This window comes from Cyrtonyx montezumae, unplaced genomic scaffold (assembly GCF_038088225.1).
Source record: "Cyrtonyx montezumae isolate F1298 unplaced genomic scaffold, pur_monq_1.0 scaffold_2, whole genome shotgun sequence".
Classification (NCBI taxonomy): Eukaryota; Metazoa; Chordata; class Aves; order Galliformes; family Odontophoridae; genus Cyrtonyx; species Cyrtonyx montezumae.
In genome coordinates this window covers 58,890,174-58,962,262 of record NW_027071936.1, presented here as the reverse complement: position 1 = coordinate 58,962,262, position 72,089 = coordinate 58,890,174, and the positions used below count along the sequence as shown (strand labels likewise).

The 72,089-nt window shown below is 38.5% G+C and overlaps 1 protein-coding gene across 1 annotated transcript; it reads right to left on the bottom strand.

The window, feature by feature from the left end:
* Positions 1-25,563: 25,563 nt before the first annotated feature.
* On the bottom strand, positions 25,564-60,346 carry CPZ (carboxypeptidase Z). The gene is made up of 11 exons (XM_065736147.1): positions 60,167-60,346; positions 48,118-48,141; positions 46,480-46,854; positions 45,456-45,668; positions 43,813-44,009; positions 42,667-42,828; positions 36,566-36,724; positions 32,720-32,855; positions 31,600-31,739; positions 28,379-28,478; positions 25,564-26,577 (listed from the first exon to the last, which is right to left on the bottom strand). Exons 1-11 carry the CDS (start codon positions 60,252-60,254, stop codon positions 26,228-26,230), a joined length of 1,944 nt encoding a protein of 647 aa, XP_065592219.1. The 5' UTR covers positions 60,255-60,346; the 3' UTR covers positions 25,564-26,227.
* Between the last annotated feature and the right edge of the window lie 11,743 nt (positions 60,347-72,089).

Here is a 72,089-nt window from a genome sequence, read left to right as displayed (position 1 = left end):
AATGGTAACAGGGTAGAAAAAAATGCTAAGAACACACAAGGAGAGAACAGTTTCATTTTCAAGATAGTACAATGTTCAATTATACACAACAGCAAAACTGTGCTTTGAATACCTCAGATGGAAGAAAACTTCACAACTTACCAGATCCCAGTGAGTGTATGATAGTGTATTCAAACCACATGAAATGTCCCAGGCACAACAACCCAGTCATAGCTATGTCAGAGCATCTCACTGTGTTCAAAAGGTACACACCTGTATGAAGATACACTTAGATGTATTTTTAAAGGATTAATCTCCAAAACTACAGTAAATTGCAGTATTAATATAATCAAGCCCTTTTTCATTTATTGTCTAACAAACCACATAATCACTCATGCAAAATTGACCTGACATGATTCTGTATAGTTTATTTATCATTGTTCTTTTAATATCACTTTGGTTTTTTTTCCACAAACATTCAAAAGACACTTCTACTAGGATTTGCTATATCTAGAAATGTTTGGAAACGGATTATTTAAATTCTTTTTATTTTTTTTTTTTTTTATTAGAGACCCTTTTAATACCAAAATACTGATACGAGACTGAATAGGTAAAACTCAAAGCAAAATCCTCCATATCAGCTTTGGTGTAGACAAATTAGAGGTGGGCTTGAGCCTGCAGGTGCTCAAGGAAGTCCTTGCTATGTTCACAGATAGGGAGATATAAAGCCATACTTTCCTAACCCACATCTTTCTCAGAAGAAGAAAACAGATTTTAATGTGAAGGAATGTCATCATCTTTAGAACTGCTTAGTAAGTTCCATTCACTAACAACTGTGATAGCCATTCCATTTGATAGGACATGTGCCACAGACAATATTACCAGATATCATACTAATTTTAATTTGTCCTGTAGAGCTCTTATCTTGTTAATACTGGGGAAAAAAGTGCATCTGAACATTCAGAGTCACCTTTGTTTGCAAGATGAACGTTATATTTTACTTGAAAACCAAGCAACTCTTATATGAATTAATTTAAACCAGAACAAATTTTTTTTCAAATCATAATAACATTGGCAAGAAAACTGATGATATTTCTACAAAAGGCATTAACTAGCTTAACAGATCTGCCCTTTCAGTGCATTTGGAATCATATTCGCTAACACACAGCAAAAGCTTTTCTTGAGTACTTTTTGTTCTTTGTTGCATTGCATGATCAGCACAACTGTGAACTCAGAGTTCATTTGTCTTTCATAGTATGAGTCAGCACTGAGGAAAAAGGGCAGTCAGATGACAAATGGAGATTAGAACCCTGCGAATGACAGGTGCTGCTGGTTCAAGAAAGCAGTACAGGTCACTAGGGAAAAAGGCAATTTTGGTGGCTGTGGTTGGAGTCCAAGGATACAGAACACAGTTAACATCCCATCCACTGAATACTTGTGACACCAATGCCATATGCTTGGCTGTATTTTACTGTATTTTGCTACTGGTCACCCTAACATGATTGGGATGCTTACTGTCTAGATGTAATGTCTCCAAGTAGAAGAGATTGCAATTGCTCACAAAAACTTTGAATAGGACAACGACCAAACAAACCAGTAGACCTCATGCTAAAACAATAGTCTCAACAGTAAAAGATATACATATTTATAAGCAAATGTATGCATTTAAATGCATAAGTAGGCAACCCATTGAGCTGCTTTACTGCCACACTGAAAAATAGACTTTTTGGCTCTAAGATAAAAAATAAAAACAATTACAAGTATTAAACATTAAGGTTAAATGAGTTATATGGGAACATTGACCAAATGTCCTTAAGAACTGATGTAGACTACTACTGTGCTTTGTTAACCTTCATGTGTAAAAACATCCCCAAACAGCCTAAGGAAAAAAAACAAACAAACCTGGAGTTGTTGTTTACACTTCATTTCTGTCTATCCACCCCATTTTGATGTCGGATTGACAAGCACAGCCCCCACTCCTCAAAATAAAAATCCATATAGTCAAAAGAAAAATCCCTGATTCCATGAAGTATTAAATTGACAAAGATTATCAAAACAATATCCTAAAGGAGAGAAATTTTCATGGGCATTCTGTCAGCTGTCAGTCATGTATTTTTATTATTCTTGTCTGGCTTCTATGATTTGCCCTTTGTGTGGTTTAGGAGAGGAATTTTACTTTAGCTTCCATTTTTGGTTTGTTTATGAAAGAAAAATTTTGCTGTCAGCATCTATACAATGATCCCTATGCACATGAAATGTGAGACAGCACACAATACACTACAACGGAAGAGCAAGCAAACCATTCAAATAACTAATATGATTCTGAAATGCAAGTACATTCTAAAGATTCACACGTCCCATCACTGGGTGATTACTTAATACTTACTGAATATTCCTTTCTCCTTGGGTACTCAGCTTGCTGGCATTACCTTCTGGTTAGTTCTTCTTTCTTCAGACTTGTCTACCAACTGAACTCTAAAATCACATTAAAAAATTCTGCACATCCCACCCTTCACATCAAGCACTTAGCAGTAAAGAGTCCGTCTTATCTTACAATTTGATTTCGCAGTGGGAAAAAAAGTGAACCTTAAGAAGTACCCACATTCATGTGAAGAGATTTACTTTAGAGACATTCAGATGGTCACTAGAAAAGAAGTAACTTCAAAAAATTTTAGAATTATGGAGAAATGTGACTGAATTTGTTATGTTTTTGTGCGTGCATGAATGGCAGTCTTGGGCAATAACAGCTTCACATAATCAAGACAAAGATTTTGCAATTTGAACTACTCTCATGAACTACATAAAAATATTTCTTCTGAATTTAACGAAATGTTGACATTACTGATTATTTTCCCACTCACAAAGGAGAAACATACAGTAGATCTTTTGCTTAAGTGTGGACAATACAGTAAATACATGAAAATACACTGAAAAAATCTGTTCATAATATATTTGCTGCATTTTATCCAAAAGCCTCTGCCAAAATTTAATACTTAAAAATAACAACAACAAACCAGCCACTTATGAGTGTTTTAAAAAGAAAATAGATACATAAAATGTAGATTGCTTCTTGGCAAATTGTGATTGTAAAAGTGGAGCTGGAAAGCTAGGTTGCCTCTAGAGACTTTGCATCCTATTTGATAGTTATTAAAACAACCTTATCAGTTTAATTCCACTCTCCTGTTGTCAGCATTGCAAAGTCATTACAAAGTTCCAAACTACTACAACTTGTGGCGATGGAGCACACAAGTGAAAGTTCACAGGTGTTATTATAGGTCACAACTGACATGTCAGGTATCTGGGTAGATTTACACACAAGAGATTCCATAACGTCTGCTCATGCTTTGTGTTACTCAAGTCAGCATTCCTAGGTTTGTTCTTTAATGATTCCTGAAGCTGTTAAAAGGGCAAAAAAAATTGCTTAGAAAAAACTAAAAAGCAAGAACAGTTTGTATTATTTCACAATGAATGGAAGTACCCTTATTTCCTACTTTATGATGACTCACCATAAGTTCTTCAGATGACCATCATCATCTTTCTGAATTCTCCAGTCCATCAGTGTCTATAGATTTTCTGCTGTTCTTAGGCCTCCCCATCCTCTTTGTGTCTGCTAGGCTGGCTTTGGAAAGAGCTCTTACTTACTGGTTCCCTTCATTCTTTTTCCCATCTGCCCTCAAATCTCCCTCTGCATACACCACCATATTAGCACATTTCTCCTAGCAATTTCAGTCTTACTTCCTGTAATGCTAAATAGCAACGAAAAGCACAGCAGTAGTAGCGGGGTGGCAAAGTCCCAGGTTGCAACAAGAGAGGATAAGTCTAAGTGCAGCAGCCATAGCTGCAAAAATCAAAGGAAATTAGCTGCTTACCTTAGCAAGGCTCACATAGGCAGGGATCTCCATCAAGAAACCCCTGTGTTCACTGCCAACCCTTAAATGGGGTCTGGGAAGGGGTGGATCCTGGCTCCAACTCTTCCATTTACTCAGGTACATTGCAGCAGGCTTCATTACATACACCTGAGCTCCTCCGGGTTGGCCCTGCCTTCCTACCAGGTGCTCAATCATTGTTTCAAGTAGTGACTTAACATTTCCAATACACATCCCTAATTCTTAATACCTCTGGACAGGTGTTCATTTTATGTGCACATTTACCTAATCGTGTATTTCCATATTGCCTAGAAATGCAGTCACATCCATGGAGTATTAATTACACCTTTTCATTTTCTGTGCATGTCTGTTCAGCAGTCCTGCTTGACCAATATGCTTCGAAACACTCAAAACTGACAATAGAAATTATTAATAAGTCAGATAACAAACTTCATTGGACAATCATAAAATAAGTCTTTGGAACAACATTTAAAAGCCTTTATTATGTTATATCTGAAAAATCAATAGCAGTCACGTCTCTGGTGATTAACGCCTTATAGCGGCTACTTACCATTATATGTAATTCTAATCAATAGCAAAGTCAATAACAAGCTGCTTTCTTCAAAGTATAGTTATCAACTACATGTCAATATGAACTATATGATCTGAAAAACAGAGAGTTAACTATGATATTTTCAAAATACTTCTCAGGTACAAAGAAATACAATGCTATTCAAGAGGTGAAGATCCATTGGAATTATTTTCATCTATGATTTAACAAATACGTTGTAATTATTTCCAAAACAGTGAGTAAAGTTAGTAGTCTAGAGGTTCATAACATCTTCAAAAACAGGGTACAATAATCTGATGAAGAACTGAGAGGAGAGGAAATACTGTCATTTACAATCCACCAAATGAACCACAGGCTAAGAGAAATGGTTAAAATCTTGTACACATACAAAATGAAGAGAGTCTTCTGTAAATGTGCTCTGAAGTGCGTATGACCAAGGCTTTGGTGCTATGGGTTACAAGAACACCTACATCTATACTGCTAGATACTGAGGATTTGATCTTGGTTGTGAATAAACATGATTTTATTTTCTGTTTTCTGTATCCATGTAAGTTTTTTCATGCAATAAATAAATAAAGTAGATTAACTTTGGGGTATTCCACTAATAACATGTTGTCCTTTAAAGCAGTAATCCAAAATATTTTTTCCAAGGTATGCTAAGCTGACCTCTGTGAAAATGCAGAGATAACTTAGAAGTTGGTAGCACTGAATTGAGTATGGAATAAATGTCTTCAAGTCACTAAAACCATTGAGAAAGCCCCATGGCATACATCCCAAAAGCCTGAAAGGAATATATGACAGCCTCATACATCTTTTTAACTAAAAGGCAGTCCTGGAGGTGAGAAATAGGTTAAAATAAACAGTCTCGCTGTATCTTCTCATAAGACAATGTGCTGAGAAACATGAAAGTTGCAAGAGCTTGAAGCATATTGGGATGTCCTCTGCCAGATGTATGTGTCTCTTACCTCATCTAGCCTTCCTTTTTTTGTTTGTTTGTTTACAAGCTATCCATATGGCAGCACCATTAAACATGTCATAAAAAGACTACTCAAGTGGTTGTCTTGTTACGCTAATGAAATTACATGTTTTCAAAACCTTGCCATTCCAACTGCCATCTGTTATGAGAACCAAGCCTATCAGGATGCCATTTCATGTAAAGTTTAAGTGCCTCACCAGTGAACATAATTAACCATAATAGCATTTTATTAGCTTTAGTTACGACTGCAACTAAAATAACACTTCGCAAGTCATGCCAGCACACATAAAAGAGAAAGCAAGTACAATGCATCAGCTAGGAAGGAGACAGCTATTCCCAGCAATTGCCCTTTTGTCTGGCCTAGCCAGCAGGAGTAGGGGATAATCCTTAAAAATCACTGCTACAGGGCATAAGCATTGCCATCGGGAGGAGACCGAGGCAGGGGGTGACTGCTGAAGAGTACTGAGGGAAGCCAAAAGTCAGACTGAGCTGCAGGAGAAACGTGCTGGAGAACCACACAGGACAGAGAAAGTTATGGCTGCTCTATATTAAAGCGAAAAAGTATCTCTTGGCCAGATTTGTGGATTTGACTTCTTTTCACTGGAAGTTGTGCTGACACAGGGATCTCAGCTGGGATTAGGTGTATGGTGATATCTAGGAGGATGGCCACAACATGTAGCTGCAAATGGTATCCCCTCCAAATAATAGAGTTTTAGTGACCACTGCTGTTAAAACTTCACAAGGTTAGATAGTCTTACGTGACTTTATCTTTCCCTCCACAAAGTAATCTTAGGATCCTGACTCATCTGTTCCTTTACATCCAACACAGTTCACAGTTGGAGGAAGATAAACAGAAAAGAAAGAAAAAGTATAATACTTAATGAAATGAAAAGTCAGGGAAAATGTGCACAGCATAACAAATGGAGGGAAAGAGGAATACCTGTACAGTAAATGTAAAGAGATACACTGGAATCATAGAATGGCCTAGGTTGAAAAGGACCTCAAAGATCATCTAGTTTCAACCCTTGTGTCGTGGACAGGGTCACTAGCCACTGTACCAAGCTGTCCAGAGCCACATCCAGTCTTGGCTTGAATGCCTCCAGGGTTGGGGCATCCACAACCTCTCTGGGCAACCTGTTCCAGTGTGTCACCACCCTCTGAGTGAAAGGAGAGAAGCATTCAGTAAGAGAAAATCTTTTAAATTGTTTGTGCTATTGCTGGCATTCACAGGTCATTACTGAAGTACCTGAAGATAGTTATGTGTTTTGTGTATGTAGGAGACATAAGATGATATGTGACTGGTTTCTTCTTGCCTAGGAAGAAACTAAAATATCATTGATTGGATCTTATTATGTTGTTCTGAATCTAGAAATAGTCCAGAAATGAGTGGTTTGGCTCTATCAGCCCACTTTCCCCTCTCTTGCAACCATTTCCTACCTTCTGTAGTGCCTGCTGTAACATATTACTGCTAAGACAGGTCTGTTTCTGCTTATATGGTTACAACTATTGAAAAACAACAAAACTGACAATAAAAAACACTTGAAACACTGGAAGTAGAAATAGATTTCATAAGATAGAAGGAAGCTAGAGTTGGCTGAAAACAACTCCTATCTCTTTCAAAACGCACTTCAAACAAAATAAATTTGGTAGTGAATGATACAAAGAAACATAGACCTTGTCAAAGGATAAGTACTTCTATAACTGTTTTAAATAGGCAAGTTTATAATTTACATTGTGAGCAGAGATGCTATGCTATTGAGTAATCTAGAAAGTTTATTTAGGGTGGTGAAACTTGTAATGGAAGAACTTAGTGTTACCTTCTATCACATTAATTGTCAGGGTAGATTTTAAAATGTGTATATGTTCAAAACACACACACACACACACACACACGAGAAAATAAAGGTATTTAACTTTTCACACTCTGTTTATATAGCATTTCAATTATAAAAAAACCTGCCATGTGCTCCTTAAAGATCTGAAAGTTGACAAAAACATCTTAGTTAAACAGCAACTGAGAAACCAAATGGCACAGGTGTGGTACCAGAAGTCACTTGAGTGATGAGTATCTGAGGGATTTACTTTGTTGTAATTCATTTGATAATGCAATAGAACTGAGAACTGAAGCCAGCTGACTTGATTTCCAATTACATAGCTTTTTCTCTTCCTGTGGAGGAGTGTGGTATTTTAAAATAAGTCACTTCATACTGAAATGCAACACTTTGTCTCTTGACTGATATCATTACTTCTCAGTGCTGAGCAACAAAGTTTTTAGAACTATTATTTCAAAGACTTTCCATAGTCTGAAGTTCAGTACCATCCAACTTCCTCACTCTGATAAATAAAACAACATCTTCCCTCGCTCTCCTGACATCATGTAGAGTTACATCTGGAAGTACATTTACAAATTCTTTCTGGCTTTATGCATTTTTTCTTTTCATAAGTAGCTAAATCACTGAAGTCCATGTCTACCATAACACATTAAATTTCCAAATTGTCCTTTGACTGCTAGTCCTGAGACTTCCAGAAACCTTTCTGTCTGTAAAACATGCTTTTGTTTCTGTATTGCAATGGGATTCTGTTAACGTATATTCTTACACTGACTTTCACACTGAGCATAAAGGAATCTTATCATTAAGTCAATGGTATCAACATTGCACACCATTATTTAATGATGTATTTGAAACTCCACACTGTTGTTGTTTTGTAAATATTACTCACAATGAAGTCTGGATCACGTTTTGTCTTTAATATAGAATAAATCCAAATAACAAAAAATAAAGGAGAAATAGAATGTTTTTACATTATCTGCAGAGGAATATTTTACAGTAATATTACTTTCAATATTGAGTTTATGCATAATATGGTATGTAATCTAATAAATGTTTTGTTTAGCAGAGGATAATATGAAACAGATAGATATAATGTCTCCTGTCTATTGTCAAGTGTCTAAATTGGATTTCTTCTCCTTATACCTTGGGGCTAATGCTTCTAAAACTCATCGAAAACACATCTTAAGTTTTATGTACTTTATATTTTCTTTCAATAACCTTCCTCTTTTTTTTTCCCTCCATTCAATCCTTCAGTCTTTCTCATCAGCTTCAGCTGATTCTCACCCATTCTCCTTCCCAGCAGCATTCTGCCTTGCCTGGACTCAACCCAAGTGAATAATGAACTGAAAAATCTCTTCTGCAGTCCCTGCTTTTCCAGGAATCTTTTCCTGGTTATTATTCACCCCAGCATTCACCATCTTCCTGTAGTCTGTGCAATGACTTTAACTGCTTTTGATAATGAAGACTGAAATCAGAAAAAGTTTCTACAGAGCGACGAATACATTTCCTTAATAGGTTCTCTTGAACTTCATGGGAAGTTTTCATAAGAAATGTTATTCATATAGGTATTTTGGCAGAATCGTGTCAAGTCTACAAAAGAAGACATTGAAGTGTTGGTCAAGGCTGTTGTGGGGATGAATGGCATTGAGGGTCTGCATGAATAAGTTAGGAATTGGATTTCATTGCCTCTACCCTCCTCTCTGTGTTAGGTTCTTGGTGTGGCTGTTTGCTGAAATGGCGCCCAACTGGCTACTGGGAGCAGGGACTGGAGAGCTTCCCATTGACCTGAGGCCACTGAATTGGTGCCTAGTTTAAATACATAAACCAAACCTTCCTTTCATTTGTAAACGGTATTGAAGACATCTGTTACCTTACACTATTTAATGATTATACACATTACAGTTTAGATAATTATAAACCTACAAGTCCTATACACTCCACTGAAAATCATATCCAGAGCTGTGTATTTTTCATGCTTGCTACCTTTTTTTTGTTTGTTTGTTTTTGTTTTTCCTATTAAACTGACTGAATTATCCTAGCTACAGACAAGTTAAGTGGCTATAATTCCATTTATACCTAGGTATAAACTCAGTTCTCTTAGATCCTAAGTGACAAGACTAAATGCTCAAAATAATTCTCCAGTTAAAGTTTTCTTAAAAGTGAAAATACCACTGGAATTTTGGTTGGAGAAAAATTGTGTTTATTTAAAGGTTAAACTGAAATTAATTGACATCCCTTTAAAATTCCCTTAGCACTTTGGAACAAAAAAGTCCAAACCAGGACATTTCCAATGCCTGATACAAGTCAACATAGGGGTTTAAATTCAAATCTATTGTTTTTAAGGAAAACAAATGCCCATTACTATGTTCATGGCTAAAGACTTCTTTGCAAGTTTCACAGTTGCTTTTTGCATAGCAGTACCACTGCAAATTGGTTACCTGTTCTGATATAATTAATGCCAGTGGGAAAGCTACTACCACATTTAGAGGCAACAGGTTCAAAACTGCAATTCTCTTTATACTTATCTACGTGCATCAGGGAAAATGACATTGTATGAATCTCAGCTGCCAGTAGCACGTTTGCTATTTTTCACATAAGTCTTAGTACTGCTCCTGTAGTTCTTAAGCTATACAGATGAGATTATGCTGTTAAAAGTAGCTCTCTTATACCACATATTAAATTGTTCACGTGTAATTTTGCAGCCAGGAAAATAACATGTGATGGCATATCAGGAATAACTGTGATATTCCACACATGGTGGTTGAAAAAACATCAATGTGAAAGGATGATAAAATACAAATTCTGGGAAGACATAGCTTAAAAAGAAGGAAAGATTTTTTTCTATGGAAAATATATCCATCTTAAAGAAATATAAGAGCCCAGCCTTTATCAAAAAAGAAATAATAAAAACTTTTCCCCAGTTATGTCAAAATCTGTGTGATGTAGCATGACACGCTTTGTGACCAAGATTTTCCAGCTCTATCATCCATATATTTAGAGCTCTACTGCTTATACTTGTTTGCTTGCTGTGCGGAAAATATGACTTCCAGCAAGCTTGTAGCACTAAGTGACACTGTAAAAGTTGTGGGAATCATATATTTATTTTGTGGAAAACTGTTTAACAGGTACCACCTTTTTTCCTAGAGGTAAGATGAAGAGAAGAATAAAAAGAGGTGTAAGTCAAGGATAAAATAATCCCAGTTGTACTTTGCCTTCATCTGTAGAAGACTTGGGGAGCTTTCTGAATTAAAACAAAATCGAAAATAAATGACTAAAAATGTACGGGGAAGCAGAATATGTGAAAAAGTATGTATAGATCTAAGACTGGTCTCCTTCTGTAAGCTCAGATTGATTCATTTAGTTTCCTAGAAAATTTCATCAGTTATGAGGATATATCCAAACAGAAACACACTCATTTTCCAAGGAAAATAAAGGGTTGTATAATCAGTACAAGGCTTATTTCTGAGAGAAAGCCAGCTCATTTTTAGAATGCTAATATATCTTATGTTATGAAAGTGTGATTGTTCAAGATTTTTGACTTTCACAAAGCAAAAACTCCAAACCCCCAAATCCTCTTTGTGAAAAAGAAGGAATAGGAATTTCCATGCTGGAGGAAAGCAAAGGACTGGTTATCTTAGAGTCCTGTTTGTCACCACCAGGGAGAGCAACTTCAGAGCAAAGCACAAGAGCTCCCTCAGGGAGATTATTTGACACAGTCTATTCCACCTAGGTAATTTCTAAGTGTAATCACAACTTCAAAAGCTGAATAAATGAAATAAGCACTTAAAATACTTAGTATGACTCTTAAATATCTAATGCTTCTTCCAAAACACTTAATGCAAAATAATGAATTCATTTTTGTATACTTCTGATCATAAAGTTATCAGTTACCTTTGCTTTATTTGTTAGCAATGAAGTGTGGACAGGCAGATATATTAAAATTTGTAAGGCAAAGCTGCCAGAAACAACTTGAATCATCTCAATATGTACATCTCATTAAAGCGTTTCTCTCATTTCTAGATGACTCAAACATTCAGGGAGAACAAAAAGAGAGAGTGAACAAAAAAAAAAAGAGAGAAAGGGAGAAAAATGTTCCCCATACAATTGCTAAGCAATTAAAGTAACACCCACATAGCAGAATTGCTGCTATGGGATCCAGGGATGTATGGGGATGGTGCGCAGCAGTGGGTGGGCAGATGCTATGTCACTGATGCAGACACTGCAAGCTGAAGACCGTCAGTAACCGTCAGTGAAGCATTAATCATGACAGTCTACCTGCAAGCAGCCTGATGTTAATGTGAAATGGCAGCTGAGAGCAGCTCCATACAACTTTCTCAGCCTCCCTAAGTAATTGGTAACCTCTGAACCTCGCTCACATGAGTAGCTGGGGAGAACTGCTCCCAGTTAAGCAGAGAGGTCAAGCTGAAGCCTGATTGTCTGGACCTTCAAACATGTGACCTTCTTCCTCCAAATTTTCTTTCTCACACCTAAAGATCATGCCACTGGCCCCCAAACCTGCACTTTGATCAGCGCTCAGAGTGCCTTGTTTACCTTGTGTGCTAAGCCTGGCCAAATGTGCTTGAACTGTACAGTATCGCTTTTAACCTGGTCCTTTAATTTTGGGCAAAGAGAAACTCGTCTGTCTTAGGAAACTTCTACCTTATTTAGTACTGATCTTGGACTTTTGCAAAATTGACAGTGTTGTTAATCTAATCCTGATGTCTGCCATGAGTTTTAACACTTGGAACATCCAAACGGTGTTTAGCTGGAGCAATTTTCTGAACTTCTAGGTCCAGCATTTTTCTGGGGCATATCCTCCTTATAGATTGAACTTGACAGTATGCCCTGATTAGCTCAGTGTTGAAAAAAGGAAAACCAAAGCCTCATTCCAGGCTGGGAAGAAAAAATAGGCACTTACCAGGTACTGCAGCAATCCTAATAATGTAAAGCAATGTGCATGAAGGTTTTGTCAAGGCTTTTGAGCAGACAAAGTCTTGGGCTGTTTTGTATGTTTGTTTGTTTATTGTTGTTTTTCTGGTTTCTGTTTTGGTTTGTTTGCACAGTTGGTTGTGTTGTTTTGTTTTTGTTTTTTTTAACAGAAAACCTGAAAAATAAATGCCCATCTTTGCTTAGTTTTATTGTACTTTAAATATTTTACTTGGACAAATTCATCCAAACATTCCAGTCAAAATGCTAAATGGTTATTTCCTGTCTGATTCCACTACCTAAATTTTCTGGAAATAAACTTCAATTCCTGATAAAGTCTTTGCTGCTTTCTCTTTTCTGGCAGAAACACTCTTGTTGCCCAGCATCCTCAATGCTGAATCATGCTAAATGTCTGATTTCCTTTAAAATTTAAGACTTTCAAGTTTGGAAACTGTTTCCTTCATAACTGTTCATCCACTCTACTACCAGTTTATTTCCCTAGACTTTGATTTTAGTTTTGATAGAAATTATTTTCAAAGCAGGCCATTAATAAAGTAGCAATGGCCGTGCTCACAGTGGTATTAAGAATAACAGTCTAGCATTCCGTGACACTGAATCAAACATAGCAGTCACTGGCAAGTCATAAAATTATTGCAAGTTTTACCAGTACAATAGGACATCAAAAATTTGGTACTCACTTAACCTAGTCAAATTCTCTTACAGTTTAGAAAGCCAACTGCCTTGCAGTGACCGTCAATTTTATTGTACAAATCAATTTGTCTCCACTGACGGAAAATAATTGCAAAGCAAACAAATTATCCATGCTACATTGAACCCTATTCACTCCAGGGACGCTGAGCTTACAGCTTGAGAAGATTTTCCCCTGCCAGTCTCAAAAATAGAGCTTGCAATTTAAAAAAAAAATAAAAAATAAAAAATCTTACTGCTCTTGCTCTTAATGCTGTGGGAGAACTTCAGAATATAAATTTTGCATTTGTCTAGGCATTAAAATGCCATTAGGTGGAACTTTTCTGAGTGTATTGAAATCTAACTCTATGATATGGTTTTATGTACTAAATTTTTAGAACAAAGAACACTGTTGTTGAAAGAGAGAGTTTTGGAAGCTGCTGAATGCTTATGCAGTCACTTAGGATCTATGTAAAAGCACAGTCCAGCAGCTTTGTATATAGGCCAATATCCACAGTGGGATTTAAACTCCTGAATTGACTGTAGACTCACAGTGAGTTTACTCAAATTTCACTCCCCAAAACCTCCTCCCTCTTGTCATCTGCCATTGGAAACATTTAAATTCAGTCAACATGTGTAATGCCCCAGCAGTTCTGCTCCTGAAAATTCTCCAGAACACATCTGCTCAGGGTGTCAGTTTGGCAGCCCCACTTGAAAGATGGAGAACCTGTCTGCAGAAAGTGAGGGTGCAGGTGTTACGTCCCAGTAAACCTGGTACAAGTAAGACCAGTAGCTAGAGTTCCATTGTAGATGTGAACTGAGCTGGGCTGATTCCAGACCTGGTGTCCTTTATATGAATGCCCCGACTTGAGCAATTTCCTATTTACCTTTCCTCTCCCTGGCATCACAACCCTATAAGTACTTTAATCAAAAGAAGACAAACTGAACTCCTCCTAGGGAGGTCTGTCACACAGCTTTTGTCCCTCCTTCACGTCCACATGGAGCCTCCCAGAGGACAGATAACCTCCAGGGTGGGAACTCCAGCCAGTTTCTGGGAGGACTGAGATGAGGCCAGCACCAAATCCTAATAAGACTAAAAAACATGACTCCAGGGAACCTGTGAATGTAAGGAGCTGGAGGCAATGGAAAAAGTCCTACAGCTGCTAGAAGAACTTGTACCTTCAGCACTCATTAAGGAGCTGAGAAACCCCATGATTAAAATTTAGGCGTTGCTTCTGGAAGATGTGGTAATATGCCTACTGTTAAGTACAGATCATGAATACATGAGTACAGTTCACAGATATAAATGAAGACGTCTGGCTTCAGACCTTAAATTCAATGAGTGGTGAACTCAATGGTAAGCCTTTTACAGCCCTCCAATACGCAGTGGAAATATACATGTTACATATATATATATATATATACATACACACACAATATACCTCCTTCTGCCTTGATTTCAGGCACTGAAGGAAAAACTTTTTTCTTCTGAATTACTTCATCAATTTCTAATTTCGTCTACGTGAGGCTATTTATTTGTAACCAATGTTCAGGAATATGGCTGAAAGAAACCTGTGTATCTTTAGCAATTTATGAAATAAAAAGAATTCAAAAAACAGTGGAATCACCTCACCTATATTTAAATGAATGTGGGGGCAATATAAATGGCTACATCTGGTGTTGACAGTCTGTCCTAAAGTTGCCCCATATCTGGAGGTCAAGGACAGGTTTGATAGGACCCTGGGCAATCTGATCTGGTGCTTGATGTAGTGGTTGGCAGCCCTGCCCATGGAAAAGGGGTTTGGGCTGAATGATTTTTGAGGTCCTTTCCAATAGAAACCATTCTAAGATTCTATTAATCTATGATTCTATGATGACATGTAGTGTTTGATGAAACGTAATTCATGTGACTTACTTATTTAAAGGTCCTGTGGTATCTTTCTAAGTGAGTAGAAATTCTCTCTGGGATTAAGTGGAAAAAAAAAAGCAAAATTGGTTCAGACTTGTCAGAAGTAGATCAGAAGTGATGTTAATTTTTCTAAGATATCAAATTTTCTAAAACATAAAAACAGGCACTCATTATTAAAAAAGAATTTGCAAAACTATTTCTGCTAAGGAAATAATTATGGTAAAATTTCTATTTCTTTTTTCAAATTGTAAAACGTCCCTGAAATAAAATCCATAGGAAAGCTCTAAAGGCACAAAAGCGGAGCATGGATTGGGATAGAGCTTCCTTCTTCTTAGGTGTCAATGCCAGCAAACCCGTAGACAATAGCAGTGAGAAGCCAGACTTTCACAGTTCCAATGTTCAACAACCACCTCATGTTACTCAACAGACTTGAAAGAAAAGGAGAGGCCAAGAAGTCAGTGGAGGAAGTTACAAAATACTTGGTAGAATACAGCCTAAATTCTTTAATGATGTTTTTAGTAAATGTTCTTGCTGCCAAATGCAGTTTACTTCACCATCAAATCTGTCTGCATTAATAATATGTAATTCCACTTCAAAATTATTCTTGTAAGGTGCTTTCTTAATAGCAGACACCAGCTTTTTGCATTATTACAGAAGTCAGTAGGAGATTTTTGTGAATGTATGGAGTTCTTTATCTGAATATTTGCAACTTAACATCTTTAGGATCTATAAGAATTCCTGGCAGAAATCAATCCCAACAGGGAGGCTGATGCCAGATCACTGGAGACACATTTCTAGGATCCTGGCCTGGGAAGAACATTGCCCAATCTAACCTATGATGGGCAAATATTTGAAACAGGGACTAATTTCTCATTGACCTCCTCTTCCCCCCACAGAGCTCACATTCTTCACCTCCACTTCATAATTTTTCAAAGAGCCAGAAGAACATCATGCATTTTCTCCATGTGTTTCTGCTCAACCTCTAGTTGTGTTTGCAGAGAGGTTAACTTTCCAAATAAGAGGAAAGAGTACAAGTTCCTTAGATGCCTTCAGGAATAAGATGATTGAGAAAAAATGGAAAGAGTTTTGAGAATGGGCTTTTCATGAGATTTTCAAGAGATTGTTCATCTGCTCCCTAGATAAATTGAAATATTTTGCCTGTTTAATCATGTGCCACTTTATAATCAATTCCTGCTGAATTTATACAAACCTTTGGAAATTACTGTCTAGGAGAAAGAGAATGTATGAAGAAACAAATAGAAAGAAGAAGGAAGATTGCTTTCACTTTGCTTTATAATCACTGTTAGCTGATAGTAAATACTAGTAGGTTATGTTACAGAATTATCATAGAACAAAATGCAGCTCCCACTTAGCATGTATAAATTTCTATTTATACATCTGAAATTTTTTTCTCTCTTTCTGTATCTTGTTTATCTACTACACACTAAAACCATTAATTATGTGGTTATCATAACATCATTATGTAAAAGAAGCCAAGATGGGCACTAAACTCAATCATGTATAAAGTAAACAAACCGCAAACAGGCAGATGGCACATGTGGGACCTGACTTTGCCCTGTGAAGTCATTTAGTGTTTTCAAACTGAAAGAGCAAATTCTGCATGGTCTTTGTCACTGGTTTAGCAAAAGCATCTTAAAACCACCTTTTTATTCGAAATGAAAAAAAACTCTCCTTGCAATGGCCATGCTTCACAGGCACCATTCATAAATTTATGGAGCACAGCTCTTAAACCCACACTGATTTAACATTTGGGTAACTCCTTTACCTTTAATGGCTTTCCTCCCAGTTCCCACCTCCAACTTGAGGGCTAAAGAAACCCATTGCCCTCATTTAATATTTCATTAATTGCATTTTAAGTCCATTGTATAACCACGCACTGCTACCAGAAAGATGAAAGGAAACGCTGAATTAAGATAATATTGATTAATTTAACCAGCATAAAATGAACAGAAGGTCAAATTGAGGCAAAGCTGGTTCAAGCAAATACATCCCTGGCTGTTAACAATTGTGACTCAGCTACCAACAACTGCAGGAAGGACATAGGAAAAGACTCTCCAATGCTCACTAAAGTGTGCCATTAGTCTGTTGTTTGGAGTCATCAGACTGTCTTGAGTTGGTTTTTGTCCCCTAGGCAATCATCACAATTAATTGTGCATGCAATTCATCATAGACTAATTAAGTGGCTTCTACTGCATTTATCACTGCTTGTAAACGGAAGAGAGCTCATTCTGGCTTTTTATTTGTATCACTGGCAGAGCAGTTTAAAGCACATAGATTCATCACTTCTCAATAGATTCTCAGCAGATGAGCACACTTGTACCCAGAAGGGAGTATTGGCTTGTCCCAGTAGTCTTGGATAGATATGCTTTCATTTGAAAGACTATTAGGCTGGTTTCTACTGGAAAAGACTTTGATGCCCTTCAGGGTGGTTATGTGATTATATGTATTCCCCAATTCTTTACCTTCTTTATTTTTTTATTTTTTCTTCTTTTTACTTTTTCTAGACTTCTGATCAATTGCAATCAAAATTTGAGAAAGATCTCAAAAATAAGAAATCCTTCTAGGACTCCCACTAAGAAGGTGATTTTCAATTGAGTTCAGCTCTTCTTAGGCCTGGGGGATCATTATGGGAACATAGAGACACAAACCAAGAGGACACCAGAACCCTGGTTTCCTGAGATCATCAGTACTCTCTGCTGCCCTTCTGTGCTGTTATAACTTTGTGATGCTACCTTAATATTTTCTTTGTTCATGTGTCTCTGGTGTCATTCTGCAGTCACAAAAGATAATGATAATTTTTCCACAGAGAAATTAATAACATAAAGTCATTAAGGATAGAAGAATTCAAATCTAAGTGATATAAGGAAAAAAAACCACATGTTCAGCATTGTTTTTTGTAATTGGAACTGGAAATCAATTCTCTTTCTAGCACAATAAGGCAGCTTAGCTATTTTAGTCAATTGTTAAGGCATCTTAGCAAATAATCCTGAGTCCTCATAATGACTACTAACATGTGCCCAAAGGATTGTGTGGTCTCTTAGTTTATGTACTGCAAGGTTGACTGCAGTTCTTTGCAAAAAGAAAATAAAGACTGCAAAAAAATTTCTCAACAAGGAGATGTTTCCCATTTGCTTCTCAACTACTTATTGTGTTTCCCATCCACTTGTTACTATTAACACTTATTTTTATAATCTGAAGTGCCAGGGGCATGCTTGCATCATTCTTTTGTGTTTTTAACATGGATAAAATAGAAGTAAACTGTCTTGTGTCAAATCTCTGACATTACCCTTCTCTACAATAGATTTTCAGTCATCATTTAGGGTGAAGGATATATTTAATGGTGTGGCTTTACTGCACACTACTCTGTGTTGTGCATGGATGTGAGTTACCCAAATTAAATTTGAGCCAAGTTTATGTGGGCGCTAAAGTTCTTTAACAATAGCTGGTTTGTGCTCTCCAAAGCTATTTTTTCCCATCATTTTACTCATTTTTTCATTTTCCCCTTTGGCAGCGGAATAGGTGCAGGATGGATATCAGCAGAAAGCACAGGAGTTCTTGACCACTACCCCATGCAAAGATGTATTCCTTAAGTCACCTCTCTTTTCTTAGAGAAATTCAAGCAATAACATGATATATTTGAATATGGATTTCTCTTCTGGATTATATAGAAAGTTAGATATGTGCTCATGACTACACCAACAACTTCACTACCTAAGATTTTCTGAAAAAGTCAATTTCAGGCCTGATGACCTTTACTATCTATAGCAGATTTATTTACCTATCTAATATTTCTACCTCTCTGTAATGGTCATTTTTATGTAAGAAATGCCAAGCAAAATACCTGAAAAACCTTCAGGATTCTGTCTGGAAAAAAAAAAAAAAAAAGAAAAAATAGAAGAGCAATCAAGGCTACCCTTGTTAAATGTACTTGGCTGTACAGACACCAGCCATGCAATTAAAATATTGGGTTTACAGCTTATTCCTAGCTTCTGAATATTTCCACCAGACAAGTCTTACATAAAATGCTTTTTCAATCAATCATTTAGGTGTTTCACTGGAAATTTGAAAAAATGTTTCTTGACTTTCAGACTTGAGTCTGCATATGCATTAAAAACAAGTGCAGTAACACTGCACTTGAGTGGACATAAACTAGTCTGAACTTTGCTCTTACCAGTGCACATATACTTAGTATTTCTGATTGTGTTTTGGTAACTTTTCATATAAACATACCTTTCTACATGTTAATGTGCTATGAAAAAGACTTAAAATATTCCTCAATGATTTTGACAATATCCATTAAAGTATAAGATTTTCAAATGTCACCTGACACCTAGGAATCTGAAGACTTCAGATTTCCTAGTTTTGTCAGTAATGTTCTCCAATAATCTATATGTCTGCTTTTACTCATGCCAAGATTTGTGCCAGAAATAGACCTCATGTTGTAAGATGATTTATTCCCTACCTGGATCTCAGCTAGTAGGGTTGTTACGAGGATGTTTACATCTAAGTCAGTCACTTCATAGCATATGTTGAGAAATGTGTGCAGTTTTAGGCCAATCACACTGTTTCAAAAAAGACATGAAGTAGATCTCTAGATTAGACAGACGACATCTTGAAAATGCCTAATTCCATGCATTAACTATATAACAGAATGTACAGCTATTATTTTGGTTGCTTGCATTTACATCAAAGTCTGGTGAGATTAATTCCTCTAAAGGTACTCCAACTCCTCACATGTCCAATCTGATAAGTGTATTCAACACGCTTCACAAAGGGTGAACATCCTCTTGAAAACAAAGAGCCATGATATACTATTATTCTGTCTATTTTTCTTTTCTTTTTTTCTGAAAACATATTTATAGAGAAAGTGCAAGAAATATCAAGTAACCTAACTAGAATGGCTTAGTGATCAGAAAATAGTCCAGTTAGAGGGAAAATATGAGAACGAAGCACTTTCTATGGAGGGAAGAGCTGAACATATAGCAGCTATACTGTAAACACAGGGCTATTGAAGACAGGGCTCTGCCTTCTCTAGCTGAGATTTAAATGGAAACTGACACAGATGAGCAATCTGAGTGCTGAATGGACCAAGCCTTTCAAGGGAGGTAGTCAGAGGAAAATCCAATTTGTGAATCCCAGCAGAGACAGAAATAGGAGTCTTACCCCTGAGCATGCAAAGTCTGATGCTTTTGAGCAATCCAACAAGAAGACATTTAAGTGAGCATTAACATCAGAAGCAAAGTAACCATGGACTTTTGGTACAAAGATGGGAGTAGCCATGCAAAGGTTCTGAGATTTTAAAATCAGAGCTTATCTAATTCCTGCACTTGGAAGGAAATGGCCTGATGGTCAGAAATAGGTTTTCACATATCCTCCAAGCAAATAGTACCATAGTATTCTTAACAATTTCAACAACAGTGATTGATTTAAGTATAGGACTACTGGTCTGTGTTCAACTTTTTACATATGTTTCTCCTTCCTCCCTTACTTTCCTAGCATTAGTAAAGAATAGGCATCTCTGTTAAAGGAATCTTCCAATTTTCTAATTTCCCATTGGAAGACAATATTGCCTAGAGCATTAACTTAGGCACATAATAGTATCATTTTAGGTTGCCATATTTCCTCTTTGTTTGCTTTCTAGAAGCCCTAACCACTAAACCTTACTGCTTTAATCTACTCATGTTTCACCTTAGATTTCATTGGCAGTTTTGTTGCTGAAGAATTGCACTTTGTAAACTGCCAAAGTTTTACATTTTACATGGATAAAATCAACATAGCTAACTAAACTCTTTTACAGCAATAATTTTTCTTTTTTTTTCTTGCTAAAAATACACTTATTCATACTCTGGTCATAGCAGTGCTTCATTCAATTTTGAATCAATATAACATAATAATCATATAACATAACAATAAACTGAGACATCCAAGGTATGACTTAATAATGTTAATTTGAATACTAGGTTATGTGGTTCAAGCACATATTTAGTTGAAATATTATTACAGATATAAAATATTAGTTTATGTCAGTGTACAAGCTATTTAGTCTTATTTTTTCTTTAGTTTGCAGTGCATTTCTTTCTGGAATATACTGCTTCGTACTTGTCAGTGATTTTTATCTAGGAAATTTTATTTTCTGATGACAAATGTTATCTTTATTCCTGTTAAAGAGAAATAAAGCAGTGAATTCTGAAGTCATTTTTTTTTCTCTTGCATGGACTTCACCAGTCTGCTCGTCATTAATCATATGTTGTTTGGTATCATCCACATTAGCTGTTACATGTGTAGCTCTAATAGAAAGTCTCATTTTAAAATTGCTGGCTCCTACTGGATCTAAACAAATACTGTTTTGTACTTGATAAGAGCAGGCAAGAGTAAGCACTGAGAATGTGCCTGAGAAAAAGGATGCATATTAAAATTAGGGAAAAAGCAAATCTCACATGAGAATCAGAAGAAGGAACTCTCTCTGAACTATCCTAATCCAAAATGAACAATGGAAAGGAGAGCTCTGAGTGTGGGACAGCCACTGCCCTGAATGGGTGATACAGCACAGAGACCACACCCTGCAGCTGCTGCTTGTGCTCAGCAGCAGAGGGAAGCAACAAGCAAAAGTAATTTGAGATATTCACATATGTAAATGTGAAAGTCACCACGCTTGCCTTGATGCAGTTCTGGGCAAGCAGCGCAGCAAAACTGTAATAGCTACATATCAACAGCTATAACAAAGCCTTCAGAGTTAAGCAGAGATTTAGCTTTCACTTATTGAACTTCTGTGCCAAAACTGACAACTATAGAATTGTAGAATCATTCTGGTTGGAAAAGAACACTAAGATCATCCAGTCCAACCCCAAACCATTCCAACCATGTCCGCTAAGCACATCATTCAGTGTCACATCACAGAATCACAGAATTTTAGGGGCTGGAATCTTCATGTTTCTTCAACAACTCCAGGGACTGTGACTATCACTTCCCTAGGCAGCCTGTTCCCATTATGTTCTTATGTTTCTTGTAAATTTACCCTTTCACCTGTTTAAGGTTTAATTTCCAATTACTGTAACACCGCTGGAATTTTTACACATGTAACTGTAGCACAGATGTTAGTACCCAGGTATATATTGCATAACATGTAATATGCTGACTGGTTCGAGGCTCCTCAGTGAGTTTTTAATGAGAAATTAACAGCTTTTGCATTCTATCAGGAAAACCTTTCCCTGAAAAAATATAAAGAAATAGCAAATACTGTAAATTGATTTTTTTATCACATTGTGCATAAAAACAGTTATTAATGAGACAGAAAAGAAATACACACTTGCTTTTCAAGGTAAGGAGTAGAAATTAAAAAGTTATCCTTCAGAATATGACTGACAGAAGGATGTAAAGTGATGTTTGAATTCTTTAGGAAGTTGATTTTTAGAATTATGTTTCTGTGTGAATTGTGAAAAATGAAATATTCAGACTTCATTGAAACAGAACTTTCTTGCAAATATCATTGAAGTAGTGGTACTTTTAAGCAGAAAATGTCTTAAAATGCTTAATCAGATTCAGTAAACAGAAACATCAATACTAATTGCATGAAAATAAACAGTATGTATCTTGTGACAAAGAAAAGTAAAAGACATGAATATGCACTATATTTCTGAGTGTACCAACAGAACATAAATACCATTTTGAAAGAAGGAAAGTAAAGACAATTTCAGTATCAATACTGCTATTCTCTTACCTTAGTTAATTTTGCTCCTATTGTTAGAAGGTGATACAACTCCATAATGGAGTATTTAACTATAAAAGACCATTCTCCCATAATTTAAAATAATCCTTGCTAACAAAGTTTAGTTACCAGTGCGTCTTAACAATTTTTTTCCTTCTTGCTTCCTCTTGTTGTCAAGATCTGTACACTGACATGACAGATCTGTCTCTAATATATATATAGGTAATTTTTTTTAATATTAAAAATAAAGTTACATCTCCTTCCATAATTCAGTTCGAAAAGACACTTCAGCAACAAACACCTGTCAAAAATATAAATATTCCAAGAATCCTATACTAGAAATATCCCTCTTCAGGGATATTTCTACATTTTTCTACCTGGGTTTAAGAACTATTCATATCTCGGAACTATATGTGAAAATGATGCTGTGTTTCTGAACTCTGGCCATCGTGGGACTTGGTCAGACCCAGTACTACAATGGTGTACTTACTGGTGGTGTGCTCTCTTCCACTACAGTGCCATGACGATACCTGCACAATTGCTTCTCTACTGGTGCATCACTTATAGCTCCTGGGAGAAGAAGCTAAACTGGAAGGAATCCCCCCTCATTCATCATGTATTCATTCAGATAGACCTAGATCCATAAAATGGGCGTTGCCACCAAAAAGTGCCTACAGAGAAACCCCTCTGGTGTTCCCCCACACGCTCAGAGCTGGATGACTGTTAAAGACATGTCAGGCTTGTTGATTGAACTGCAGTAAAATGCTAGAATGAAGAATGCAAAGAAATAACACTGGTCTGGCAAACCCTGCTTGACAGCTGGTTCACAGGACGTTCAAGACTATTGCAGTATTGCTCTGGAGTGCTTTCTTTTAAACTGAGATGTTGAAGGGAGAAGAATGGGATAAGCAGGATAAAAAATGCTAACAGGAAGCTTTAATGGATGGTGATTTTGACACAAGATGTGTTTCTAGGAAATCAGCTCATAACACTGCTCTTTTCTGTTGTGAGGAAGATGCTCCTCCTAGTGCGTGGGTGGCCCAAGAATGGAACATCATTTCATTAAAGCAGATGAAAATGTCAACAAGTGCTTTTCCCCTTTTGTTTATTGTTAATATTTTTTTTTATTTAAAAAGTCTTTTATGAATGGAACAGAAACCCAAGACTTCTTTGGTGTAATCATGTATGCAACTTGTGATTTATCTCCTGATATTTTCAGTTGGTGTTGATTTTTTTCTGCAATAAGAGTGAAAAGTAATTTGTACATATGACATAAAGAGATGCTTTGCTCTTTGCTCTTTATGTCTGTAATTGCATTGCTTATATTTACATATTTTGGCTTGTTGGGAAGATTCATTTCTGGTGAGGTCTGTGTAGTTGGCAGGTTAGAGCATTTATTAATGCTATTGCTTTCTGCAGAAACAGTTTGGCTCCATGGTTGAGAAGATCCCCTCAAATATGGAGACTAGGAAATTAATTATTAAGGAGGATGTTACAAAAAACATATGTCAATACTGTTCAATATGTGGTTGGAAGGTAATTGAAAAAGTTACGTAGTCTCTGGCTTAAAAGGAGAGGGAGTCTCATGAACACACGCTACAATTCTTGAAAATGGTCCAATTGCTGAACATGTAACCCTCTGGAAAAAGGCCAAGCTGAGTCTGCTAGGCTGGTTTTGACCAATGATTTCTTTTTTCCATACTTTTTTTTTTTTATATCTTCAAAGCATTGATAAAGACATCCCAAATCTAATCAAAACTTAAACAAATGCTTGAGAGGCACCAAGAGAATGCCTGAAGTCTTTTCAGTCTCCAAGAAGCTGAGAGCTAAAGATTTTGTCCTGTGGAAAAATGAAATAATTCCAGGAGACTGAGGCATACCTTTTCCCAGAACCTTCATAACTGCACCATTGCACCTTTACAATTACCATCTCTACAGGTTGCTGTGTGTGAACCAGCAGAAGCCCGATCTCAGATTTCTGTCTGATGAACATCTCTTTTTATGGATGAGGCAGAGAGATATAGGGAAGCTACCCTTTTTCTATTGAACCAGTTTTGCATTAGAGCTATAGCAGTACAAAAGAACTGCTTTTCACACTCTCAAACTTAGCACATCTTTATAATCTTCCCAGAAAACTGTTTTTCCACAGTCTTGATTGCCATCTGCTATTTCAACATGGGGCTCGTGGAAAGGAATGGATTCTCTGCACAGTCATTCTGTTTTATATTTCAGCTGGCTTGGGTGTACTGTGACTACTTGAAAAAAATCCAAATACCTTATAAGAATATGGGATATACTAATAGAAAGCATCTTTCTAAGTGTGCAAGGCATTACATACATAAAAAGAACAGCTAATAGCCAGCAATTTGGCATATTGTTCTGATTTTGTTAGTCTTACCAATTTTTTCACAGAATACTGTCTGAAAAAAATGGCCATGGCAAACAGTAGTAATACCTATTACAGGAAATACAGTCTGGAGATATATCTCTTGCTTCTTTCTCTGTGAAACATTTAGGATTCAGTTTTTTCAGTGTAGTAAGCCTGGGAAAGGAATACTAATTCATGTATGCAGTACATTTGGTCTCACATAATTATTTTTGTTAATGCTACAAATTGGTTTTCTTTCATTTTTACATAGACTCCAGCCCTGCAAACATTTAAGCACTTAAGCAATCCAAATGGAAGTATGGGTCTGAATGTTTAATGAAAATTTTAGATATCCAAAAAACATTTCTGAGAGAGGATAGCATCTTGCAAGACAACTATTTACCTATTAAACTTTCTACGATAATTTCATTATTAATCCTGTGGACTAAAGACTGTGATATTAACATCCTAAGCATAATGTGCCACGTTCATCACAAATTACTTTATGTACTTTTCCACATCATAGGTTATGTGTATTTCCATTAGTAAGCAAATATTTAAGTGTTTTGCTTTACTTACTAATTTTTTTTTCAAATTATATTAACATTTATATATCATAAACACTGAATATTCACAGTTCTTGCACAACTTTCCAAGCATATTTCTTGATTTTATGTGTCTATTAATGCAAGAGAGTTTAAAGAACTGAGTACTTTTTTTTTTATTATGTATGTCTTTAAAGGATAATTTCTGAAACAGTACTTGGGAAAACATTATTTAATGATTCCTCATAAATAGTGGCCTGACTATGAGCAGCCCACCCTACTGAACATGCTACATGCTCAGACACAGATTTATTTTCATATTCCTAATGATTTTTTTCAGTCCAAAATCAATACTAATGTCAGACAATGGACTTCAAAAATGACTGTGAGATATATTAGAAGAGTTAATTAATGGAACCTAATATACTAAAATAATGTAAAAAGAGAAGAGATTTCTGAAAGTTGATTTTAGTATGTGGTCATTAATGTGTTAAGGCATGTACAAAAAATGCATTAAAGGATCAGGAATATATTCCTGCAGGTACTTAGAACATAATAAATAATGAATGTGATGATTAACTACATGGGCAGAAGTACAGCATATTACTAGGAAAAAGACTACATAAAACCTGGCTCTTGAATGGGTGTGCACCATTGCTTTTAATATATAAAAACACTTGAACAGACTCACTTGTGTGTGAAGAGAAAACAAAAGAAGCAAGCAGGCTCGAATTAACATTGTACTTTCAAAATGACATTTAAATATTGCAAAGAGCAATCAGGGCACATGGAGCTGGGTGGAAGGGCAGTAGAATAAGGTGAACAGAGCATGATGGCACTGTTCAGTGCTGTTTAAGCAGCCAGAGAGGTTTATGCAGGCCTAGAGAGCTGAAGTAGGACCACCACCAGGGCTTCTCCCTGACCTGTTGTGATCCTCCCTGAGCCTGTGCATGTTGAGCATGAGGGTCAAACAGTTCCAGTGGGTCATATTGGTCATGCATGTCCTCCATGGGTCGGCGGAGAAGCTTACTAGGCCAAATCTCAACAGGTCGCAGGACAAAGTCAACTCGCCCAGCCCGTTTCATCTTGGTGGGAAGAGTAACTCTTTTCATCACCTTGGTATAACCCATGGCTTGGGCAGTGATTACGTATGTTCCCGGAGGCAGGAGTCGCCAATAATCTCCATCAGCAGCTTTGGAAAGGTGAAGACACAAGAAGACAGAGCTTAGTTGGCCTTCCATCCTTTATAGATACATTCTCATGAATACATACATCCACAGATACACAAACATTTAGGGATCAAGTTTTTAAAGGGCTTTAGAAACAAATCAACACAAGTTTTGAAAAAAGTTCAGACAGAAAACTTTGAAGGACAAAAATACACTCTGCCTTTGAAAATCTGGCCCTTGGGAACTTAAGGAGTAAAATTCACATACAATATTTCAGTAACTGCTCTACTTCTTTAACAAGGAAGTGAGGCTTTCCTTCTTGCTGCTTTCTTATGGGCACAAGGAATAACTCCAAAGAAATCAAATGAATTAAAAACTACGTGAAACTTAAGGAAGTGAAAACAGAATCCAAGCTGCAATATATACATACACATAGCATGTCTAAAGAGGTAAGAAATCATTCTTTTTATTAGATTACATTCTACTACTTTGCAGATGTTATAGCACACAAGAGCATGGAGTGTGAGCTGCAGATGGTATAAATTGCCATTAGTATAAAATGAGTGTAAATTTCCTCCAGCTGAAGGTTAGGCCCCGCAGGCAAAAAGCAAGGAGTTTTAAAATGCAACATTTATTCTCCATTTTGTATTTCCTTTATTTTAAATGCTATGTTTCTTAGCTCAGTTAATGTTGCATTAACGTTATTTTCCCATTGAATTATTCAGTCCTTTTTTTTTTTTTGACACTGAAATTTAAGGATGTATTAATCATATGACATTTTTAACACCTAGCACAAGAGCAAATGTTCTGTTTCACTTCAATGTAAAAAAAAAAATTATTCAACCCTTAATTCTTTAAATGTCCATTGCCAATGTAAAGCCATTGTCTGGGAAGAAATTCAAAAGAGATCCTAATTCATGCCAGGGTCTCCCATCACTTTCAAGAATCTGCATTATTTCCACTATTGCAATGTCTATAACGCTTTTTTGTTTTATTTGTGGTGGGTGTTTAATTTTTCCTTTTTTTTCTAAAAGCTGGAAGGCATCCACTACATTTTAAGTCATTCTGGCTTCCCAAATTGATTCAACAGCTATCAATACAGAAAAATGTTACTACTAATTTCTTATGTTTCGCACTCCTATGGCCTATCCTATTCCCATTGAAATCAATAATAAAATGAAAGCCTTTATTCCAGAGCTCAGAACTTTAGGTCTGTGAAAATTAGCAGTTGCACATGTCTAGATATGTGGTTATCAGCTCACAACAGTGAACACAATTCAAAATCCTTTGTTTGTTCTTTTTTTGTTGTTTTCCATTTCATATAATCACTGTTCACAGATCACATATATTTATACAGTTATTCACATGAAAAAAACATCACTTGACTTTCAAACACTGCATTTATTCCAGTTCCTAAAGTCAACACAGATATTACTATACATTCTGTATCTCCTGCTCATAATTTCTCATTTTTCAATTTTCCATGAATACAAGATGGACAGAGTAGTCCTTGCTATTCCTCCAAACATGAACTATGTACTTCTAGGTAGATTTCTGAATTTCCCTAATTCACATTGTTTTTGATGGCTGGCTGACAGTTTCATGCAGAAGTTTTAACTGCAAGTACTGTGTCATCCCAGAAATATGACAGACTCCACAGCCAGTTTAATGTACGTACTCTACTACTTTTCTCAAAACAAACACAGAGCTGAGCCTTGACTTCTCAGTGAGGTGACATTTCCATCAGATATGACAAGATTTTGCAGGTTCACTTCTCAATGCTTTCACTCTGCCCCAGGAAAAAATCTGAAATAAAAATGTTACCTGTGGTGATATCATGCTGGATGCCTCTGACTGAAATTCGAGCATTTTTAATTGGGTTGCCAAATTTATCAGACACAATTCCTTTTATTCCCCGATGAACCTGGCAAGGGATAGCAAAGATAGATAGGAGTCATTGATCATAGTACTATCTCCTAATATTCTACCCATGTAGAGAAGAGACAGCTTTCGAGAGGTTTGACCCATTACAGAGGATCTTGGGTGCTAATAACTCTTCTGATCACATCTATGTAGATAGCTCAAAAGCAGCAGTAACTTCTTGGAGAGAACTGATGATAAGGGAGAATTGAACGAGTGCTTTCCCAGGGTAGGCGTGTTACTGTGCACTGCAAGGAGGGTTCCTCCTCTGCACAAATGAGTGGTATCTCATGGTACAACCACAGCATTTAAAGACTCTTGTTGATTGCCAACCCCAGACCCAGAACTGGAAAGAAATGAAAAATTATATCTGTAAGAATCAATCTGATGCTCTACACACAATGTAAAGGCATCACTGGTGCTACGAGCAGAATCAAATCAGCATGGAGCAGTGGCCCTCAAAGTGCAACATTAAAAGATGTGCAAAATAAATCAAAATCATGCATAATTCTTAGCTTGCAGAGAATACCACACATAAACAATACACTGTCATGCCGGCAGCAAATCAGTTAATGGAGTTTTACAAACAAATCAGGTTTTTTTTATTAGTTGAAATAGATAGTTTTCATTTTCTTCCACTTCTTCCTAAAGGATCGCAGAGTGCTTAGAGATAAAGAAACAAAACTGCACAACTGTCTTGTATTAGACATACTTTCACTGTTTTAGAGTAAAAACATACGAATAAAAGAATAACATGAATTCCAAATTAAGGAGAAATTAGAAGAAGATAAATATTTGAAAATGTTACATTTAACTCTGTATTAATATTATTAAATAAGTGATCCTTAATATTTATGCAATCCCTAATGCAATATTTTAAAATCATTTTCAACACTCATTTATGAATGTTAATCAATATATATCCCTGAATATAGTTATGAAACTTAATATTTTTATTTAATATCAGTAGATAAGAATATTTCAGGAAAATCTTTAGTTACTTTAGACTCATCATTTCCATGCTGCCTACTCATCACTACATGTCAGACTGTCATGATAGCAGTGTGTATAATATCCTTTTTCTCTTCACTACAAGCACAGGACCCAGCTGGTTGAGCTGATGAGAAATGTGTTTGGTGACAAACTAAAGAGCAATGTGAATTCTGTCAAATGAAGAGGTGCGCTAACAGCTCACTTTATTTAAGGATCTTTAGCAGCTTTCGAAAATGGAAATATTTTCTATTGAAACTCTGTATGTTTTAATTGAAAAGTGATTCCATTTCTGTTTTTCCCATGAATCACTATGATTAACTTGCAATGTTCTTTACTTATTTTTCTCCCTGACTTTAAAGAACAAAGCATCAAAGCAATGCAGAAAAGTACAGTGGGAAATAGACATGTTTAAAAACAAGCAGTTGAATATCTGACTTTATGGTAACTTTTTAATATGAAGCTTGAAAAATATTTAGTATAGTCCAATGACAGCAGGTTTTTATTTAAGGTGAGATTCTATTGTCACTGTTATGTAGCCATTCCATACGAGTGGAGCAATTCACTGATGGATTTAGGAACAACTGAGTCCCAAGTCTTCAAACTCGTCCCTTAAAAAAGATTAAGATGATGAACTGCAATTTACTTCATTGAACTTGAGGATTTATCATATGCATATAGTGGGTAAATTTGGTCAGAAGAGTCATCTCTGAGCCAAATCAAATTTACACTGTAGACATACTCAAAGTAGTATGACCTCATCCAACTTCAATAATAATTTTGCAATTACAACATGAGAGGATAAAAATGACAAATACGAAATTTCTTTAATGATGTTGATTTGGTTTGCTTTATTAAATACTCTGGTTTTGGTTTTGCCTCAGGTCTGTGCCATGTACTTTTCAGAGTGTTTTTTGTACAACTTCCAATGGGGAGAAGAGATCAGCATTTACGAAAATGAATACTACTTCAGTGTGTTAAGCCAAGGAGATTTGTACACACACAAACCAGCCTGGAATATATCAGAACAAGAAAAGTTAGAATTGATTATGGCAGACTTAATCCTTATCAGGAGTAATTCAGTCATCCTTATCTATAAAGTTGTTTTGCTTACTGTCCTGCATTTACTCAAAAAGCTTTTCCGGCACAGACTTCTACAGTATCTCACACTATAAAAATCCTTACATCTTGAAGGCTTCAACTGCAATATATATGGATTTAACCCAGCTCCATTTGGATTCACTAAAACTCATTTTCATCAGACAGCTGTAAAATGAAATGAGTTTGGTGGTCTGTACTGTAGACTTTATTGAATGATGATACTTACCACAAGTAGCAAGAGGTTGCTTAGAAAGGCAATAAAAACACTCCTAACTATTTTAAATGACTGTGTACTCTATCAAAATAAGGCATGACAGAAATCTAATCTACTAATGGCTGAGAGAAAGAGGAGCAACTTCTGTTTCTGTATTCACTTACTTATTGTCAGTGAGGTATTTGTTTTTGTTGAGCTCAAGCTTATTATTAAAAATGACTTTTAGATGTCTTGCTTTAATGCTTACAGACATATAGTTGTCCCTTTAGAAAATGAGGCCTCAAACCTTTCAAACTATTTTCATCTAAAAATTGAGCTAAGCAGTGTGGAAACAATACTTCTAGCAAGATTCTAAGAACTCCCCATTTCAACTGAATCCATATCTCCTGCTGCTGTACAGCAGAGTTTGGGCTATGCACATGGAATATGAAAGTGAAAAAGGCATAAGAAGCTTTCTGGAAAACAGATCTCTTGCCTTATTCTTCAGGAGAAAGACTGATCAGTATTTTTCTGCGTGTATTTTTTTTTCCTAGCAATAAATTTAGAACAGTTGATATATAACGTTGCACAAAGTATTTACAGACCATTCCCTTTTTCCTTGTTTTAAAGTTCTCCATCTACATCATTCCTGCAAGACAAGGCAAATATTATCTATGTGGCCTGTCAGACAAGTGGAGGCCCTGGGCTGCAGGTGGAATGTGATGACTGATTTAGTGCTATCAGTGATAACTAACCAGGGAAACAGCAACGAGGGAAATATTGACAAAGAAAATAAGAAGAAAAAACATAAGCACCAAGGTCTGAAAAAGCACAGTCATACCATCTCCATGTAGTTCAGTAGGGCATCTCTGTTTTCATGCCAGATTGTAAACAGTTCTTCCTCCAAAGGAAACTTTTCACATCCTACCTCCACAGTAACTTCAAAGCAATTTGTATGAAGGTAATTAAAATCTGCCATACCTGCAGGTTCAAAAAGATAAAGAAGAGATGAAAGAGAAACCATTTAACTCTGAACTGTAACTTTGCTGTTGCAGTTGGTGGAATGCAATGTCCAATACATATACATTATTCAACACATTCAGAACATTAGAAGTTGTTTCAACTGCAAATTAATTAATGACTGTGACACTACTTTCCAGAGGAAAAAACAAACAAACAAACAAAAATTTCAATACATTTCAAGTATTGTTCACCTGACCAAGAAGCAGCAATAGAAAGATAAGAATTGGCTAATCACAGTAATTGGATAATCAGCTATATTAGACATGATTTCCAAAGGTCATCTGGAAAGAGATGGCCTTTTGCCACTAGAACATTCAGAAATGTTTCTGTACAAAAGGCTTTGGATATAATTTTCAGAAGAATGTAAGTCTAAGATATTTAAACTTGATTCTCACTCATGCCTTGAATCTTTCTGAATGCTGGTTTAAGAGAATAATTTTGAGAACTGAGTTCAGTCTCAAGACATGATTGAAGTGCTTCTGAAAATGTTGAGGAAAGCAAATTAATAGCCTAAGCACAGATAAATGGAAAGTCTGTGTCTGCTGTTTATTTAAACAACTTGAAAAAGAAATACTTTCAGGAAGAAGAATACAAATCCAAAAAAAAAAAAAAACAAACCTATGGTAATAATGTATAGCAGTATGCATTTATTCCTGATTTTCAGATTTTAGAACTAGAAGAATCTTATATACAATAATAAATTTGACCCTTGTACAGCTTTTTAATTTTCTAGATTTTTCCAGGATGAAATATGTCCTGTGGCAACTGGAAATAAATGTTAGCAACATACATATCATTATTTAAATCCCTTACAAATGACTTTCTGGAAGGATCTGATCTAAAGTAAACTGAATAAAATTATTTCTGTCAAGCCCATGTGTCTCATAAAGGTCGTATAGAGGTTTTACCTCACTTGATATGAGGTAAAGTGGTTTTACCTCCAGTGAAGCTGTACCACTCAGCACCATTTATAATACCTCCACGTTTTACAAAATTTCCACCACAACGATGTTCCGATCGGTCTGAGATGACTGGATGTGCATCAGCATAGGCTTTTGCCAGCATTTTAAACATCTGTAACAAATGGTTTGAAATAAACAGTAAACGTGTTAGCCTTCAGTCATGGATGTTGCTGCTAGAAACTCTTGCTGTTCTATGCCCAGACAATGAGCCACTCTGAGTCCTCGAGGCTGATGGAGAGGGAGAACCTCTGTGCATTATATTCAGCCAGAAAGCTTTCACCTGCTTTCTTCTGCAAGGTGTTTCTCTGCAATCCAATTTATCTAGCCAACACAAAATAACTGTTGATTTTTATAACACTTGGCTTTAACCTATCTGAGGCATACATAGTGGGTTTGTTTGGTACATCTAAATCCCAACTTTAATAGCTGAAATCAGCTCTCCCCATTATGTTCTAGCTGTTGCTATTTTTACTCTTTCAGAAACACCTACACCAGCCTAAACCCCATGAGATCTTTGCATCAGCTACTGATGATTAAAATAGACAGTGTCAATTTGCTTTGCACTTATCATTCTCACAGGACAACCTGCCAGTTTAATCTCAATGACAGTTGCTTCTTCATGGGGCAGAAGCCATTCCTAAAAATAGGATAGGATGTAGAGATGGAGTATGTCACCAGCGATCTCTTAAGAGTGTTAATAGTGATGAAGAGCAGCTGAGTCACCACCCAGAAAGGAAAAGTGATGGGTACATGAAGCCAAGACAGAAGAAGCAACAGTGACCTGCCATTTCTTTGAATCAGTTTTGTGTCATTTTTTCCAATGTTTATTCGAAGTTTTAACAGAAATACTCCCATCTATTTATTTGATTTGAATCTCATCAACAAAAACTACAATTCCAGATTTCAGCCCTGAAATGACAGCAATTGTGAGGAGCCACCAGATCAGATCAGATTTATGTGTTTCATTACACAATTCTTAAGACAATATGCAGGGAATTGAGTGTCTTAAATCTTAGGTCAATTACAACCCAAACCATTCTATGATTCTATGATTACATGTAAAGAAAATTTGCCAAAACCTTTCTGATTGACAGAGTAGATGTGATTGGCCACAGACCTCAAAATAATACTGTGTTCATATAGAAGAGGGCATTATATAAAAAAACACAAAGGGAGAAAATGAGGAATTTTGGAAGCATGATGTTCATTTGCTAAAATGGGGTGCATGCTGTTACATGAAAACAGTGATCTCACTGATCGTCATGGGTTGGGTTTTTAGAGTGGGAGAAAGGGAAAGCTTTCATTCAGCAAAGGGAGTGAACTTGACTCCATTTTAGTGTGGTTTTTTTCTGCCCCAGTGGTCACAGGGATCAGTTCCACTTCTTGTGTAACAAAAAGCAACAATAGCCTGCTGGAAACAGCAGACAAAAAAGTGGAAGGTTCTGCATTAGGTTAGGTGAAAGAGATGGAAGAACATGGCATAAGGGCATGGGGCGGCTTTGAGACTCCTTGGTCCCAGCAGTTAGAAGACCAGTCTTTAATGCAGATTAAAGAGGCTTGAAACCTCCCACTGCCAGGAGGTTACCCATATCACTACACATTCATTATGAGAGACGTACAGAAGAGGCAGCATCCAGGAGCTTTTACAGTCAATGAGATCTAGTTCAAATGTCCTTTGCAGAATTTGACTTTTGAATTTCTGAACATTATCTGCACTGCAGTATTTCACCCAGGGCTGCAGCCAGGGGTGTAAATTTGCCTCACTTCCCCTTGCATGGTGCATTTGGAAGGTCAGTGTTCAGAACAAGGGATACAGCTAATGTATGGCAGCTAAAACATGCTGCAATACTTCAGGTTGCCAGTGTCCTAGCAGCAGACTTTACTTAAATGCAGGTCACTTCACGGGTACACATTTTATAACTTTCTGAGCAAATGCTAAGTGATGCTGGTTATTAAGGTTCCCATGCTGACTCACTGAAAAAGTTATTTTAAACTGAGGACATCCCTAGCCCTCCCCTTTATGTTCTGAACTTCCAAGTCTGAAACTAGGTTCCCAGACTTGTTAGCTACTGACTATGAAGCCATCCCAGCGTGAGGTCCGGTGTCTTACACTGTTGCAATTCCACCTCATTCAAACATTGTAGTTGTGTGTCATTTCATTCAAAAGGAACACACTCTCCCTGAGTGAAGACAATCTCACATATAAACTGTTGGATGAGGCATGTGTGGCCGCAGTCTTGCAGCATCTCTGTGCTAATTGGGACACCTCTAGCCCAGGTAAGGGGACATACTTGTACTTGTATGTGTTTGTGACGTCCACTAGAGTTTCTGACTTCTCACCAAGAGCTCCGGTAGTCACTGTCACCCATCAGACGTTTCTTACATGTGCTTTTTAGTGTGCAGTGCCTGGCCTGTTTTATGGCTAAATCATCGTTATGCACACACAATCAGTGCACTTCATACTGCTCAGAAGAAATGAACTGATATAGAAAATGTTAAATAGTGATGAATATTTAATAGACGGTGGTGAGAACTGTCACTTTAGAAGAGATTTAGCCCAGTGATGTGCTCTAAGATAAGGGATATCTCCAGTCAAAGACCAACTTCTGCTGATTTTCAATTGCTGTAACTGGGTAAGGAACCACATTTACTTAAGAGGCCAGGGACACTTTTAGCATACGCTAGAAAGATAAAGAGCTGGCTCTTCTCCTAGTGGGCTTGTCAGCAATGAATACTAGATTGAGGAAATCAAAGGGAAATAGGATAGACAGCAAAAAATTTTACAGAAGATTTACAGTGATTCCCAGCTGAGGAATCTGAGACAGGAAAACCATTCCTATTCATCTGACCTGGAATAAATGTTACAAGGCTGCCACCATACGGCAGTTAGCCTTTTTGTTTCCACAGATTTCAACAGAAAATAACACTTTTGATGAGGCTTGTTTCTATCATGCTAGGAAAATGGGTAAAAATAGCAGAGCTTTCATCCTTTATATAGGGAAATCCTTACTTTTCTTAACCCGGCTCTCCTGAAAGTGTGTTTGGCCTCACAAAACATGAGTAAATTTTTACACATTGATCTGATAGCCTGTATTTTAGAGCATATTAAGTATAATTTTTCTGTTTTGTTTTGTTTTTGTAGTAATGCCTCCTATTTATTTACATGGAAACTACAACAGATAAAAAGAACTGAATAGCACTCTATGGCAGAGCAAATTCTCAGCTGCAAAATATTTTTTTCCTCATATTCACCACTGTCAGTTGCTCATTTTCACCAGTAATGACCAAGAGCCTGCATGCTGCACTTGAAAATAACTGCACCAGCAAAGGTCAGTGACCCATTGTCACTGTCACTTCCACTGAAATGCTCCACCCTCCACTTCACTGTGCTCACATCCACTGTTTGGTCTTCATAAACAATCAGCAAATGTTGATTAATGTCAATTTTTCCTTGTGGAGAAATTAAATGGCACACCCCTGCTTCATACACACTTCCTTCCATGCAAGACATCACTCCATCAGGCTGCCCCTCACATGGCAACAAAATGGAATGGAATATTGGTGGGAAGGTTCGGCCTCTACTGCCATATCATCAACACCTGTCTCTGATGTCATGCATCAACATAATAAAATAGAAGGTATTACTTTTGGAGGAGCCCTCATATACCTGCATATATAAAAATGCAACCAAAGCATGGCTGAAGTATACATATGCAACCTATACAAACCAAAGTTAAGTTTGCTACTTTTAAAATAATCTTCTCCCACAGTTCCACATATAAAAACCGTATCAATACACCTACTGTACAAAAATCATCTTACCTTCTCATCAGGAGTAGGGGAGAACTCTTTTTCTTCCATAGGATGCCTTGAGTAGTCATAAGGATAAGTCACAACCAGCTCACCCCCATGGAGGCTGGCAGAGAGCACAAACGGGATGGACCTCATCCACTTCATGACTGCTTTAGTCTCAGGTGCTACCTGAAAACCAGGAGGAAAAACAGCCGTAACTAATTGTTTAGCTCCGAAGGGGTTTGGTCTTGAGCAGGACAAAGCGCAGTGAAGAAGAGTGTGTCAAGGAGGAGAATGATGAAGCTCTTCAGCTCTTCCATTCCAAAGATTGATGGGGGGAAAAGTGTCAGTTCGCTCCAGGGAACAGATCATAGAAACATAGAATGTTTTGAGTTGGAAAGAAGCCTTACAGTTCATCTAGTCCTACCCCTGCAGTGAACAGGGGAACCTACAGTTTGACCAGGTTGCTCAGAGCCCTCTTCAGCCTAACCATGACTGTCTTGAAGGATGGAGCATCCACCACCTCTGTGTACAACCTGCTCCAGTGTATCACAGCCCTAATTATAAAAAAATGATGAGATGAGACATACTGTTTTTACATCCTTATAAACCAGAAGCAATCACTGTGGGGGAAAAAAAAAAAAAGAGAAAACAACAACAATACAAAAACATTGACAGAAGCATATTTTGTTGTCACAGCAACATTTTCAGCAGTTCCAAGTGATGATGGCAATATTTCTCATGGTGCTTTACCATTATTTGGAAAACAGACTTATTTTCTAATTACCATTTCCGAAACAGCAGGTTTTACTTTGGAAGGACAAGATGGGATACAAGGATCAATTTGTAATGCCCAGCACTTACTGGAAATCGCATCTCACATACTGACCTTAGCTCTGCAAATAAATGGAAACTAGTGCATATAACACATGGCAACCACTGCAGGTCACTTGCAGGGAACTGCTGCAAAAAGACACAAAAACTGTCTTTATGACAATGCATGCGAGCTGACAGCTGCCTGGGAGTGGGGACCAGACCTCGGGGATATCCCGGGCACGGGGGGCTCCGTCCCACTCCGGTCTGAGGAGCGATTTCCCAGTTCCGCTTCGGCATTGGGGAATTCTTCGGGGTAACAGTGTCACCTGGTGGCTGGTCCCTGCAAGCCCAGACACCAGTCCGTGCTCTTGGAGGTGAGGGTGGTTTCTTTGCAATTTGTGAAGGCATCAGGGAAAAAGAACGTTGTCAGCCCAGACTCGGCTTTGCACACTTGCGGATATGCAAGTTTAACTTAAAAACAAAACAAAAAAAACAGCAAGGTTTGTTACACTAGATTTACTTCAGCATTTCTGCAGGACTGCCACTACTGCTTGTCTCCCTTTGCATTGATTCCATCCACAGTCAGGAATTTGTCCAACCAGGATCCTGGAGGGGCTAATACTCAGTGCAAGGGAGCCAAGTGCCTCTAACATTTGTGCTACATAGCTCAAAACACAATACATACATAACATAAAAAAATAAATAACACCCTAAAGACCTAAACATTAGGTTCACAGCAACAGTAATTCCTGTTTTCTTTGCATCAGTCCTTGCATAGATTCAACTTTTGGATGAGGTACATCTAAATGCAGCTTTACATGTGCTGGGATATTGACAGCCACACTAGGAAATCACACTTTTTTACATATATTCCCTTTATACGTCCACTCACAGCTCCAGATTAATCTGCATATGATTTGGGTGCATTACCTGTGCTGCTTGAAAAGTCTGTACCTTGTATTTGGGTAGTAGGAACATGAGGGACATGACTTTGCTGCAAGTTAAATCATCAGTGGGCAGATGGTTGGACTTGTGATCCTAGTGATCTTTCCCAATCTTGATGATTCTATGATTAAGAAATGTGTGAGTTGCAGCTAGTGTATGGACACAAGGTTGTGCCACTTGCTCACAACCAGCAATGCTCTTTACAAGAAACCTAATTCAGGCTTTTTGTATAACTGTGAAGATTAGTTTCCTGAATAGGCATGACCTGAAAAAAACATTTTGAAAGTCAGATAGAGAGTACTCCAGAAGGAAAGGGTACTCCCTGCCCCATGTGCAGCTGCCCAGCCAGGAAGGACATGCCCAGTGCCAGAATGAGCCCTACTTTCAAACAGTGCTCTTAGATCTTGATAAGATTTTAGCTGCTTATGTCATTCAACACTCAAGGGTGAAATTAGAATTTTGGCTCGGAGAGCTCTGATATTCTGCCCCCTCCTGCTTAGCTGACTTGCTCACTAGATACCTGCATAAGCTGCAATCACTGCTGTGCCACAGAGCCAGCAGCTCATTGAACAAAACTTGGTGGAAAAATAGTAATTTCAATGTCACTGTTTTTATCCTAATCGCATTTCAGCAACATTATGTTCTATGATTAAAGCTCTGAAATTTGTATACCCCTTTTTATCTTGGTTCAGATCCCTTGGATGATATCAAATTCTGTATGCCTCACTCTGGCCTTCAACTGTTCATAGGTTTTTACTATAATGTGGATTCTGTGCTTGCTTTTCATTTTTTTTCACCTAGGCTCCTGTTTCTTAGTCAGAGGAAATCAATCTTAAGGTATCCATCTCACAAGAACAATTTGAGATATAATTAGAAAACAGCTAAATTATTTGGGCATAATTACAGTGAATGTGCACCGCCTTTTAAAACCCAAATCTCGTTTTTATCAACTATACTGCAATTAGTTACTGTCTCCATAGCTGTCAAAGGTTTCTTCTTTCCCTTTTAGAAACAATAAGGTTCATTTTTCTAAATGTTATCCTGGCCTCCACTGGCACAGACCACCAAATACTGTTTGAGTCAAGCCAATTTAACTGGATTCACTTCAAATGAAGCCTGAAGTCTCTCAGACCTAGCACTCAGACCCCTTATTTCAATAATTCAGCATAGCAGGGAACAAAAACCATTGTACAGTAAGGACTGGAGGGAGGTCAGAGTTCTCCTGAGATTATGAAATTGGCTGGGACCACACTTTCCATTTTCTGATCTTTATACAATGTCCTGCAATACCCACATAATTACTTTAATAAGGCAGGTAATAAACATTATTAAGTAAATGAAAGCTGAGGGACTGGTGTTGAAATGCATGATCTAATGCTTTCGCATACACAAAGCTGACTTCTGTAAGAGCCATGGGTTTGTCTGTCTGACAGAATTGAAGCTCCTTATGGGGGAGATGCTTTGCTGCTCTGTGACTACCACCAGTGGAGGAGAAGAACTCAAGGTGGTAAGACCATTTACCACTATGTTTCTGAACCATGAGTAACTGCAGTTATCAAGGAGATTTTGTGGTGCCTTCCAAGCCGCTAGTTTTCTTCTTTATTCTGCAAAGCTCATGGATTAAGAGATACTTTAGTATTGTTTAGGTCAGGATCCACTTTGGGTTCAAGACAGCATCTAGAGGTACTCCAAGTCCTTTGGTGATATGAGGGATGAATCACTGAACCATCACCTTATTTCTATTTCTTTTTCCTGAGCAAGGACAAACCTGCAGGAGAAGGGCTGTCTTTATACCCCAAGGCCTATCCACACAAAGACAGACATCAGACAGAAGGAGTTTCGGTGCCAAAGCTTTCTAGTCCCTTGCCTGTGGTGACAGACACATGGGGATAATAAAGGGCAGAACTGGTGACAGCAGGAGTGGTATCTGTGGGAGAAATGTTAAGTCTGTTTCCAATTAGCCCTCTATAAACTGCTCTGATGATATACAACATCTATGGAAACTAAACACCTCTTTGTAACTTTGTGGGAAGCTGCCTGCCACTAACTACCCCAAACACCACCAGGGAGAACAGGACAGACACAGAACTCAGAGGAGGAACCAGGGAGGTCAGGGACAGAAGATCCAGATAGTTATGAGTATTCTAGGCTGCACAGGGGATAAGCTCACAGGGAACTATCATGAAGAGGGATGAAGGTCACCTTCTACTTTCCTCAGGTGTGCTTGGGCCTTCAGCCCTGCACCTCTGGATGCAGTGAGACAGAGGGTACACAGCTGGAGGCAAATTTCCATTCCTTCCTCAGAGTCTGCTGCCCAGTTACTAAATCCAGTCTGAAAGGACAAAAGCAGTTTTCTTGGATACCTCAGTGGTAAAGGCATTTTCAATTAACTTTTCAAATGTGTCAAACAGGACTTCTATACTTCTGTATTCTGTCTGCTCAGGGGACTTATACAGCCCATGAAAGAGCTCCTAAGGCAGGGAACAAGTCCTTGCAAGCATCTCCCCTCAGGGAAGCACACATATAGATATGGATCAAAAAACCTGGCAGATAACAGAGCTGCAATTGCATGGAATTGCCAGCCTTGACAGGATTGAGAATAAGAGTTTGCTTTCAAACCAGGAACCCAGCAAGAAGCTCTCACCAAGAGAGACAGCTTCCACAAATGGACTTGAAGTAGCATAGCTAGTCCCAGTAAGCTAGAGGCATATACAATATATTTGTAATGACTGTTGTTTTAAAATTTTCTGTTACTGAGCATGTTCTAGGTAAATATTACTTTGTGCTGTAAATGCAGGCAGGTTCCTATTTAACTGAATAATCCTGGATTGCCATTTGGGAATAGGATAACGGATATATTGAAGTGAGCTAAGTTTGGAGATTTACTGTGAAACACAGGCATTCCTAGTCAAAGTTCTGTCTTTAAAGGGAGGGAAAGAGAGTTTCCTTAAAAGAGAACAGGGATGGCTCGCCGAAGTCCAGTCAGAAAAGTGGGAAAGCAAATCCTTCATGAGACCAAGTAAACCATGAAAAAACTACAAAGCACAAGTGGAATGACCTGAAATGATTCCCTCTCTAAACATTTATCCTAGTATACATTTTGTCAGCTGTTTTCATTTGACCTCTGGTTCTGTTTCACATGCTCTCAAATCTTCTTTCCCATCTGAAGCTCTGTAAATTACTTGAATTTACTGTTCAGTCTTATCAGTCATTGTTTAGGCAAAAGTTGGAAATTATTAAGCACATGACCTAGAATTCTTGCTAATGACGTGAGCTGAGATCTGTACAATAAAATGCATAAATTACAATGAACATCTTGAGATGAGTTATGTTGAAAATCAATGATCTGATATAAAGTGCAGTGTTAAGTTCCTCAGAGCCTTGCATTATCATTCCCACATTATCCTGAGGAAGTGAGGTGCTCTTACCCACATGTCACTACCGTGAAATGAGTTACCAAAGTGTTAGGGGAACATTAGAGATCTTCTTGGGATATAGAACAGCCCTCATATGAGAACACCTGTAGAAAAGTATAAATTCATAGCATGCTGTCTCAGATCTTTTGCTAACACTGAATACAGCTGCTGAAACAGTCCTGTTCCCCATGGAAACTCTGGGCATCACTTAGTGAGGATAAGTGAAAGGTCCTGCAGTGTTTTTTTCCATTCTGCTTCCTGAGTCTAGAGGTGGCAGCAACTCTCCATTCCAGCACCACTGTCACCCAAGTGTATTTTCCCACTGTTCCAGCTGTCTGTAGTCATTTATAACCATTGTATTTGTGGAAAGCATATGCCACATGACTTCATGCTAAGCCTTTTTATGGTTTCCAAGGCAGAAACCACAGTTGCATCAAACCTGTAGAGTTTAATGCAATGAGATACAAGTCTGACAATCACAGAATTATCTTTTTTGGCAGGGACCTCTGGATACCACCTAAAACTGGACACAGTACTCCAGATGTGGCCTATCCAGGGCACAGTAGAGGGGGAGGATCATCTTCCTGCACCTGCTGGCAATGCTTTTCTAAATGCAACCCACAATATCGTGAAAGTCTATAAAAAAACTTTTCAACATACTACCTCAGTTTAAATCACTAACAGTGAATTGTTACATGACTGTGACCATTCCTAACTGTTATTATTCTTAATTTATAATAGCATCATCCCAATTATCAACAAATTTTCCCAGTGATTTCTGACACCAGCCTCTCTGGCCAGACCTACACAAGGATTTTACATGGCAATTCTGAACCTGTCAAGTTTAGTCCAACATATAAAATCTTATTGCTAGAGAATAACCTAAGACCAAGAAATCTTAGGCTCTTATTTCTGAGCTGCTCTGTATGTGATTTATAAATCTGTAATTCATACCTTACCCCACCAGTAGGATTGTGGAATGGGTATATGGTCCAGGCGGGCACCACGAATCCCAGCTCTTCTGTAAGCTTCTGAAGTCAGATCAGGGAAATTTCTGTTCAGGTCCAAGTTCTGAGCAGTCTGCCGGCCGATCACCCATCCGTTGTAACCAGCTCCCTAAAATGTAACATAGAAGCTCAGTTCAGTACACCTTTGTGAGAAAAGGAGATGTTTAAAATATTATTTCATAATTATCAAAGTTTTAAAATACGTCAGAGATAAGCCAAAAATGAATATGCAGTCAAAAAAAAAAAAAAAAAAAAAAAAAAGAAACCATACTTATTAAATATTTCTTATCCCCATGTTTGTCCTTACTAGCATATGAGAGCTATTTCACTCACCAGTGATGTGACTCATGAGAGGAGCACAGCAGTTTCTTACTCAACACAGAGCAACATGCAGAGTGGGTTAGAAGAGAAGAAAAGAAAAAACAAAAACATTACATCTCTTGCTCAAAGAAAAGTTCAGGCAGAATGCAATACCCCAGTATCATTCTAATAGGTAGAGCTCACCACTTGAGAGACTCAAAGAAAGAAAAGTCAAGCTTTCATCTTTCATGTTAATTATGCTATTGAGAGAAGTGAGGTAAAAAGAAGAAGAATGCCAGGCAACATCTAACAGAAATGTTGCTTTCATATGTCTCCTTCAGACATCCGCTGATCTCTGAAAGGTACCATCCTTAGTAAGCCTGAAAGTACAAACCACATTCCCATTGTATTACATCTGCTAGTTTACAAAGGGAATAATATCTATTCCGCAGTGTTAAATTACATTTTCTTACATATTAGTTTAAAAGTCATTAAAGTGAGTCAGTGGGCATCCTGTTCTAGAACTGATAACAGAGACTGTGAAATGTGTGAAAAAGTAGCACAGTCATTCCCACGTCAATGCACTAAGGGAGGAAAAATGGCAAACATGGCTCTGCTTGCTTTGAAGGTCTGTTAGTATTGTCTTCAGAAAGCAACCTACTCCCATAGCAGTTTGGGAGTCCAGCTGCTGGTTTTTAGCACTCCCTCCCATACTTGCACTTAATTTGCATTTTCCTAGGGGAAAATATAGAAACAGGAAGCACTGAACATTTCTTTATAAAAATTTGCTTACCTCTTCCGCAGCCAGTTCATACCCATCGGGGTTGAGTGAAGGCAGGAGATGAATTCTGGTGTTATTGATCAAAGTTTGAATGCGAGGGTTCCCGAGAAGATACTCTGAACACAGATACTGCGCAAGGTATATCAGCAGCTCTTTTCCCACAACTTCATTGCCATGCATATTGCCAATGTACTTAAATTCTGGCTTGACTGTGGGATATGAAGCAATGAGATGCTTTAATCTGATTATTCCTGGATGGTTTCCAGAAGAAGAGTAGCATCGACAGCTTACTGACAAAAGTTTTATTTACAGTAATTTAATGCATACATTGCTGTAAACAGTACACCAACTCCAGATGCATTTCTCTCCATTACAAGTCTGTTCAGGAATGACTTAAATATCTTTCCCAATGTGTGAAACAAAGTCCATACTTTCAGGATCACATACATACAATTAGGGGTGATTGTTACTCTAAGCTTTTTATTTCCTGAACTCCTTAGTTGTGATCCTGCAAATGTCAAGCTGGTAGAAAAGGAACAAAACACACCCCTGGCACTCTCACTTAGCTTGGGCAGCTTCGATGCCTTGCATTGTCACCCATCTTAGAAATGGCCTGCAAATGTGTAATATATTACTCATATATTTGGAACATAAATTAGGTAATGCATAAGAAGTGGCTTTTAGGCTAAACAGACTTGGAATAGAGCTATTAGAAACACATAATCTCATGACTTTCTGCAGCTATACTAAAGAGTTTCCACCCTTCATTAGAGACTAATGGAAAGTAGAAAATAGATGCACCCTTTCCTGTCAAGCCCTTCATCTTTGTCTTTGATCCTGTCCATTCCCTAGCAATAGACCTGGAAGGAGGGCTGGCACAGAGCTTTGTACCAGCTTGCTTAAGCTGGCAAAATCACAGCTGTCCTGAGAAACATGAAGCAATAGATTTAGGAGGAAATGGTACGTGGTGTGTTTAACTACCATCTTTTATCATGCTGTATCACAGTTTTGATTTTACAGCCTGATTCAAAGGCTTTGTATTATCCTGGCAAACAGAGTATCATGTAGAAAAGACACCTGCAACTTCTACTCTTTACACACGAGAAAAAGGACAATAGGTCAACAGATAGGAGGTTAGATCTTTGCTGTATTAATGACTTCTGGGATTTTGCTCAAGTTTAAAGGCACCTCAGAGTATCTCCACACCATGCAAGGAAGTATTGGTGAGAGCAATGAAAGCTAACAGCAGGCTTGGCTGCCCTCTCTACCTCCCCAAGGGCGGAGCACACAGAAGATACAGAAGCTTTACCTCAGGTAATAAGTTCAAAAAACTATTTAGATGCATCTCAGTTTTGTGAAACTGCTGAGACTACCTGGATGCTGGAGAACTCTCAAAAATCCTTGTAAAATGGGCAGAAATAAATAATAGTCATATCGGTGTGCCCACATACATGGCCATACATCTAGGAACCAGGAATTTTGGAAATTGCAACTGGGCAACAATTACTGCAGCTAATCATCTGCTGTCATCATAATTCAAGAATCCAATGTTTTTCAATAAACGCTTCTTACATTTTAAGTAACATCCTGTTAAAGAGCATGGATAGTCTGTTGGATTTCCCTTAAGCAACCCAATCACCACTGATAAAACTCACGTAGTTCATGATGTCCAGGTTTGGTTGAAAACTCAATCACAAAAAGGTCTTTTCCTTCAAAACTGCGACCTATGCTGTAAGTTGTTGCAATATGGGAGCATCTAGAAGCAGTCTTCTTCAGTGTGCTCACCATTTGGGAATATGAATGATGCTTGAACTGAATAAAAGTAGCTGGCAAGTCTGAAGGCAAATCTTCTTCAACAACAATTTCTCCTGCAAAGAAAAATTGTTAGACAGTGTTCAATAACCATCATGCTCAGAGGACTGCATGACTACTTATGCTTTTCCACAAAATACATTTTTCAATAGTAGAATTACAGAAAATGAATCTGCAGTCAAAGCCCTAAGTCTATGTAGTACATCCTACACTGTCTATTTTGGCATATATTTCTTGAAGGAAAAAATAAAAGTAATACACACGCACACAGTCACATTAATTGTGCAATATCCAGTTGTAATTTAGTCTTTGACATGCTTAGCACATTTTAGTCATAAATATACAGATTTTTCCCTTTGAAGCTGATGGATCAAGTTCATTTTCAATGAAATTCTGCTGTTTTGAACTGTCAGGATGTTCTTCCTCTAAACAAACATCTGTGACTATCACTAATGAAGTAACTTGTCTGAGCTTTTCATGTTGATGTGAATTTATGAGCATCTCAAAGTTTCAGTTTTTAAATTAAAGATAAAACATTTTTAGAAAATAAAATTTTTCAAATACACAGACACTGCCCAAAATGCTATGACAGAAGACAAGATTTATCTAAATGCGTATCAGTGGTCCAAGTATCTAGCATTGAGCTACTTATCCTGATCTTTGCATGCAAGGGAGAGGAATGGGTACTTCTCGAGCACAGTTCAACTAAGTGGTGAAAAACAGGTGGAACAAAATGAATCACACCTTGCAAGTATTTATAAATTTGACAAGCTCAGAAGTGTCGTGCTGTAGGCATGTTAAGCTGAGTGAGATGAGAACTTTCCAACCAAGTTGAGTAAGACTTGTCAACAGAGCTTCTTTCCTTACCTCGCAGCTTTGCCAGTGGGTTAAAACATCCTTCCTCTTCCCCAGCAAAAAAACGATCACAGTCTAAGAAGTAGGGCCAGGCCATGTCTATTGCATCAAAAGCAGAGAGGCAATTTTTTTTCAGGTTTTCACAGACATGCCTGCAAGGCTTTATAACTTTGTCCTTTTCACACTGAGGGGCCAGCACTGAGCACCCCAGGAGCCTCAGATCTGGATTGCATTCTCCTTGAAGCAAGTTGTGCAGCACACTTATGAGAATATACTCAGAGCTGTACTCAATCACTTCTCGAGACTTCTGATCCAGGAAATTAGGATACATTGTCTGAGTATAGGTAACATCTGTACAAGAACTTAAGGAGATATCCACACATTTTGCTATGAAAAAGAAGGGAAAATATGAAAAATGGCTTGTACCATCAGTGCTCTGAAGAGTTCAAGGACAACTTAACAAAAAACATGTTTAACAAACTTTTTAATGAACTGTTCTTATTCACAAATAGACAGGGGGCAGTTTGCAATACTCTCATATGAATTAATATCTAAAATCATATACAGAAAAAATGTTGAGAAGTATGCTTAGTCCAGAGACTGACAGTGAACAGACTGATGCAAGAACATGTCATTCAGAATTCGAATAGTATATAATATTAGGGATGCTCCAAAATAATACCTATGTTTTATTATATTGGCCCATGACACAACATCAGAAACAGAAATTGGTGGTACGGTAGTAGAGGTTGAACCTTCCCACCAATACTCCATTACAATTTGTTGGCATGTAACAGATGGCAGCAGAGGTGTAATCTGAAAAATGAGCCTGATCTGGAAGCGTGTATGAAGCAAAGGTCTGCCACGGAATTCCTTCATGCAGAAAAAATGATATCTGTTGACACCTTTAACAAAGGACTGCCTGGCCCATATAGAAATTCATTTAACAAGTACATTGGAACAAATCTACTTATAAAATTAACATTATCTGGTTTCCAAAGGAAAGACTGTCCCACACTCTAATACAGTAAAAACACAGAATTCTGAAAAAGGTGTGTTTAAGAAGTTGCTCTTTTCCCTGTCTTTGCCTCTGAGTATGGATTCACTAATAACATGTGAGATTATGTTGATTTTTTTGTTTGAGGGGAAGGTATCAGAAAAAACATCTCTTTGCCTGGCCACCAAAATTTGCAAGACTTTAATATCACTGAAATGTCAGCCTCTTTGTGAAGTTTGATTGAAACTGCCCAAAGCATTTGGAAGTTATTCTGTGACTTGACTTACAGACATGCAGGACCATGAATGTACTTACACTTATATTCTCATAAATTTAATATGCTTTAAGAAATCAAGTTAAGAGATGTTAGGAAGGAAAAATGCTCCTAAAATCTTCAGTCAACTCAGAGGTAAAATCAAAGTAATAAATCATAAATAAATAATATTTCTGGATATTATAGTAGTAGACTCAGGTTTTAGCATCTTTATCTTGGTAATGTGTCACAACAGTAAAATTCTCCTCTGTGTGAGAGATAATCTCTCTAGGAATTAGACCTTCTACAGGATCAGTGTTAGAAAACTTTTCAGGAAACAGTAAAGAAATACTTAAGATGTTGAGATTTTCCAAGGAGAGCAAGCAAAGTAACATCATACCTTTCTGTACAGTTTGGCATTGACCTGCAAATAAAGAAGATAAAATATCATTGTGGGACAGCAGCACTTATTTTACCTCATGGTAAGAACTGCCTCATCTGTAGTCCCACTGGGACTGCTACAGCTCCACATACACACACAAATACATATAAGAATACACATGATTACTCACTAGCTAGTCTTGATCTACCCAGTAGCTGACCCCTGAACCCACTGGTGTATCAGTAGCTCATACACTGACACACACACTGGTCTATCTGGTAGCTGGCCCACATCTAAGATCTCACTGGTACAAAGACCTGAGATCCATGATCTCCTCAGTATTTGGCTCAAACCTCCTGATCTCTCAGTAGCCAAATCTGAGACCATTTGGTTTCTCCATTATCTATTCCAGGATCACATTTGCTCAAATACCCAGTTCCCAGACCTCCTGTCCTGTTGTCCTACTAACGTAGCTTGATATTCACTGTTAACAGTACATGCAAACACACACAGTCCACTTCAGCTGCTGCACCCTAGACACAGAAGCCCCTCTGACACGTGGTCCCAGGCCAGCTGCTGGATTGTGAAGCCCCATCCATTCACATCAATAAAGAGAGAACCTCAATCAAGAAAATAATTGGAAATGGAGTTTAGTAAGAAGACAGAGCAGATCGCAGTGAGCAGGCACAGGGCATGGCCCAACAACAATATTGTCCAGCCAGTTTTTGGTACAGTTTATAGACGGAGGACTTGACAATACATACAAGTATCGTTGTGTAAGAAATAGGGCCTATATTCGAAAAAGACACTGAGCTGTGCAATCTTGACAACCTGACCACTTTTCTGGACAGGCCTAAAAATACTAAGTTCTATGCCTAAGAAACTTTGGAAATTCAGGAACCTGGTTTAGCCTAAAATACCACAGGAGTCCTTATGTAGATACTAAGAGACTCTATGGATCTACGTTTAACAGATCTGTTGGTCTTACATAATCCTGTGTGTATAAATTTCTCACAGAGAAAACAAGCTTTTGTTGGTTGTAAAAGGCTATATTTATTTCCCATCTGACTTGATCCTATCTCTAGATACTGCATTTTATAACCCATTTAATAACATCTTGAAACTAATTATTTGCCTCCCAACTACTCTCACAGGAAAGCTTTCCCAAAAGCTCACTCCTCTAATAGCTAGAAATTGCCTTTTAATTTTCTGCCTAAAAGTAGTCATGGCCAGCTTATATCCATGTAATTCTGTGCCAGCATTGTCCTTCAGCTTAAATTGCTCTCTGCACTCCCTGGCACATGCCTTCACAATGTGTTTATGAAGAGCAGTCAGATTCTCTTAGCTTTCTACTTACTAGGTCAAATAAACAAGCTCCTTTAATTTTGAGTAACTCTATTTGATGACCCAGGGGAGTCTTCTTTTGTTCCTGTACCCAATTATTCTATACTGTCTTTCTCTGTTTCTGGCAACTAAAGAAAAATACTGCTACTAAAGTTGTTTTCATCAGTGCCTCATAGATGCTAAGCCATTATGTTTGAGCTTTTCCGACACTGAAGGGTCTTGTAATACCTTGGGGAATCTATGTCAATATTTCTTCTGACTTGAATATAGACACCTAGCTTTTTGCTATTTTCTTCCTAGGGGTTTTCTATTTTCTTCCTAGGGGTAGTTTAAACTTCTCCTCCCAGGAAATTAGTTTAAATGTAATCATGTGCATATGTGTTGTTAATCACTTGATCACTCCTTAGCCAAAATAAAATCATTATAACAAGAACAAAATTAAGCCTGGAATGTTATATTGGAGGCAGACATTTAATTGGAAATGCGTCTGGTTCTATATTATAAACTGTCACCGATCCACATTTCCTCATAAAATAAATGTGGGATCAGTACAAGCAGAAACAGCCCACCTCCAACAGCAACAAGTTATAGTAACAAGCAAGCTGGAAAAAAGTTTATCTATAAAAACACTTTTCCTGACTTGGTTCACTCTGCTAATGCAATACAAAATACCTGGCTCATTAATAGTGCTTTCTGTCATAAGTTTCCAGTATTTTTCCCCTACTTTGACATGATCCCTTACTAAGGTCAAGGCACATCTAAAAAAGCCTCAGCTCAGCCAGGCTTTCATTTAGCCTTACACCCAGAGAAAATCAGAGAATAGCTTTTTGTACAATGCTAGATGGGAAGAAGTTGGAATCACAGAATCATTAAGGTTGGAAAACACTCCTAAGATCACCAAGTCCAATCATCAACCCATCATCACCATACCCACTAACCCATGTCTCTTAGTGAAATTAATACCTTTCACTGCACTGAACGGTGGATAAGAAATGACTGCAATGTAGCTGATCTTATTATAAACTGGAAGATTGTGTGCTGTGAGTATAGTCCTTCATGGATTCATCTGGGGAGTAGGAACAGTCTTTCTACAACTCCTCACACTTCCTCAAAAGTAACACCCTTGCCCCCTTGGAAGGCTCTGTGACCTGCTACAAATGTCCTTTTTTGTCTCTCTTATATTTGATGATCAAACAATTATACTGAGTCATTCATGGTTTTCCGTACCACTATTACTGTGCAGGAGTGCTATACCCATCAGTCAGTTTCATACGTGGCACAAACATATTTTCAATGGTATCCCAATATTGTGCTTATTCAGCTGGAGCAGAAAGGTATTCTGGCAACAAGGCAGAATAAGTAGAGGAAATCAAAGGGAAAATGCAGCCAGGCAATGTCTGGGCATGGTGCTGCTACTGCTTACCCCTGCTCTGGCTCTCCAAACAGCCTTACTGCATTTAGCAGATGCTGCTTTCTGCCCAGCTGGCCAGAGAGAAAGGTGCTGGGAAGAAGTGGATATCTGATGGAAGAGATGTGAAAACTCTGCTAAGTCATATCCTGCAGCTGGGTTCATGAGAGGTCTGAATCCTTTTGTGAGCAGGAATAGACATTAGTATAGGAGAGACAAAGATAGCTCTGGTTTCAGGTTGCCTACTACTTAGTTTCTACACTTGTTTTTTTTACTATATTTATACAGAGTGGCAATCTATAAAGTAATATGGCTATTTCCCATTATTAAAAACACTGATAGAAGATGATAGATATAGTTTTCAGGTAAAGAAACCAAACTCATGTAGATGTGTACCTTATCCATGGCAAGTGAACCTGTTAATATCAGAATGTGATAAACAGAGGTAACTCTTCAATTAAAGATAAAGCTTCTTACAATAAATCCATGTTTAAATTCTGTTTTCCACTACTTATGCCTGCAGTGTTCCCCATGAATTTCATGCTACCAAGTCTCACCCACTGACAAGCATCAAAACTGAGTCCTTCCTCCTAGGTCCTAAAACTCAAGCTAAGCTTAAATTCATATCTAGCAGATTGGGGTGCTCAGGGGAGACTAACACCCTTCACAATTACCTGAAATGAGGTGGTATCAAGGTAGAAGTCAGCCATTACCTCTTTTGTCAGGTAACTAGTGATAGAATGAGAAGTAATAGCTTTAAGTTGCACTGGGGAGGGTTCAGGTTGGATATTAGGAAAAATTTTTTCTAAGAACAGTGGTGAGGTATTGTACCAGACAGCCCAGGGAGGTGGTGGAGTCACTGTCCCTGGAGATGTTCAAGAAGCGTGGTGAGGTAACACTGAGGGACATGCTTAGTGGGCCTGGTGGGGATGGGTTGACTAGATGATCTTAGTAGCCTTTTCCAATCTTAACTTTTCTATGATTCTAAGCTCCATGTTATGTGCATCATACCACACTGTTTTCTCCCTATCTCCCTCTGCCAGAGACATCTATGCAGCTTCTGTCATCTCAGAGGCCAACTCTGCCCAGTCTATGGCACTTCTGTCCACCACAACCCTATATAAGCTGCTATGTGAACCATATATCAGCAAAAGCTTTGCCATGTCAACACACGCTGGTGAGCAGACTGATCTTCCAGATTATCAGGAGTTAGCATACATACAAACAAGAGAGAAAAGGTCTGATATAAAGCAAGTTTTGAATGTGTATGTGTGCTGATGTGGTGTTTAGACATGTTGTAAGTTTCCTAACACCAGTGATTTCATTTGTCTGAGAGGGTGTGGCTCTGCAAGGGCCAAAGATAATTCTCCAGTGCTTGTACTTATACAGAAGTGTGGATGCACGTAGCTGGGCCAGAGCCTCCTGCCTGTCTCTCATAAGCCAACACTAGAGCTGCACACTCTCCTTTCCTGCAGCCCTATACCTGTGAGCTCTGGGTCCCTGTGCACAGAAATGACCAGCAAATCAATCTTTGTCATAGCTTGCCTCAGCAACGCGAGTCAGAAGAGTTCAGCCTCCCTCTTTCTCTTTTTCTTGTGAGTAACAGACAATAACATACATAGTTTCTCAGGCCTCCAAATTAACTTGGCAGACTTCAGTTGCTGAATCTTGTGTGCTTGAAAAAGTCTAAAGCTTTTCTGTTCTTTGAGCAGAACCTCTCCTGGGCTCAGAGGAAGACAGTGCTGCCCCCTCATCGTCCCATTTGTGGTCAGGTTGCTATAAAGAGAACTTTTTCTAATTCACAACAGTCTTTTCAATATTTTATGATAATTTTTCTACTCTAGCTTTCCCACCAGAGGTACAAAAACCCTCTCAGTAGCACAGTTGTTATTTAAGATTATGGATAAATTCACTTACTGAAGAGCATAAAAGACATTTCAAGCTTTCTGAGCCCTCTCTATAACATACACTTATGGTTTTAATTTGCAAAAGCAAGCTTGAAAATCTACAATGCAGCACATACATATTTTACTGCCAAGATTACATTTTTTCCCCTTGATGATTCAGCACTGAAAGCAGCAAGCTGCTATGATTAACCCTAACACAGACAATAGAGCTCAACAGCTACCTCCAGTGCCATGTCTTGGCCAGTTGCCTTTTTCAAGAGCAAAGCCAATAGGAGACTTAGGTACCAGAGGAATAAGCCTAAGGGTGATCATAAATTCAAAATGTCTAAATCATTCAATAAAGTTTACATAATAGCATTGTAACGACTGACAGATTGAAACAGATTAGAAGATTTATTTCGTACAGAGCAGCACATCCCCTTCCATTTTTCTGGGTCTCTTACTATTTTAAACGAGAAGACGCATGCATTCATTTTAGCCTGTTTATAGTCAAAATTCTGTTTTTCCAAATAGAACATTTCAATTTCAGATCATGTTAGAATTACTCTCTCTATGGTTTTACAAGGCTCGAGTCAGTCCTTGCAATGATCACCGATCTTTTAACACTGAAGATTCAAAACTTAACATCAGTGATAATGTGCAAACACTGCTGGACTGTATCATTTTGCAAAACATTGCAATACCACTAGCAAACAGCAAAGCACTTATTACCTCCAGAGCTCACTCTTGCCTACAGCACAAGAAAAAAACAGGAAACACAGTAAGGTATCAATGGGCAGAAGAAAATTTGGAGAACTAAACTAATGGCAGTGAAGTGAGGCAGCTGGACAGCATATCTGGGGTGTAAATGGTCAGGCAGAAAGCATAGAAGGAAAGTAACTGTGAATCTAAGGCACATGTACAGGGGCAAAAATGGAGAAGATTCCAAGCCACTAAAAAAGGATTTCCAGGAAAACTGGAGGAGATGAAAGAAAAAAGCAGCCCACATAGTTAATTCCTTCTTCTGGATACATCAGATCCTTTGTGTTGTGAGGACTATATTCCTAATATTTATCTTACACTCCAACAATTATTGTAATTTCCCCAGAGAATAGATGTGTTTTCTCCTTTTAGTATCTAAAGGGTGGGCTATAAGAAAGAACAGGACGGACTCCTTACCATGATCTGCTTTGACAAAACAATGAGAAATAGTTTCAAACAAAAAGAGGTGAGATTTAGATTGGCTATAAGAATAGAAGTTTTTTTACAGTCAGAGTGGTGAGTCACTGGAACAGGTTGCCCAGAAATGTGGTAGTTGCCCTGTCCTTGGGAGACATTCAAGATCAGGCTGGACAGGGCACCGAGCAAGTTGACTGAGCTAGAGGTGTCTCTGTCCATTGCAGGGGTGTTGGACTAGATGATCTTCAAAGATCCCTTCCGACTCAAACAATTCTATGATGATAATTATATTATGAACCTGAGGCAGATTTTAGTGAGTGCTAAACTGAACCCAGCAACATTAGGATCTAAGGTAGAGAGGGGAGAGATGCATTGAGCAAGGATAATACCAGGTCTGTAACACTGCACTGCATCTTGTGAACTCCCTGAATCACAGTCAAATACCATTGACAGCGTTCTACAAATGCCTAGGTAGACAGTTCAGGAGACTAAAATTCGTTAGTTCCTCTTAAATACAAAGTCAGACAGACAGACAAAATCTCTCCCTACTCCATATGCCCATCCTGGAAGTGCTCTCCTTCAAGTCAACCTATGCACCTGCATTTCTACAAAATGGCATATCTAAGCTAGTATCTGGACGCTGTCTGATGGAAACTGTATGTGAAAATGCTAGGCTTATTACCAAAATAACTAGGCCTTTTCTCTACTTGCCTCCTCAAATTGTCTAGTTTGCATTCAAACACAGAGTGCATTACTTCTAACTGCAAATGGCAATTAACAAAAATTCAAAGCCAGCTCCTGGCACAGAGGAAGTCCCTGGGAGAAATGGGCAGACATGATCCTAGGGTTCTCTGTGAGTGTAGAGCAATACAAGCCTATTTTCAACCCCAACATGAAGAAGCCTGAAAGCACTTGGAAGAGATTAATGACTAATCTGCATTCACTTTGAGAAATGATCACAGCAGGAAGAGGCAAGCCAATATTCATTATTAACCCACCTTCCTTCTAATCCACCTCCTTTACGGAGTTCAGTTAAGCAACCATTTTTATTGAGCTATTGGCGGTGTCCCCACCACAGCATTGCTGCAGCTAACTCCTCCATGACTGCTTCTCTCATAGGGGTAGGACATGTGACATGATACTGAAGGTTGCCCATGGGAAATGGGAGCTCATACAATCTGCAGCCCATCACCCAAAATCTGTGAAGCTGCACACAGAGAGTTGCAACTCAGCAAAAACTCAAAATCAATTTTAAGAATGCCCAGTAGCTCTTTGCTTTTTCTAATTGTTCAGATTAAACTCAAATAAAGCTTTGATTGTAGGAGCCTTAAACAAGCTGAGGAAGATTACTGCTGTCTGGCTGTCCATCTCCACCGACTGTCATGGTGCTTCTGTCAATCGAATTTCCTACGCCACTCCAACTGCATCTCTGGCTGGGAAGTGCTGCTCCAGAGAGTGAAGAGAGTGAACCCCTGAAGAAAACCTGCTAAGTACCTTCTTTTGGCCTCAGCTGAGATTCTTTCCCTGTTGCAAGGCAAAATCTTCAGATGGGAAAACAACACACAAGAAAACAAAAACAGTAGCAAAATCAGCCATCAGTTGTCAGTTTCGCTGAAGCCTTGCTTGGCTGCACATTTGATTGGGCATTGCTGTTCGAAGATGATCTGACCATTTATAGGGACAGTTTCTTGATTGGAGAAAACTGTTCAGATATGAAGGATACTGGTATTAAAACAACTGTTAAGGTGAGAAGTTTGAAAAGGTCATCAGGAAATTTACTACCTTCAAAGGGATCAAATTATCAGAGTGACTGGAGAAAGGTGAAACCACCTACGAGGCTGGTAATGAGGATCCGTGACATCTCCATAGCTTTACTTTGTGAATGCATATTCTCTAGAGCTCTGTTCCCACTTTCTAATGATGCAGTACTCTCTCAGTGCTTTGATCTACCAGAGTGAGAAGCTTACTTCAGTAAGTTCAGCTCTGTTGAATACCGCAGGACAGAGACTCACATCTCATAAAACTCAAGATAAAAACCTCAATTATCTTTCCAAAGCATTAGCCAAAATGTCACTCTACCCTCTTTAAGCTCAGTCTACACAACCCTCTAGGATGGCCTTGTCTCTTCATTAGTTTAGATGCATGAGACATTGCAATTAACAAAACACCTGGCTCCTCTGCAAGTAGCTGAGTTTTAGTGAAATGTGACACTTTCTAATGCTACAAAAGATGGATAGTTAATCCAACATTCTTGACCACAATTGTAACAGCACTGGAATTTTTAAATCCATGGTTTATTGTCTCCTAAATTGGCTGTCCTCTTATAACCCTGTAAAAAAAAAAAAAAAAACTGAAATAGCACCAACTTAATCAATGGAGCTACAACAGGATAAACAAATGGATTGAAATTTCAATTTTGAATTTTTTTTTAGGTTTTGACTTGTACTTATACACTCACATTTTAAAAACATATAAACAAGTATTCTGAAGAAAATTTTTCATTCAGATTAAAATCATACATAACTTATTTCAGCAGCAAAAGTATATACCCACCAAGTATACTTTCAATACTTTCAATTTTCACCCCTACATAAGTGGTGGTTTCTGATTCACTTCCCATGTTAAATGTCACCAAAATCAGTGTTGCAGAAATAATAATTGTGTAAAAATACTAGAGGCACTGATGGGAATCCAAACAGCTCACATGACTTGGTGATGAAAACAGAGTTTATGAGAGCTGGAATTTCTTGTCTTGTGAGTGCACATGATGTAGTTCTGCATTCTTTTGTTCTGACAAGACTTGGACAAGTCCACTTTGGGCACAATAATAAAACTCCAAGACTTTGGGATCTCCAACATGGGTTCCATGGCCATGTTCCTGGTCTGGTCCTGCCCAGTGTGGGGCAAGAAACACAGGAGGAACTGTCCAATCTCATGGAAAGCAGCTGGAGAAGCTCTGCCTCTGTGTGCATGCACAGACATGGAAACAATTGGTAGAAGCATGCACCACAGCTGAACTAAAACACTCAGGTACCCAGAAACTAGGGCCAGCCTGAAGCTTGCGGAAAGCAATAACTTCTCTCTTTGTCACTTAACAATAAAGTAAGGGAAACTATGGCAATCACAGAATCACAAAATTGTAGGTTGGGAGGGACCTCTAGAGATCATCTAGTCCAACTCCCCTGGCAAAGCAGGCTCCTTAACCAGGTTGAACAGGTAGGCGTCCAGGCGGGTCTTGAATATCTCCAGAGAAGGAGACTCCAAAGCCCCTCTGGGCAGTGGTCCATCATCTGCACTATGAAGAAGTTCCCACACACATTTGTGTGGAACTTCCTATGCTTCAGTTTGTGACCATTTTCCCTTGCCCTATCACCACACACTGCTAAGAAAAGTCTGACCTCTTCTCTTTGCCTCCCACACTTCAGATATTTATAGACATGGATCAGATCCCCTTTGAGTGTTCTTTTTTCAAGGCTGAACAGACCCAGGACTCTCAGCCTTGCCTCATACGAGAGGTGTTCCACACCCTGTATCATCTATGTGGCCCTCTACTGGATTCTTGCAAGGAGATTCCTGTCTTTTTTGTACCAGGGACACCAGAACTGGACACAGTACTCCAGGTGAGGCCTCACCAGGGCAGAGTAGAGGGGGAGGATCACCTCCCTTGACCTGCTGGCAATGCTCTTTTCAATGAACCCCAGGATCCCATTGGCCCTCTTGGGCACCAGGGCACACTGCTGGCTCATGGTCAACCTGTCATCCACCAGGACACCCAAGTCCCTATTCTCAGAGCTCCTCTCCAGCAGGCCAGCCCCCAACCCATACCAGTACATGCAGTTCTTCCTCCATAGGTGCAAGACTCTACACTTGCTCTTGTTAAACCTCATCTGGTTCCTTTCTGCCCAACTCCCCAGCCTGTCAGACAGGTTTTGCTGAATGGCAGCAAAGCCTTCCAACACGTCATTCCTTTCTGGAAAGCTGGAAAGGGGGAGGATAAAGGTATAATGTTTAATGAAAAGCTTCTTTTTCCATCTGAATTTCTATAAAACGATCACACTTACTCAATGTTATAGAATAGGATCTACTTGTCACCTCCAGTGGTTAGGACTGGGGATGCTCCTGAAGAGGCTGGGAGCAGAGAGATGAGAAACACCCAAGTACAACAGCTCCAGTCCTTACAAGCAACTTCCAGTGGGCTAACTCGATCTATAAACAACACCTTCCAGCTTCAGGAGCTGAAACCCAGCAAAGCCCCCAACCCCATTGCCTGCCCAGAAGGCTGCACTCAGAGAACACACAGTGGCCCCACAGGCAGCAGCCAATGACACCCAGCCTCAGCATGGGACCTGCTCCCAGCTGTCCCTGTTCCCCTGAGGGAAGCCAGATGCTTTCAAGGCTTTGAGGCACATGACTCCAGCCTGCTACTTCTGAGTTGAGGCATAGTAAATATTACTGAGAATCCTTCAAACCCAGCCTCATGCTTGCTGAGAACTAGGTAACAGTACTTGTTCACCCCACTTCCTCTCCATCATCAACAGCGCAGGGAACTGTGGCTCTGGCCACTGAGATCCACTAAAATCTACCCTTGATATGAGGGATCCTAAAATAAGAGAGAAAATCCCAGCACTACAGCTGAAGGCATAATCTTTCTGGATATTGAACACTGTTACATGTTCAGCGCTGCAGTCCCCTCTGTTTTCATATGGTCTGACCACATGACCACAAGTTATGCTACCTCCTTGGAAAAGAAAGAAGAAATCTGGCAGGTCTCTGGATGCCCAGGTTGCCACTTAATTCCTCATCCAACAGTAGTTATTGCTAAACGTACTCCTATTGTCAGTCTGCACAACATATTGTAATGCCCCAGCTCACTTTCCCTGCTCTAGGGCCATCCACATGCAAGGTATATTTCTACCATCTGCCCTCCCCTAAAGACAGCACAACTGCAAACATATCCTTCCACAATTACCCCTCAATTATCCCCTGCTTTTATGGTTGCCAGGATTAATAACACCCCACAGCACACCTTTGATCAGCTGGAGCAGAATCCGAGCTCTCTGAAAAAGGGCATGCTGCAAACCACACAGCTTTTTCCTGTAATTGTCTGCAAATAGTCTACAACACTTATCTTTGTGCAGCTTTATCCAAAAATAAAATCCCTTCAGGCTGTGGTAGACCTCACTTTGATGTTCGTGGGAACGGCACTCTCAAATTATATACACTGCATGGCACACGGGTTGTGCTGCGTAGCAGTATAATATCACTGACAGACTATGGCTTATATTTGAGAACCAAAACTTAGCTGCACTTCCTTGGGTAACAATAAGGTCACTTTCAGGTTTTTTATCCTTTCCTGTATTCCTGTAAAATAACTCTGAATCATTTTGAATTCGAGTCCTCTGAAAGCAGCTTCCTCTCCCTTACTGTTTTCCTAGAATAGAACTTTTCGCTATACTGGAACTGCTCTGCATTCACCTCCCCAGTGTCCCCACATAAAAGAAATCTAAATTAAGTCCATTTGGTAAAGAAAAGCCACTACTTACTTTTAAAAGATACTCAGTATTTTATTTATTAGTCAACTAGTTACTGAACCAAGTGCTTTCAACCCATTATTCAACATCATGTTCCTATCTTACCTTTATTCCAATGTGCAAGTCTGTCCTTCCAGCCAATCAATTCATACAAATTCCATATTGTTTATAGCAAGCTACAACACACCCTCCAGCTGTTACATCCTAATAATTCTTCTCATACTTTGGACTTGGAAAAAAAAAAAGTGACCTAAAGCTGAATGTAAGGGGATTTTATTAAGCATAAAAACACACACAAGGTCGAAAGTTCACCTTCATGCAATCATCTGACTGCCAGATTCCTAGAAGGCAAGGCCAGAGATGGGGAGAGCCAGTGGCATTCCCCAGATGCCAGAGGGGATCCTACTGACTGGGAACTCAAAACTGACAGAAAAACATGACTGCACATGGCCCTAAAAGACAGTGGTGGGGAAGCATTACATTGCCTGACTTCACAAGCTTGGTTGTTTTTTTTTATTTTTATTTTTATTTCTATCCATGCTTTCTCAGCACAACTCCAGTTTCATCACAGAGATATCTGCAGATTCCTGAAAAGCCCATCTCCCCTTCTCTAGGGAAGGGTGACATCGACCTCCCGTGCCCTGAAATCAGAGCCTTTTGTTCATCTCCAGGAGAAGGAAAAAAAGGGGAAAGGGGCCTTTGGGTGTGCTTAGTCTTACCTAGGGTCTCCTGGCCGGTTTCACAGCGAGGTGCTGGCTCGGTGGCCCTAAACAGCCCGGTGAGGAGGAGCAGGAGACTCGGGACCATGCTGGAGCCCTCGCACAGGCAGTGCAGTGATGTGGCACTCGCTGCCTGATGGAGCGGCTTCTCCGCTTGGAGCCTCAGCACGGCTCTGGCTCTCCAAGGCACGGAGGAAATCGGTGCACTGCGAGGGCATGCCCACGTCTCACAGCAAAGGCAGTCGAGGCATCAGATTTCAGCTAGCATTTGAGCTTGGAAAGCAAAAGGCTGTGAGGCAGAGAGGGAGGAGGGATGAGCTCTCCCTCCCCTCTGCCTCCCCACGGTCTCCCTGGTACAGTCTGGTTTGTCATTTCGGAAGCAGAGGGGGCTGGTGGGGTCCCAGCATCGTGGGAACGTGCTGCTGGGGGTCCCGCACTTCAGTCTTCATGCGGTAGTTTTCCCAAGGGTGAGGAAAGCGGCAGTAAAATCTGTCTCACTGAGCTGAGAGCGACTGCCCAGGGAAAAAATAGGGAAAACACACACACACACAGGGAGAGGGAAGCAATCAAAAGCAACTTTCTTCCCGAGGAGTGGTGTTTCATAAGCAGCTTAAACTGCAAGTTTAACACACAATATGACAGCATAGGGAATCCAGGGTGCATATCCTCCAGCACTCTAATAAATGTGACAAGCCACAAAGCTGCCATTGGGATCCCCCTCCAGGCTCCACCTGGGCTTGCCAGTTGCTTAAGATGAGAGCCAGTTTATATAGACAGATTTAGAATTCTTTTCTACCTATTCTTGAAAGAATACGTGGTTCTGTGGTAGCTGCAGTTCTGTAATAATTTCAAGGGGAAAGGAATATATGAAAGCCATGATTTAACTGGACAGGTTTTCTGTGTTGAATTTACCTTAAATTAATATTTTTAAACAGAAATATGCATTGTATACATATAAAACAGGTATGGTGGAACAGTTTGCTTTAGGTAAAATGCATTTTTTTAACATGGAAAAAATACATGGAAAAATATATACATGTTGTCACCCCCCCACACACACACACACACACAAAGGAAAAGATTTTTCTTGAAAATTTTAGACAAAATCTGAATGAAAAAAAAAAGCCAGTTTTTCCTCACAGTGTGCATTCCCTTGAGGACAAATACCTGCTTACACATATGAGTACAAAACCTCACCTAACAGACAAAGCACACTGACTCTGCTGAGCACTATTAGAGAGATCGGCAAGGAGTTATGGTGCTGTATGATAATGTAATCAATTGAATCTCTCTGCAGTGAAAGATGCAAAGCAGGCTGACAGGCCAGGAGAAAGCTATAAGCCTCTTGAAAATTAGCTGATGTCTCATCATATTTGGAAGGGTTATGATGCTGGAAGGATTAAGGAGCTCAACTTCTTTTGCCTCCAGTATTCCCTACTGGATCCAGAGACTACAGAAGATGTCCCGAGAGCAAACAGCAACAAAGGCCATCTGAATTCAAGGAACAAACTTCTAAGAAGAATATAACTTGGCTCCTTTTTCCTCTTACCATACAGCAGCATCTCTGTTCTCTCACCAGCACAACATTGAAGGGTAGAATATAACTACCTCTGCCTAGCTCCCAACCAGCCTGCAGTCTGGCTGCTCTGAGGACCCATCTAATGCATACATACTTGATGTGCTCAGATACAGGCAAGGGTGCACGTGAGCCCTGACTATCTGGGCTGTGCATTTTGAGTTAAAACAAAAGAAGGAGAGTTTCAGGCAGCCAAAACCTAAATTCCTTATAGTGAAAAAAGCTGCTGAGATTATGCCTAGAAACCAAGCTGACCAACAGCTCTGGGAAACGTTGGTACCTTCCCTGAAATTTTCTGCCATCCTCATGATTACAGAATGACATTTGCCCCATAAACCCACTTGTTCTTTGAGATGAACTCCACTGTAGAAACTAATCCTTCAGTAGCTGTATTCTAGTAGGCTTTCCCCTTTTCTTTCTCTCTGTCCTACAATTCCTCCTTGTCTCCCATCCTTCAGCCTAGATTCTGTACCTTCATGAGTTCCCCTTTCTCTCCACTGCACTTCAGCCCACCAGCCTATTTAGATACCGCATACGTTAGAATGACATTGTTTTTTCATATAATACAAACAAAATATCAGTCCATTTTATCAGGATCTCCCACAGCATTTTGCAGATCAATGACACTTGCCTTAGCAGCAGTATCAGCCCTTCCATGATACTCAACATCCATGTTGTTCTCCATAGTTTATTTCAGCTATGAGGCAAAGTCCCATCACACTTGGAACTTTGAGTCATTTTGGAACAACTATTCATTATATGCCTGAATTAAATGACTGGGGTAAATGGGAGAAATGCTGTTTGACATTTTTCATTCTCAAAGTTGTTGTATCCATCTAGCATTGTTCATATGTATGTGTATGGATTTCTTCTCACCCCTCCAGTTCAACCAAATTTTGGCCCCTCATTCATCAAAATCAAATGGAGACAGTATTTCCTCTGCCTTGCATAAGGCAGTATGACCTAGTTATTAACCCAGATGCACTCAGAAACAAGGAAGACATTGTCTCTCATCATCAAAGCCATAAGTTCAGCCTAATTAACCTCACTGAGGGTCAGGACTCCTTGATCTCAGTGCAGCTACCATTCTACACACAGCTGAAACATGGTACAAACACCCATGGGTCACCTCAGATTTCTTGCTGATGTTATTTAGAACTACTCAGTTGTTTTGGAGGACCAGCAAAATGGATGACAGGAGGAGATGTTTTTCATCCATCCATGGTTATATCCAACCAAAGTACAGTCATGCACACCTAACTATTTCTTTTGATGCTATTTTTGGCTTCCTTAGAAGAAGAAATAGAATTGAGCAGAAGGGATAGATACTCCTGAATTTCCTGTCAGAACTTACCTCTTTCTACATCATGAGAAAGGGAAAACGGGCCCAGATCTAGTTTTAGTAGGTTTTACATTAGTTAAGTTTCCAATGCAGAATGCCATCTCCTGTTTTTCTCCTTTCTTCATCAGTTAGGGCTGAAAGGGGAATCTGCTCTGAGGACAGACAGGGAGAGAACTAGCATCTTTCTACAGAGCCACAGCAACTTTATGAACAAGCAGAAACCTCCACAATGCTTGCCTTTTTCTATCCCTAATAGCAAGAACTTATGCTCCACTGAAGTGACCATGGTTTATGCTATAGCACAGATGTAGAAAAGTCCACTAGGGCTCCTAGATGTTAAGTTGAAAGAAGGAAAAGCATTTGCTCTCTAAACATAATTCATCCACATGCAAGTTAGTCTGTAGCTAAGGAAAATGGCTATTTTTACAGTGGGAATTCAAAGGATATTCTGAACTTTGCATTTGTTAAGCTGACTATATACACACTATATATATATATATATATATATATATATATATATATATATATATATACACACACACATACATACACAGTGTGTTTTTCCTGTGTCCATTGGGATTATCTATGAGGAGTGCTGTACAAGTTGTGCCTCCTATTTTATTATGTTGGTGCAAGATGCCAGAGTATGATGTTGGTGGTAGAGCAGTAGCAGCTGAATCTTCCCACAAGTATTCTATTTTGTTGACCTGTGACAGATGGCAGCAGATAGGCCGTCTGACAAAATGGTGCCTCACATGGAAGCATACATAGAGCAAAGGTGTGGAACTGAATTCCTCATGCAGGAAACAATGGCACGCTTTGACACTCACCAATACCTGCTAAATGTAGAATAGTAAATGCAAGCACAGCGAGGGAGCAAGTGGTGCATTTCAGCAGTGGCAACAGTGGTGCAAAATACAAGCCATGTTCTGCATGTCATATAGATTTTTTTTTAATTATTTTTTAAAACAAGCACAACAGTCAGAGTTGTTTACCACTGGTGAAAATGCACAGCTAATGGTGGTGAACAGTTTTTAAAGAGTGTTTTGTAGCTTAGAATTTTCTGTATTAAATAGTTCTATTTTGTTCTTTGTTCTGTTGCATTTTCTTATGGGAAAAAAAATAGGAGGCTACACTTCTAGAGTGGCCTATATACATTACAGTCTGGGAGCTTTTAAAGTTGCCACAGAACTTTTTAAGCAGTGCTTTTTATCTCAACTTTCAGTTTGTTCCCTTTGTGACTCGTAAGGTTAAATCATCTTTAGAAAATGCCACAAATATCCAGAGTCAGAAATTTTATGGAAATACTAGAAGTAGAGAGCAAAGAAAAAGACCACATGAATTTTCTTGTTCTCCTACATTATATTCTAAGAGTTTAACCTAGAGTGGCTCACAGACTAAAGCTTTCTCCATGCCTCAAATACTCCATGAATTCTCTTTAGCCTCCAGCAGTTATATTTAATCATTATCAGCCAAGTCCACATTTGTACCAGCACATTAGGGGAGAAACAATAGACCTCTGGTAGACCATTCCAGAGTGAGCCAGTCTAGATTTAGCTTCTTAAGCTGAATTTCTTGTAATGGCACTAAAATTGAACTTTAATTCTTTTCTTTTTATTTATATCACTTTAGCACAATTTGCTAAATGCTTTTTCTCCAGATTTTATTATATGCTAGAAAACAAAGCAAGCACTGAGTTTTTCTCACCCCATTAATATAATCATTACAGATACTTCTTCCCCCCTTGATTAAATATAAAAGCGTAAAAAGAAAAGAGTGCTCTTGAAAAAAAATAACTCATTTAAATTCACTAGAAGTACTGCCAGGAATATTCAAAGCCTGCTTTCATATTCTATCTGACTTGTCACAGATTAACTAAGTCAGTGACCCACAAAATTAGTTCCTTATAGTACTTCCAGGTAATCCACAGAACTGATCCTATCATAATACAGAGGAATGCAATTAAAATAGGAGGAGACCTTGTCATCCTAGGCAGACTCAATTGAGGACGTGCCTGTATTTTAATACACCTTTTGTTCCAAGTGAATCCAGAAATCACACAAGTGATAAGAAATGGAACAACTGAAGAAGATTGTTTTGATGACAGGTAAAAACAAAAACTGGAAGGAAACATGGCACCAGATGTTAGAACAAGACCATAAAGGAACTAGAGTAATAAATATGATCTGATATGCAGGAAAGAATGTGCCAAATAGCATGCACCAATCACCAACCCTCACCATCCAGGCACATTATTTAAACTTCATCATTAGAAAAGATAGAACTGACATGAGGATTTTATTATCCTCTCTAAGGATTCTTTTATTACTCCCAAATGTGAAGTAGAAAAGAAGGATTGCTGCTAATTCTTTTCGTGGTCAGTGCAAGATGAGACCCGCAGGTGACTCTTTCTGACTCTCATTAAGCAAGAAAATAATAAAGTCAAGTCCATGAATCACAGTGCTGAATATATAATGACTACAAGGAAAAATAAATGTGCTCAAAAAAGATTTGTGCTGAGAACTAAAGGTCTTTTTCTTCTGATCACAGATGGAGTATTAAAAATTAATACCAGCTTTTCCAGAAAAGAACTTGACAGTCCTATTTTGAGACTCATTTCACTTTGTCTTTCTTCCTTGTCTCACAAAACATTCATGCCAAAACATTCAAAAAAAGTACTCAAGGTTTACTTTGCATATTCTCAGAGGTGCTAGAAGCTTTGAACAAGTGAGAGTACTTTAGTTCTCAGATACCCGATGGGGAAACACTTAACAGATCCTAATTGATTGAAGGCAGACACCCAGCAATTTCTAAATAAATAAATATACAAAAATTAAAAAAAATGCTAATCTTAGACCAGCAGCCATTTCAGTTCATAATGGACTGAAAATTCTGAGGCTTCCAGCTTCACATTTAGAATAAAATCCTGATTCAAATTTAAGAAATCCAATCCCAGGCATAACTGAATGCCAAGATAAATAGTTTGATAATTCAGTCAAAGCTGAATGGGTTCAAAGGTATTTAGGCACCTAAAATCTACATTTCAGTATATTGACAGCATACATGTAACTAAAAATCTGAGCCATGATCATTTTAAGAAGTGTTAAGCTTAGTTTTGTATACAATACTCCCAGTTTTTAGAGTGTCACGGCCCCACGGTGCTGCAGAAAATTCCCCCAAATATGGGTTCTTCTTTAACAGATAAGGAATGTCAGTTTTCATTTTCTTCACTCAAAAAATTTGTAAACAATGGTGGAAACTACAGAGAGTCTCTCTGAGTGAGCATAAAACCACTGGCCATTTTAAGGCCTATGTTTTTTCAGACAAGCTATGAAAGACATTTCATCTTACCACTACTTTCCATGTTCAGATTGCTCTTTGTGGGTGACTCAGCATATCTTCAAAGACCAAAGGAACAGCTTAATAGGAATACCAAAATAGGTGAAGAATCCAGCTTGGAGATCATACTTACAATCATGCAGGTTCGTGTACAGCCAGCACGTTCAGCAGCACAATGCTCAGCCCTACAAGTGCATCCCAAACAGCCTGCCCACTCTAGAGAAAGCAAGCTGACCTCAATGTTGTTCTTCCAGTTTTTCCAAGTCTATATGAGTGTAAACCACAGGCTTTGAGCCAGGTCTGTACACACCAACTCAGCTCCCTGTATTATTTGTAAGAAACTCATTGTTACCCAGATGTGGATATTTATATTTGATGCAATCTAAGTATCTGTGGGGGTCACTAGCTCAGGGTTGTCTTCTGTGACTCATTCCAGTGTTCAACTAGAGTCCAGCACAGCACTGCTTTCTACCACCCTTCTACCACATTATTCTTCATCCAGTGATATTAAAAGCATGGGTGTTTTAATTTCAGGAAAAGCATTAACAAATTGGAAGGAATTTGAAGATAAATAACAAGTAGGATGAGGGTTAAGCATTGACTCATCTTGAGCAATGATTTGAGCTATGGGCTTGTCTGGGCCAACTAACGATTAATTGTGTATTCAGAAAGAATTGAAAAGTATTTCAAGAATGTAAAGCACTTCTGAAAAATAATTTGTACAGGACAGTCCAATCCACGCTTATGAGGGGTGAAGAAAAACAAGATAATCAGGAGGAGTAAAAGCAAGGCTATGGGGTGTGCAATACCAAGCATATGCTACAGTGGGAGAAATTCCAGCTACGGGTTAAACTCTGGGAATGGTTCCATCAATTAGTCAAACCTTCCTTCCTGCTTTTCAGAAGGACGGTATTTCAGATTAAACCTCTGTCAGTGTAAATTCATCTTAGGGTATTAACATTATGATGCTGCTTGGTTAAAGACCTGATACACAACTGCTAAGAGTTGTACAGATATAAAAAGTGCTGCATCACACACACATCAAACTTAACACCACGGGAGCAGTTCCTTATTCATTCTTTCAGCCTACAAGGCTTTGTGACAAGATCTCCAGCAACTCAAAAACTGTCATTAGTGGTCTTAGCCACATCATTGTTGCTCCCTGATCACAGTGGTGACCATGAGCTCTCTATGACATCTGGGGATCTGTATTTCTGTGTTTTGATTTGATTAGGGAATAAAATAAAGAAACACTGACTCATCTAAGATGCCAATGTGACTCAAAATTCTGATTATTCAGGGGTTTAAAGGAAGGGTCTGGCAAACAGGACACCTTTAGACATAGGAATCCAGAGAAATTACTGCAGAAGCTGAATTTCTCAATTTTCCTACTGATTATTTTGCTTGGCATGGCTCTCAATAAATCCTTCTTGAATTTAGCTACACTGCACTAGGATGCAAGTCCAACCTCCAACTTTCTTTGAGAAAGATGTCAGGGTGTCAAGAAATTTTGCTATAGCTAAGAGCAAGCCATTTACATACTCGACCTTATGCTGGACCTGTTTTGCTTCAAGTTGCCGAGCAACTGCTAATCTCAAGACTCATCAAATGAGCACAACTGCAGTATGTGAAATTACAAGGCAAAAGGTGCTGTGATCCATTTCTCTGCTTCATATTACATACAACTGAAAGCCAAAAGGTGACTAACACTCTAAAGAGTGAAACTGGGAGAATCAGCATTAGAAGAAGTGGCTATTAAGTTGGTAGCATAATAACGGACATTTAGCCATTGTAGAACAAGCCCAGAGGAACCTAGTATATAACCTAGAGTATAACCTGTTCCACTCATTATGTTGCATTTCCATCCAATGTTCCCTTTGCAAGGGTTGCTGGGGCAGTAAGAGATCTTGAAACTCCAAAAATGAAATGAGATTTTTTTTTTTGAGGAATTCATGCTGAACATCTTTTATTCCTTAATTCAGCTATAAAAGGATATCTGATAATTCTATCTGAAACCAAATAAGCTCTTAGATTCAGCAATAGTCATATTATACTTCTGTGTGCCACTGACTACAGAAACTGGTAGGTTGTAATGTCAAAGGACAAAAAAGATTCAGTAAAACTTTTTCTGTGTTTTGTTTGCTCATTTTCATTCTAAAGTGCACACAAATACACTCAGAAGCAGATGTGTATGTGTGAAGGAAAGATGAGGGTGGAAAGAGTGGTCTTCCTAGCTTAATTAATTTGCACATTACAATCCTGCTTAGCTGCACAAAAATGAAAACAGAAGAGTTTCTTAACGTAAGACTAATTTAAAAAACAACAAAATTCACAGGAAAAGAAGAATAAAAACAAGTGAAAATAAAAATATGATAGTCTGAGGGGAGACTGTGATAGGACTAAGGGAAATGGTCACAAACTGATGCATAGGAAGTTCCACACAAATGTTCATGGGAACTTCTTCACAGTAAGGATGATGGTGCACAGAGAGGTTGTGGAGTCTTCTTTGGTGACGTTCATACCTGGATGCCTACTTGTGCAAGCTGCTCTAGAGAGCTGCTTTGGCAAGGGGGATGGACTAGGTGATTTCTAGAGATCTCTTCCAACCCCTACCATTCTGTGATCCTGTGGGAATACACCAACAACAGAAACAGTCTGGATAACCTGTTTTTCAGGTGACATGAGAAACCTCAGAATTGAGAGAAACTTCACACGATATTTAAGGAGGAAAAAGCATGAGGGTTTCAAATGCTGAACAGTACTCAAGAACACAGGCTATCAGAGATTCAAAGAGAAAATGCTGCTGTTCATATGTCTGTACAGCTCTTTGTAAATCCGGAGATGAACATAACCAAACAGAAGAGAACTTGCTTACAGAAAAGCTTACAGGCAAAGCTTACAGTTTGAGGGTACATGATTACTTGTTCTTTGTGACAAATACCTTTCAAGCAATAAACAATATTTTTAAGAAGGAAGGAATAGAAGGGTTTGAATCAATTTTCAGCACTTCTTACTCTAGAAACAAAAATAAATAAATAAAAAGGAGCATACAAGAGACTGGAGTGACTGTGTCTTCCCAATAAGCCCAGGTATCCATCACAGAGAACACCAAAATGCTACGAGAAAGCTAGGAAAAGGGTCTTTTAGTGTTGCATGCTCCTACCAGATGACTGGAGTGCTGTTTGCCCTTTACCTATAAAGATACACGGATCCTATGTTTGCATTCTAAATAGCAACAGCGTTCTTTGAATTCAGTTCCAGTGTCAGCATTGGCCATAATAAAAAGCATGTTTTCAAACATCCCAGAAACTTTGAGTGAAATACCAGCAAACAAATTCAGGATGAAAGTGTTATTCTTCTATTTATTGGTATCTTCCGCACTGTGTTGCGGGCAATTTGACTCTTTCTTGGCTAAATGGTCTTTCATCTGCTCCTCAGGTCCCATAAGTACCATTCGAGTACTTCCCTGCCTTCTAGGAAGGGTAAGAACAAAAAGATAATGAAGTACCTGGACTAGTTCACAAGGAGCCCAAAGAGATATTTTAAATGCCTGAGGCAGGCTTCATCAAAAGCGGTTTGATAGCTGAAAAGCAAGATTCAGTGCTGAAAGGCAGTCTATGAAATGGACCTATAAGGTGTGATCAGCAATCATTCATAAAACATAGGCCACATGTTGCAAATCTAAATTTTGTTTTAACAGAAATAAGGACAAGCATGAAGAAGTAGACCTAAAGCATGCTTAAATATTCCTGTGAGGATGCACACGCAAGCCCAGTATCCAGCCTCATGCCTTTGAGCAAGGGCATTGAGTTATTTATTGGGTTTCAGCAAACTATTCTCAGCATGCTCCTCTGAGCTGACAGCTGCAAGAGAGAAGAACACTCCTCTGAGCTGACAGCTGCAAGAGAGAAGAACAGAGTGGTTGGACAAATAACAACAGGAACTATAAAAGTGTATAAAAGGTGGTAATGAGACTGCCACTTAAGGTCAAGCTTCACTTGAACACAGTTAAGAGTGAGAAGCCCTGTGTTGGAAAAAAAGTTGCAATGTGAGAGAATGTGTTAACTGAAGATACTTCAGGGCTAGGCCAAAGGAGCAGAGATCTTGGAAAGCATTTCAAGATTTCAATCTATTTGGTTTACAAAAGAAAATTTGGAAGTTTCAACATGATAGATTTCTTCACATTTGCTGAATGCAATCTATGTAGATATCATGTGCAAATGGAAAGATACAGTGAAACAGATGAAGCATACATAAAATCCTCCAGTTATATCATAAAGAGAACTTTGTTTTTGTGTGGAAAGCTTGAATTGTCCACAAAAAGCTGCTCAGCAACTTGCTCTATTTGATAGTAGAATGGACTCTGAGATGAAGATGCTTCAGTCAGTTTTCATAGTGTTTTTGAAACCTATCTAAAAAGCGTCACTGAGTGAGTGAAGTTCTTGTCACTTAGAAATACCTTTCACTGTATGGACTTTGTGACATTTATCACACATGCTTTGCAATATGTTTCATTTGCATGGAGTCTACAAGAAGCCTATCTGGGAGTGACTCACACTTTATTTATTTCTCACTTACAGGAAACTAGGTGCTCCCTGCTCTTTTCATTATGCACCCTTAGAGACCTTCATGCACTTACATGTCCTGGCAAGAAAAAGTTGCTAGTAGAGAGAAAAGAACCAGGCATATGCAGAAATGGGAGCAGTTACTTAGCCTGCTTGACATCCTTAAGCCACAGGAAAAAGCAGCTTCAGCTCCGTGGAGCTGTTTGCATGCATTTTCCTAGGTGACATTTCACTTTCCAAAGCTTCTGGCACAGAAAGATGCTCATGTGTTTACAACCTTTCTTAAGGTCAACTCTGCTGTGTCTCCAATGGAGCCATTAAATATTAATTGCACCTCCTTTCCAAAAATAAAAACCAGAATATCTAATTTACTTCTGTAATTAACACCTCCTACAAACCAGGTGTCTTCCTGAACGAGGCTAAACAAGCTATTCGCAATTCACAATCTCAAAATGTGCTAGGTGTTTTCGAGAAAAATATGCTTGTTCAATTCTCTATGCAGAGTGGTACATATTTTGGGAAAACAAACAAAATAACCTCCAAATAGTTAAATACATAAGCATAAAACATGTCTGTTGTGTGATCTGGTCAAGCCCTTCTGCTCATAGAGAGCTGTTCTGTTCTCATTAAGTAGAAATATACACATATATATTTAAGCACGGCAGCAGAGCGAGTTTAAACATCTTGTTCAACCACAGTCAGCACTGCTAAATTTCTCAGAGTTTGCAACCTATGGTTGCAAGGAGCAAGATCAGTATAAGAAGCTGTAAGAGACATTTGATTACCACGTGCTTGATTACATAATAAGCCTAACATCAGATCTGAAATTTAAGTTCAGCACCACAATTACTCACATTCAAATAAAATAAATGAGTTCAGTAATTACTAAACTCTGCACATTATTTGCAAATGTTTATTAGACATTAATTTAACCAGGATGAACTTGCCTGCTCTGCAATGGGGGTAAAGAGTAAAAATTCACAGAGCTGAGGTCTTTGTCACCATTTCAGCTCAGAGACACATCAGTTTTCAGTATCACAGCCCAAGAGAACAAGTTTTGTTATTGCAGTTAGACAGAAGAACACCCATCCTTCTATGACT

Bases quoted from the DNA above. Each gene is read 5' to 3' on its own strand.
- CPZ (XM_065736147.1), bottom strand. From the start codon at position 60,254: ATGGTCCCGAGTCTCCTGCTCCTCCTCACCGGGCTGTTTAGGGCCACC. The intron at 44,010-45,455 runs GTGAGTTTTATC...CATATCCCACAG, and splicing joins ACCTGGACATCATGAACTAC to TCAAGCCAGAATTTAAGTAC. The intron at 28,479-31,599 runs GTATGACTGTGC...ATCCCTTGCCAG, and splicing joins TACTGAACTACATGGAGATG to GTTCATCGGGGAATAAAAGG.